Source organism: Enhydra lutris, unplaced genomic scaffold, assembly GCF_002288905.1.
Source record: "Enhydra lutris kenyoni isolate GAN:26980312 unplaced genomic scaffold, ASM228890v2 scaffoldscaffold97, whole genome shotgun sequence".
NCBI lineage: Eukaryota > Metazoa > Chordata > Mammalia > Carnivora > Mustelidae > Enhydra > Enhydra lutris.
In genome coordinates this window covers 682,021-752,521 of record NW_019154181.1, presented here as the reverse complement: position 1 = coordinate 752,521, position 70,501 = coordinate 682,021, and the positions used below count along the sequence as shown (strand labels likewise).

Below are 70,501 nucleotides of genomic sequence, written 5' to 3'. Positions count from 1 at the left end.
TGGAATAGGACTTTTATTCAGAATACGTGAAGAACTCTTACAACTTCAGAGTAAAAAGACAAATAACTCAATCATAAAATGAGCAACATGAATAAATAGACATTTCTCCAAAGAAGGTATGGCCAGGAAGCACAGAAAAGACACTCCACATCATTGCTCATTAAGGAAATGCCAATCCAAACCACAGTGAGATACCACTACACGCCTACCAGAACAGCAAAAATTGAGAAGACTGGAAATTCTGAATGCAGCAAGCACATAAAGCAACAAGAAATCTCACACATTACTGGTAGGCTTGTAAAATGGTACAACAGCTTTGGAAAGCAGTTTGGCACTTCCTTGAAAAGTTAAACTTAGTTATTATTTGACCCAGAACTTCCATTCCTTTGTATAAATCCAAGAATATGCAAAAATCATATTCACACCAAAACTTACACATGGATGACCATAAGAGCATTATGCACAATAACCAAAAGGTAGTAACAACCCAAATGCCTATCAACTGATGAACAGATAAACAAAATGTGGTATATCCATGCAATGGAATAGTATTCAGCCTTGAAAAGGAAGGAAATTGTGACACGTGCTACAGCATGGATGAACCAAGAAGACATGATAAGTAAAAGAAGCCAAACATTAAAGGTCACAAATTGCATAATTTCAATTATATAATGTCCAGATTAAGCAAATCCATAGAGATTGAAAGTAAATTAGTTGTTGCCAGGAGATAGGAGCATGTAGGAGGGAATGGCGAGTGACTACTAATGGGAAATCAATGTCTTTTTAGCGTGAAGAAAATGTTCTGGAATTAAGTAGTGATGATGGTTGCACAGCCTTGTAATATACAAAAAACAGCTGAATTATACAACTAAATTGTGAAAGGGTGAAAGATTATGGCATGTGTGTTATATGTCAAAAACTGAGAAAAAATATACTATGTACTGAGTATGTATGTTTCATAGTTTCCTGAGATATGAAATAAGTAGAAGATACCATGACATTCATTGTCCAGTTTCTTCTTACATAAAAATTGAAGGCTCAAGATTTTATTTTTTTTAAAGATTTTATTTATTTATTTGACAGACAGAGATCACTAGCAGGCAGAGAAGCAGGCAGAGAGAGGAGGAAGCAGGCTCCCCACTGCGCAGAGAGCCAGACGCGGGACTCAATCTCAGGAACCTGAGATCATGACCTGAGCCGAAGGCAGAGGCTTTAACCCACCTAGCCACCCAGGAGCCCCAAGGCTCAAGGATTTTAAATACTAAGATATTTGGGGGTTGATTAGCTGTTTTGTTTTAGAATTTTAAAAATTATTTTTGCCTTTTTCCTCATCTTGGGAGAAAATTCATTTTTTCACCATTAAGAATCACGTTAGCTATGAGCTTTTTGTAGACACTTTTAAAAAATCTGATTAAGCAGTTCCTTTTTCTATGCCTAGTCTTCTGAGAGTTTTTTTTAATCATGAATGCATGTTGAATATTGACAAATGCTTTCTCTGCATGCATCAGTTTATATGATCATATAGTTTCTCTCCTTCAGGCTGTTAATATGATGGGTTACATTGATTTTCAAACAATGTACAACTCATGCATTCCTGAGATAAACCCGTTAGTCATTGTATGACTTTTTATCTATTGCTGAATTTAATTTGCTAATATTCTGTTGAGGTTTTATGTGCCTATGTTCATGAATGATATTATTCTGTAGTTTTCTTGGAAGTTTAAGTTGTTGATTTAAGAACTTGTTTTATAATACAATGTGTAATGCCATACTATTTTCTCTAAGCACTGCTTTAGCTGCATCTCAGAAATTTTGACATATTATATTTTAATTTTCATCCAGTTCAAAATATTTTCTGGTTTCCCTTGAGACTTCAACTTCAACCCATAAACTGTTTAGAAGTGTATTCTTCCGTGTCCAGGTACTTAAAAGTATCCATTCTTGATTTCTTCTTTAATTCCATTATTTAAAGAACATACTTCGTATGATTCCAATTTGTTTAAATTTGTTAAAACCTGTGTTATGACCCACTATATGGTACGTCTTGCGGAATGTTCCATGTGCATTTGAAAAGAATGTGTATTGTGCTGTTATCAGATAAAGTGTTGTATGAAATATCAATTAGATACAGTTGTTTGATGGTGTTGTTCAGTTTTTCTGTTTCTTTTTTTTTAAGATGTTATTTATTTATTTGTCCAAGAGAGAGAGCACAAGCAGGGGGAGCAGTAGGCAGAGAGAGAGGCAGGATCCCCATCGAGCAGGGAGCCCGATGTGGGACACATTCCCAGGACCCTGGGATCATGACCTGAGGCAGAGGCTTAACCCAATGAGCCACCCAAGCGCCCCTTGGATCAGCTTTTTAATCCATTTGGACAATCTCAATTCTGTAATATGTGTGTTTAAAACATTTATATTTAATGTAATCGTGCATGTGATTGGATTTAGACCTACCATTTCATTATTTGTTCTCTGTTTGTTTCTTCTGTTTTTCAATTCTCTGCTGTTTTATTTCCCGCCTTCTTTTGGATTATTTGACATTTTTATTATTTTTCATGTTTCTATTGAGTTTTTTTTAGTGGTTACAATATATACTCCAGGATTACAATACTTATTTAACTTTTCATATACTACTAGGAATAAATATTTTACCAGTTCAAGTAGAATATACAAATCTTATCACTATTTGGTCCATTTACCCTCCCCTTTTCTGTTGTGGTTGTCACATTTTACATCTACAAACACTGGAAACCCCATCAGATCTTACTATACATTTTCTCCATCATGGTAAGTACACTATTTTTTTTAAAGATTTTATTTATTTATTTGACAGAGAGAGATCACAAGCAGGCAGAGAGGCAGGTAGAGAGAGAGGAGGAAGCAGGCTCCCCGCTGAGCAGAGAGCCCGAGGCGGGGCTCAATCCCAGGACCCTGAGATCATGACCTGAGCCGAAGGCAGCGGCTTAACCCACTGAGCCACCCAGGCGCCCTGGTAAGTACACTATTTTGTCCCCATCACCTATTTCCCCCATCCTGCAACCAACCTCCCTTCAGCTAAGAGTCTATTTCTTGGTTTCTCTCTTTTTCCTCTGCTCATTTGTTTCTTAAATTCCACATATAATTGAGCTGATATTGTATTTGTCTTTCTCTGGCTGACTTCCATAGCTCAGCATTATACTCTCTAGCTCTATCCATGTTGTTGCAAATGGCAAGATTTCATTATTTTTATGGCTGAGTAATATTCCATTGTATAAAATATACCGCAACTTCTTTACCCATTCATCTATCAGTGGGTACCTAGGCTGCTTCCAGAGTTTGGCTATGTAAATAATGTTTCAATAAGCATAGGGGTGCACAAAGCCCTTTGAATTAGTGTTTCTGCATTTTGGGGGTAAATACCCAATAGTGAGATTATTGGATCAAAGGTTAGTTTTATTTATTTTTTAAGATTTTATTTATTTATTTGACAGAGATCTCAAGTAGGCAGAGAGGCAGGCAGAGAGAGAGGAAGGGAAGCAGGCTCCCTGCTGAGCAGAGAGCCTGTCGCAGGGCTCAATCCCAGGACCCTGGGATCATGACCTGAGCTGAAGGCAGAGGCTTTAACCCACTGAGCCACCCAGGCACCCCCTATTTTTATTTTTTTGAGGAATACCCATACTGTTTTCCACAGTGATTGTACCAGTTTGCATTTAACCAACTGTGCAAGAGGGTTTCTTTTCCTCCACATTCTTGCCTACACTTGTTGTTTCTTGTGTTGTTGATTTTAGGAATTCTAACAAGTGTGCAGTGATATTTTACTGGAGTTTGGATTTGCATTTCCCTGGTGATGAGTAATGTTGAGCACCTTTTCATGTGTATGTTGGCCATTTAGATGTCTTATTTGGAGAAATATCTGTTCGTGTCTTCTGCCCTTTTTTAAATTGGAGTATTTATTTTTTAGGAGTTGAGTTGTTTCAGTTCTTTATATATTTTGGATACTAGTTCTTTATCAGATATGTCATTTGCAAATGTCTTCTCCCTTTAAGTAAGATGCCTTTTAGTTTGGTTGATTGTTTCCTTCATTGGGCAGAGCTTTTTATTTTGATGTAGTACCAATAGTTTGGTTTTGCTTTTATTTCTCTTGCCTCAGGAGATATATATAGAAAAATGTTGCTATGGCCAATGTCAGAGAAATTACTGAGTGTTCTCTCTTCTAGGATTTTTACGGCTTCAGGTCTCACATTTAGGTCTCTATAATCCATTTTGAATTTATTTTTGTGTATGGTGGAAGAAAGTGGTCCAGTTTCATTATTTTGCATGTAGCTGTCTAGTTTTCCCAATACAATTTTCTGAAGAGACTGTCTTTTTCCCATTGTATATTCATTCCCCCTTTGTCAAAGACTAACTGACCATATAGTTGTTCATTTATTTCTGGCTTTTCCATTCTATTCCATTGATATAGGTGTCTATTTTTTATGCCGATACCATACTGTTTTAATTACTACGGCTTTGTAACTTGAAGTCTGGAATTGTGATACCTCCAGTTTTGTTTTGTTTTTTCCAAGTTGTTTTGGCTATTCACAGACCATATTATAAATTTGGTTTTCAAACATTATATATATTTTAAAGAATCTAAGAAGAAAAAATTTAAAGCATTTAAGAAAAAAAAAGGCTTTACCTAGATAGTCACCATTTCTGTTATTCTTCTTCATTCCTACCTTTTCAGGTTTCCCTCTGGTATCCCTCCCTTCCCTTCCATCTGAAGAACTCTTTTCAGATTTCTTTTTTTTTTTTTTCAAAGATTTTACTTATTTATTTGACAGAAAGACAGCGAGGGTAGGATCACAAGCAGGGGGAGTGAGAGAGGGAGAAGTGGGCTTCCCACCAATCAGGGAACCCAATGTGGGGTCGATCCTAGGACCCTGGGATCATGATCTGAGCCAAAGGCAGACACTTAACAACTGAGCCACCCAGATACTCCTCAGATTTCTTTTATATCAGGTCTATATGTGATAAATTCTTCATTTTCTTTCTTCCAAGAATGTCTTTAGTCTGTCTTAATTCTTGAAAGGTATTTTTGTGGGATGTAGAATTAGGTGTTTGCAGTTCTTTTCTTTCAGCACTTGAAAAATGTCCCACATCTTCTGACCCCCATGTTTTCTGATGAGAAATTGGAAATTATTTTAATCATTCTTTCCCTATATGTAGTTCTCTGTTACTCTTTGGCTGCTTAGAATATTGATTTTGTCTTTTATTTTCAGTTGTTTAATTGTGATGTGTCTGGGGATGGATCTGTTCATCCTGTTTGGAATTTGGTGAGTTTCTTCAATCTGTAATTTCAATCTGTTGCCAAATTTGGAATGTTTCAGACCATTATTTCTTCAAATACTTTTTACACATAGTGCTTTTCCTACTGTCTTTCTGGAATTCAAATGACATAAACGTTAGACCTTCTGGGTATTGTTTTACAGGTCCTTGTGACTTTTTTTGTTTTTAGTTTAGTTTTTTTTTCTCTCTCTCTCTCTGTTGTTCAGCTTAAACTGTCTTCATGTTCACCAACCCTTTCCCCCTTATCTCCATTCTATTAGTCATCCAATCTAGCTGTTTTTTTTTTTCTTTCAGTTATTGTGTTCTTCAACTCTGTAATTTCTTTTTGGTTCTTTTTGAAATCTTCTATTTCTCTGCCAAACCCGTCTATCTTTCCATTTGTTTCAAGAGTGCTCATCCTTTTTCTTGGAGCATGGTTATAATGAACTTAAAGTCTGTCTGATAATCCCAACGTCTGTGTCACCTCTGAGCTACATGATGACTGTCTCTCCTCTTGTTAGAATTTGACATTTCCGGGGTGCTTGGGTGGCTCAGTCAGTTAAGCATCTGCCTTCAGCTCAGGTCATGATCTCTAGGTCCTGGGATGAAGTCCTGCATCACGGCAGGGAGCCTGCTTCTCCCTCTTGCTCTACACCTCCCTCCCTCTCTCTCTTTCTCTCTTTCAAATAAGTAAATAAAATCTCTTTTTAAGTAATTTGATATTTTCATGGTTCTTAATATGCATGCAATCTTGCATTGTATCCTGAACATTTTGAATATTGTGTTACAAGACCCTGGGTCTTATATAAATCCTATGGAAAATGTTGATTTTGTTTATTTGTTTGTTTGTTTGTTTTACTTTGCTTTGTTTTAGCAGGCCATTGACGTGCTCTACACGTTAGCTCTAATTCTCTATTTTCTACCAACTTTTTGGGAACTACAACTTCATTAGCTCAGTTTTCAAAGCTGCTACAGTGCTGTTCAGATCTTCCTGTATGTGCACCACCTAGTTGTCAGTCTCAGACCTGGGAGGTTCTCTACCCCATAGTTCAATTTCCAAAATTTTGGTGTACAGTTTAGGGTGGAATTCACACATGCATTACTTGGAGGTGAGATCATGAATTCATACACAGCTTTATGGGATCACTTTTTTGGTATCTATGATTTCCTTAATACCTTCCAGTCTCAGGGGGATATCCCTTGGTGTAGTTTGCTTCATCTATTTTGGGTTTGGGGTTCATTGAGCTTCTTGAATCAGTAGGATTATAGTTTTTATCAAATTCAGAAAGTTTCCAGCCATTATTTTTTCAAATGTTTTTCTGCTTCCTGACCACAAGGACCCTAACCCTATGTTGTCAATTCTATTGTTATCTCTATGTTATGCATGATTGGAGTCCCTCTGGTTGGGGAAACAAAGACACATCATAACCAAATTGCTCAAAACTAGTAATAAAGAGAATATCTTAAAAGCCTCCAGAAAAATAAAGACACATTATTTACAGAGGAACAAAGATAAAGTTGACAGCAAGCTTTTTGTCAGAAATATTGCAAGTGACATTTAAGAATGGGAAAATGATATGAATAGACATTTCTCCAAAGAATATATACTGATAGCCAAAAAGGATATGAAAAGATACTCAGTTTCACTGATCATTACATAAATGCAGATCAAAACCACAATGAGATACCATGTGAGAGCCATTAGGATGGCTATCACAAAATTTATTTTTAAAATAGAAAATAAAAAGTGTTGGAGAGGATATGAAGAAATCAAATTTCTGTGCACTGCTAGTGGGAAATGGTAGGGTAGTACCTCAAAAAATTAAAAATAAAATTACTGTATAATCCAGCAATTCCACTTATGGGAATATATCCCAAAGAATTGAAAGCAAGGACTTGAACAAGTATTTGTACACCCATGTTTAAAGAACATTACTAATAATAGCCCAAAGGCAGAAGTGATCCAAGTGTCCATTAATGAATGAGTAAATAAACAAAAGGTGGTATATCCATACAATGGAGTATTATTCAGCCTTTAAAAGGAGGAAATTCTGACACCTGCTACAACATGGATGAACCTTGAAGACATTATGCTGAGGGAAATAGCCAATCACAAAAGGCCACTCAGTATAGGATTGGGTTTACAGCAGAAAATCGGCAAACCTACAGAGATGGAATGTAGATTACTGGGTGCCAGGGGTTGGGGGGGGGTAGAATTAGGACTAATTGTTAATACATATGTGGTTTCCTTTGGGAGTGATAGAAACACTCTGAACTTAAATAATGGTGATTGGTTGCACGACACAGTGAATATACTAAAACCCACTGACTACACTAAATACACTAAAATAGTGAATTCCATTAAATGAATTATATATTTGTCTTTAAATGACTATAAAACAGATAAAAGAAAACAGCCTCTTATAATGTATAAAGCTTCAAGGAAAAATTCACAATTATTGTCAGAGATTTTTAAATATCTATCAAAAACTGATAGAACAAGTAGACAGAAAACCACAAAGGATATGAAAGCCTTGAACAGGGGCGCCTGGGTGGCTCAGTGGGTTGAGCCGCTTCCTTCGGCTCAGGTCATGATCTCAGGGTCCTGGGATCGAGTCCCGCATCGGGCTCTCTGCTCAGCAGGGAGCCTGCTTCCCTCTCTCTCTCTCTCTCTCTCTCTCTGCCTGCCTCTCTGTCTACTTGTGATCTCTCTCTGTCAAATAAATAAATAAAATCTTTAAAAAAAAAAAAAAAGAAAGCCTTGAACAGTGTTGTCAACCAGTTTGACCTAATTAACATTTTTATAACACTCTACACAAACAACAGTAATGTATGCATTCTTGTTCAGTGCACATGGGACGTTTATCAAGATAGGCCATATTCTGGACTATAAAAGGATCCTCAACACATTTAAAAGGAACCAAGTCATACAAAGTGTGTTTTCTGAACACAGTGGAATTAAATTAGAGCTCTGAAAAATCTCCAGGCATTTGTAAACTAAAAACACACTTCTAAATGTCCATGGAGCAAAGAATAAATCAAAAGAAAAATTAGAAAGTATTCTAACCCGAATGAAAATTGAAATACAACATATCAAACTTTATAGAGTGCCATTAAAGCAGTGGTGATTACTAAAACAGATATTTCATTCAAGAAGATCTATAGATGCCAATATGCACACAAAAAGAGGCTCACCCTCCTTTGTCATCAGGAAAATGGAAACTAAATCCACAATTAGATATCACTCCATATCCATTAAAATGGCTAAAATTAAAAAGACTGGCTATAGCAAATGTTGACAAAGGTGTGGAAGAACTGGAACTCTCATATACTGCTGGTAGAGAAGAAAAATTGTACAAACACTTTAGAAAACCTTTTGGCAGTTTCTTAAAAAGTTAAATGTACAACTCTCTTACTATCCATCTATTCCGCTCCTGGCTTTGGACCCAAGAGGAAAAAAATATGTTCATATGAAATTTTGCACATGGATATTCATAAAAGCTTTATATGTAATAGCCCCAAAATGGAAATAACCCAAATGTGTGACTACATTGTGCTACATAAAATGTCACATATCTATATAATAGAATATTATTTAGCACTTAAAAAGGAGCAAACTAATGACAAATGTAAAACATGGGTAAGTCTTAAAGTAATTATGATGAATAAAATAAACCTGACAAAAAGAATATATACGGCATGATTGCATTGATATAAAATTCTAGGAAATGCAAACCAATCTATAGTTATTGAAGCCAATTAATGGTGGGGAAGAGAGAGATTACAAAAGGTCACTTTTGGGGGTGATGGATATATTTACTCTCTTCATTGAGGAGATAGTTTTGTAGGTGGGTACATAAGTCAAAATGTTTTATCAATTTTTTTTGTTTTATCAGATTTTTATCAAACTTTAAATGTGTGGAATTTTTTGTAACATATACCTCAATTTAAAAACAAACGTTTAAAAAAAAACAAAAGTTTTATCCAAGAAATGGAAAGAAAGAAAATGTAAGTGAAATGGAAACAATATTCAGATTGTTATTCAACATTGCTAAGTCTTGTTGTTGTTGTTTTTGTTGTTATTGTTGTTGAGTCTTCAATTAGTTCATCCCTTGAAGTTCCCAGGGACATGGGTTGGTAAATTCCCTTCTAAAATTAAAACAGCTTAAATTCTGCTTTCTGTCACTTGCGACTCAAGAGTGCTAAGTAGTACAATCCTAACCTCTGAAAGAATAAGATGCAGCCTAGAGAAATTAAGAAAAAAATCCCATTTACAATTGCACCCAAAATAATAAGATACCTAGGAATAAACCTAACCAACAAGGTGGGAGACCTGTCTTCTGAAAACTATAACACATTGATGAAAGATATTCAAGACAACACAAAGAAATGGAAAGACGTTCTATGTTCATGCATTGGAAGAATAAATATTATTAAAATGTCTATACTACTCAGAGCAATCTACACATTTAATGCAATCAGTATCAAAATACCAACAGAATTTTTAAAAAATATATTTTATTTATTTATTTATTTATTTATTTGTCAGAAAGAGAGAGAGAGAAAGCACACAAGCAGGCAGAGAGGCAAGCAGAGGCGGAGAGAGAGGCAGGCTCCCCGCCAAGCAAGGAGTCCAACGCGGGACTTGATTCCAGGACCCCAGGATCACAACCCAAGCCAAAGGCAGCGGCCCAACCCACTGAGCCACCCAGGCATCCCCCAAATGAATTTTTCACAGAACTAGAACAAACAATCCTAAAGTTTGTATGGAACGACAACAGACCCCAAATAGCCAAAGCAATCTTGAAAAACAAAGCTGGAGACACCTCAATCCTGGACTTCAAGTTATATTTCAAAGCTGTAGTAATCAAAAAGCATGATACTGGCAGAAAAATAGACACATATATCAACAGAACAGAATAGGAAACCCAGAAATGGACCCACAACTGTATGGTCAATTAATCTCTGACAAAGGAGAAATGAATATCCAATGGGAAAAACACAGACTCTCAACAAATGATGCTGGAAAATTGGACAGCAATATACAAAAGAATGAAAGTGGACCATCTTCTTGCACCATACACAAAAATAAATTCAAAATGGATTAAAGACCTAACTGTGAGACCTGAAACCATAAAAATTCTAGAAGGGAACACAGGCAATAACTTCTTTGACATCAGCAAATTCTTTCAAGATATGTATCCTGAGGCAAGGGAAATAAAAGCAAAAATACACTATTGATATTACACCAAAGTAAAAAGCTCTGCACAACAAGGAAACAATCAACAAAACTAAAAGACAACCTACTGAATGGGAGAAGATATTTGAGAATGATGTATCCAATAAAGGGCTAGTATCCAAAATATATAAAGAACTGATATAACTTGGGACCCTGGGTGGTGCAGGGCTTTGGGCTTCTGGCTCTTTGTTTCTGCTCAGGTCATGATCTCAGGTAGTAGGATGGGGCCCAGGATGGGCTCCAAGCTCAGGGAGGAGTCTGTTGGGGTTTCTCCTTCCCATTTCCTCTGCCCCTCCCCACTCTCTCTCTCTCTCAAATAAATAAATTATTAAAAGAAAAAAACAACAACAACTCATACAGCTCAACACCTAAACAAATAATCCAATTTAAAAATGGGCAGAGAACATGAACAGACATTTCTCCCCAGAAGACATCTAGAAAGCCGACAGACACATGAAAAGATGCTTTTCATCACTTATCGTCAGGAAAATGGAAATCAAAACTCCAATGAGATATTATCATGCCTGTCAGAATGACTAAAATCAACAACGCAAGAAACAACAGGTGTTGGCGAGGATGCGGAGGAAAAGGAACCCTTGTGTCCTGTTGGTGGGAATGCAAAATGGTGCAGCCACTGTGGAAGACAGTATGGAGCTTCCTCAAAAAGTTCAAAATAAAATTACCTTACAATCCAGCAATCACACTGGATATTTACCCAAATAATTCAAAGGTATACAGGCCCCCCGATGCTTATAGCAACATTATTTACAATAGCCAAGATATGGAAGCAGCCCAAGTGTCCATTGATTGATGAATGATGAAGAAGATAAAAATGAATACTATTCAGTTATTAAAAAAGTAAAATAAAATTTTGTTGTTTGTAATGACCTGGGTGGAGCTAAGTGAAATAAGTCAGCAGAGGAAAACAAATACCGTATGATTTCACTCATGTGTGGAATTTTTAATCAATTTGTGGATTGGATGTATGGAACTGTTGAATTACTATATTGTACACTTGAAGCTAATATAACACTGTATATAACTAACTGAAATTAAGGGGGGAAAAGACTGGGATGCAGCCTAGAATGGAAACAGAATGTGGGTGCAAGGAATTAGAGGTATCAGTTACCTTTTGGAACTTTAAAAGTAGAAGTGGAAGGAAAGGAGAGTAGGTCCTCCAGAAGATAGCTAGGAAAGCTCTTGACTGACCTAGCTGTATACAATGCACAGCTTGTTTGGATGAGCTTCTACTGTTAACATACAAAGGTCATCCTGCTTTGTAGGATCTCTGTGATGTTGGCATGTGCCATCACGAAAAGGAGCCTGGACTGGGATTCTGGCAATGGCGGTCATCTCTGCCACAAGTGTGCTGTGTCACCTTGGGCAAGTTACAGCTCCTCTCTGGCCTTCATTGACTCATCAGTAATAGGAAGGGGTTGATGAAATGATCTAGACGAATCATCTTCAATTCTGTCCATCTTTCAAACAAACAACCAAACAAATCAATTCTGCATTTGGCGGTGGGTAGAAACTTGGGCCTGCTGAAGTGATGGAAGAAGGATGGTGAACCTGGGAATATAAGATGTGTTGGAGCCAGTAACTTAGATCACTATATCGTAGGAAATGAAGAACTGTTGGAAAGCAGATTACAAGGTAGTAGGGCATGTTTTTGTTTGGGTTCTTTCTTTTCACCCTCTCACCACCCATGCTCAGTATACTCCAGCTGCTGTGGAGGGTTGCTACTGTCCCACTGATGGAAACTGAAGGCCTTTTCTATCCCCACATTTCCAATTTGCTTGATGTGCACAGTAAATGGAAGTTCAGGCTCTGGAGTCAGACGGATATAAAATCTAGTTCTGCCAGTAACAAACTGTGTATCTTGGCCAAGCCCCTACATCTCTCTGAATTATCAGTTTCCTCTTCTGAACAATGGAGAATAAAAGTTGTATCAAATGATGATAGGCTAGGTTAAGTTGCAGCAAAAGTCAACCTCCAAATCTCAGGAGCCTAGTCAAAGTTTATTTCTTTTTTTTTTTAAAGATTTTATTTATTTATTTGACAGAGAGAGATCACAAGCAGGCAGAGAGGCAGGCAGAGAGAGAGGAGGAAGCAGGCTCCCTGCCGAGCAGAGAGCCCGATGCGGGGCTCAATCCCAGGACCCTGAGATCATGACCTGAGCCGAAGGCAGCGGCTTAACCCACTGAGCCACCCAGGCGACCCTCAAAGTTTATTTCTCACTCATTGTGATAGGCAGCCTCTAAAATGGTTCCCAGCAAGTGCTCCCTTCTTGGGGTCATCCTTTTGAAAAATCCCTGCTCATGGGTATGGGCTGGACCTAGGTTACAAAAAAAGGTAGGACTTCAGTATTGCTGCTGCTTCTACTTCTTCTTTCTCTCTCTCTTTCTTTCTTTCTCTCTCAATCCACTTGCCATGGTATAAGTGGCCTTATGAAGAAGCCCAAATGGTAAGGAACTGAGGGAGATCTCCAGCCAACAATCAGAAAGCAGCTGAAGTCCTGAAGCCTGTGAGTAGCTGAGTCTTTCCAATAACCACATGATGACATTGGAAGCCAACGATCTCCCTGCCAAGCTTTCAGATGAGACCACAGTCCAGGACAACACCTTGATTGCAGTCTTGTGAGAGACTTGAGGTAGAGGTACCCAAAAAGTTACCCAAGAGGTAAGCTGTGACAAAATTTTTGATCCACAGAAATTGTGAGATAATATGTTTCTGAAACACTCCATGTCAATCCTCTAAGTTATGAGATCATTTGTTACATAGCTACATGTCCACAGTGGTCTGAAAAGGAGTGCTTGACCTACTTTAGTCAAGGACCCATCCTGTTGGAGGCTCCATCTCAACCCCCTCTTCCATGATCACCCCGACAGAGGAGGAATTGCACACCAACTCTCAAAACTCCCACCCCAAAAGCATCACATACCACTTCTATGTGTGTTTCATTGGCCAATGAAGTTACACAGTCACACCTAACTTCAAAGGAGAGTGGAAGGAAAATAAATACAATATTTGTGAATAGCCCCTATGTCTCCCACAATAAAATCTGCCTTGAAGGATTTTTGCGGGGACCATTAAAGTGCTGTATCAGGATGCTTGTGGCTACACATAAGAGAAAACGCCATGGGAACTTAAATAATAAAAGTTTAAACAATCAAGGGAATTTTTTGACTCATACTTTTTGGCAAAATATCTAGAGGCAGGATTATTGCAGGTAAGACATCCAGTTACTCAAAGATGCAGAGGACTGATTTCTTTGCCTCTCTTCCCCATATTTTGAGATATTAGTTCCATCCTAAACCTTGCTCCCCTCAGAGCTCCATAGTGGTTGCCAGAAGCCAGAAGATTCCCTACTCAGTCAAGCAGGGAAGAGCAGTCACAGGAGTCCTAAGCTTTCCACTGACTGGATCAGCCTAAGTCATATGCCCAAGGTGCCTTAAAGCAAATGGTGATGGCATGTAAGGATTGTTTCCCCGGGTCATTTGCTCAGGTCTCCAAGTCAGTTTCCCCAGAAACACATGGATCTCCAAGTAGAAGTGGAGTATGTGGATAGTGCTTACACAAGTGCCTGATATTGTTTTTTCTCCGTATTATCTGCTCTTCCTTTCCTATTTATTTATTTATTTATTTATTTATTTATTTTACTATTCCCTTCTTTGAAGTTTCTTCACTTGATAAAGCTATTTTCAGTGAAGGGCATGTGGCTGGCTCAGTTGGTGAGTGACTGATCAAATGACTCTTGATCTTTGGGTTGTGGGTTCAAGCCCCACATTTGGTGTAGAGATTACTTTAAAAAATTAAATAATTTAAAAAGCCATTTCAGTAATGAATTTGCAAATATCTACTGGATTTGAAAATGCTTTGCAAATTGAACACACTAGACAAATCTCAGAGATTATTACTATTGTTATCGACAAGCAGTATTCAACTGAGATACACCAGCATCTTCCTCATTCACCGTATTTTAGTCACAGTGGCATTTTTTTTTTCTTTTCCAGAAACACACCAAGCTTATTTAGGTATTAAGATCTTTGTATACCATGTTTGTTTCTCTTTCTTTTGAATTCTATTCCCCTGGATTTCTTATAACTGGCTCCTCTCATCCTTCAGACTTCAGAATATTTCCTGACCTTCCTATATTCAATCACTATGTGACTTTCTTCATAGCATGTATCAATTACCTGAAATTATTTTGTTCATTTGCTTGTTTAGTGTCTTAATCTTCAAACCAGAATTTTGGGTAGGCAAGGACTTTCTGTCTTGTTCAGGACACATCCCCAGCATCTAGCACAGGACTTGACACATATTAACCACAAAGGAGATGTGTGTTCAAAGAAAAAAGGAACAAATGATTAAATGTAACATCTCCACCAACTGCTGGGCCTCTGTTTGTTGTAAGGTGTGTCTCAAGTAATTGCCAGATTTTACAAAAGACTAGCTTTAAAAAAGACACAAAGAACATATTCAAGGCTATCCTTGTAAGCACATCTCTTTTAGTCACTTCATTCTGGAGAGGAAGAGAGATGGGTAGAAAGTCTTAGGCGTTTTGAAATGAGTGTAATTTGTCTTGTGGCTCCTCTGTTTCAATTTAGCGTACATCAGAATTATCTGTTTATTTACCACCTCAGAGTTTCTGGTGCGTAAATCTTGAGTGGGGGTTCAAGAATTTGCATTTCTAAGAAGTTCTCAGATAGTGCTGATGCTACTGGTTGCAGAACTACGCAGGGGAACAGCTACCACAATCTAAATGGACAACACATTTTAAAGTAGGATTAGTATCTGCGGCTATTTTAAATTACTGTAGTGCTTTACTCCTCTGCAACATTTTTTGACTTTCACTAAAATCCATGTACATCCACAGACGTGTGTCCGAAAAGTCAAAATATCTGTCTTGTGTGTTGCAAGATCAAAGATTCAGGGCCAAATGCTGCCATAGAACATTCAGGGTCATTTCCATCTTAGAGTGCATGTGTTAAAACCATTCATCTAAATATGTCCCAAATTCACCAATTTATTTCAATCCATACTTTCAAGATAAAATTATTATTATATTTCATGTTGACTACTATAATATCTTCCTAAATGGCTCTCTAGCATCATCCACGTGAAGCCAGACAACCTTTTCTAAATACAAATCCAATGATTCTACTTGTTTATATAAAACTCTAATTTCCTGATCTTCTCAAGGAGAAGTCCAGTATCTTTAAGACAGCTGACTTAATGTGGTCGCTGTCTACCGTGTAGCCCCATCTCATACCACTCCCCTTCAACTCTCAGTTCGTTGATGTCAGATAGCAAACTGCCTCCCACCACAAGGTCTGACCATATGCTGTTTTGTCAGGAAAATTCTATTTCCCTTACATTACTAACTCCTAGTCTTTTTTCAGAGCTCAGCTGGTATCATTTCTTCAAGAAAGCCTTTCCTGTTGTTCCCAGGCTAGGTCAGTTTCTTCTGTTGCCTGATCCTATGGAACTTTGTTCCATTCCTTCAGAGCACTACCCTCTTTTTTTTAGGTCTTTATTTGTTCATTATCTTCAGGGAAGAAGGATCATGGCTGTTTTTACTCACCAGTGTATCCCCAGCACCTAGCACAGCACATTGCTTATGCTCAATAAATGTTGGATGAAATTTATTTATTTTTAAAGATTTTATTTATTTATTTGACAGAGAGAGATCACAAGTAGGCACAGAGGCAGGCAGAGAGAGAGGAGGAAGCAGGGTCCCTGCCAAGGAGAGAGCCCTATGTGGGACTCTATCCTAGGACCCTGAGATCATGACCCCAGCCAAAGGCAGAGGCTTAACCCACTGAGCCACCCAGGCGCCCGATGTTGGATGAAATTTAAAATGTATGCTTATGTGCTCAGTCCCTACTATGCACGAAACGCTATGGTAGGCCCGTAGAGGATACAGAGATGAGTAAGACAGATGCTCGAATTTAAGGAACTCCATGACAGTTAAGAGCAATTGATATGGTGTGGACTTTGGAAACAATTTTCTGCTACAGACTGGATGTGCCTATATGAGAGGAACAAAGTGCTTTGGGAGTCAACTGGAGGAAGGATAGATCAATTCCAGACGGGGAGACTCATTCATTCAACATATACCTTAAATGAAAACGCAGTTCTCACTCTGTGCTGTGCACCGTTCTAGGTGTTTTCCGTGGCTGAGGTCATTGTAAGAATCTTACAGATGAGGAAAACAGGCAGAGGACGGCCAAGTTACTTGTCCAAAAGCACACAGCCGGTAAGTAGTAGGAAAGGGATTTGAATCCAGGCTACCTGCCTGGTTCCAGTCTTCATGACAGGAAGAGCCTCATGGAAGAGGTGGGAGTTAAGCCAGGCTTGAAGGATTTGGCCGGATGGAAAACGGGACGGCCATTCCGAGCAAAATCCGAGAAATATGAGCCTAATTACAAGTTTAATTTCTTCCTTTGCCCATCGCCCCATTAAATACCAGGAGGAATTTCACAAGCACACGGGGTAAAAAAGAAAAGGAAAAGAAAGCGAACCTCCGGCTAAGGGGAGAAGCGGAACTGTTTCCATGGGAACGGTAACTGGTTCCCAGGTAGGTGTGCTCTCGCGGTGCTTGAGCCGGCGGAAGTGACGTCCGGCCGCTGTTGAGGCCCTGTGGAGGATCGGCGCGGCCCCTCCTCCCAGAGCGGCCGCCTTTTCCCGCGTGAGCTGCCTCTGCTGCTCCGGCCGCCGGGGGGAAACATGGCGTCTGCCCTGGAGCAGTTCGTGAACAGTGTCCGACAGCTCTCAGCTCAAGGTGAGGCCCTGGGCCGCCGGGCTGGGCCTGGGCGGGCCCTCCGGTCTGCGGGGACGGACTTGCAACCTCAGCTGCCAGCGCGGAGGGCTGGGACCTCCCTGTTCGTCCCGAGCCTCGTCTCCGGGGCCGGGCTGGGGGTTGCGGCGCTCAGACCACGAAGGGGTCGGGCGCGCTCTCGGTCTCCGTTGCTCTCTCGTCTGCCGCTCCGTGCGCTCGGCGACCTGGCCGCCTCCCATCTCTGGGGCTGGCTGGACCCTCCTCCCCCCGGCCCGGGCCCCTTCCACTCGGGCGCTTCTCTTGACAGTTTTGGGGGCGTGACTTCCGCTGGCGCCTTCCCGAGCGCCGGTTGGCCGTTCGGCCTCCCTTCCCTGTGGTGATTGGTGCACAGCCTCGTCTGTCACGGTGGCGCCTGGCCGCCTCTGGACTAGGCCTCGGGCAGCGGGCGCGAGACGAATCCTTTCTGGGTGCTTTGGCTCGGAGGCTTTCCTTGGCCGGCCCCTCAGCTGCCCGCCCGCGCGCCCTCGGGAAGCCTCCGCGCCTGTTTTAGTCCGGCAGAGTGCCGAGCGAGCTCTCGCTTGTAGGGCTCCATTTCCAGGGGGTGGAATGGTGACCAGTATTACTTAAATGTTCATGCCCTTTGGTTCATTCATCTCATCACCTGAATAGAGAATGCTGGACTCAGAATTAAAGTAATCAGCTGCAGGCTGCGAAGGGCCCTTTAACCACACCTTTTCTTCGTCTCTAAAATAAAAATATGTCCCTACTTTAAAGAGGTGTTGGGATTGAATGAGAGGATGCCTGTACAAGCATTTGAAACAGTACCTATTATATGCGGTGCAGTAGATGCAGTTATAAGTTATGGCTAGCAGCTGTTAACTGTAAAGTTCTAGGAGCTACATGACCTTGGACATGTCACCTTTAATCTCTTGAGTCTCTGTTTCCCTTTGTAAAAACGGGGGAGTGCTCTCACTGTCACTGTAAGTTAACTGATCGGGTATGAAGCCATGCTTAACGAAATATTTCTGCTTTCCCTTCTTATTGATAGAAACGAGGTTCACAGGGAAGGCACAGACTTGCAGTCTCTGGGAATGAAGAAACCGTTCTTTCATTCATTCATTTATGCCACCAACTATTTGGCTTCTGCTTCCTGGGATGTACTATAGCTACTTAGATTTGGGTTGGAATCGTGTCAGTCACTTCCTGTGTGAGCCACTTAATTTCCCTGGGCCAGTTTTCTCACAAAGTGGAACTACTTAGCGTCAAGTGAGATTTCTCTGAAAGCTTTGTATGCTTGCTGTGCAAGTCACTGCTTCAGGCACAGTCCGCCAGGCAGAGATGAACATGATACTTCCACTGCCTGTGGCTTCTGTGCCTCATGCTCACTGCATAGTAAATGTTTATGAGGTTTCTGTTTTTTCTGTTCTTACTCAGAATTTTCTAATGTGGACCTTAAGCAAAGGGAATTTCATAATATCCAGCTTTCTTTGAGTAGAGGAAATCTCATTGGCCACATCTCTGATTGGGCTCATGTCAGAAGCATCCTGAGGCAACATTCTGTTGCTTCTCTCCTTGGCCCACACTAGTTAACTCTCTTGGGATTTCATAGTGACCCAGCTTTTCTTTTAAGTCTCAACTCTGCATTGGTTACTTAATTGGGGGAAAATAATGGACTGAAATGCTTATTTCTGTGTGTTTCATATCATCGCAAGTTTATTTAGAGTAGTGAGTAAAAAAAGGGAGGCAGATTATTTGACTAGAAGAAGCTATTTCACATTTACCAGTGAGATTTGTGATAAAATGATGGCATTTCCCCCATTCAACTTGTGTTATCTTGAAAGATGGTAATTAATTAGATCACAGATTTTTTTTTTAATTTTGCAGTGCATGTGATATAGTATATTTCTTTATTTTGGGTGAAAATGTTAAATTATAGTAGGGAAGCCACAGAAACAAAATTACCAAAGTTCCTAGCTATAGTCACTTGGATTTTAAGTATTATACTATTTAAGTGCTTTTGGGGTTTTTGATAAGGAAAAAAAGTCCCTTGGCTACTAAGTACAAATAGCTGATGTGTGTAGCTTCAAGTTCAAAATGCAAAAGAGAACTATAAAGGAGGAGACAAGAGGTTGTTGCCCGTGGACTTATATAAACCCCATACATGCCAACACCCCCAGAAAGACAGCTAGTAGCGTTTGGAAGTATAGAGTGTGGCCATGGTGTCTGTTATCCATATAACCCATCGAAATCAGTGAGTCTCCCGCAGAGTACCAACTCAGGCCTAATTAGATTCTATACCTTTTGTTAAAACATAACATTTTGGGGTGTGAGAAAAATTAGTGGATCAATTAGGAGATTAATTAACAGGCTGTTGATTGACAGGCTAGTAAGCACTGTATTCTGAAACTGGAGAAATGACACAGCCCATCGGCCTGACTTTATGTTAAATTACTTCACCACCACAACCCCAGGTGATGCAGAGAGGACACAGAGAGAACACATTTTCAAGTTAGCTGGGGGAGAGGGAATGAGATGAGGGTCCAGAGAAGGCCCAGACTGATTGTTGAATGAAGTGTATGAATTGGTAGAGGAAGACCCAGGGGAAGAGTGAAGAAGGGAAGACCAAGCATGGAGAACAGGATGTGTAGAGGCATAAAGGTTAGAGAACATGACACGTTGTGTGAATTTTCTGAGCTTGGTGTGACCAGAGTAGGTGTGTGTGTTGAAAGGGGGAGAGCAGCAGGGGGTAAGGCTGGGGAGGCTCAGGGCCCTGTTAGCCAGCTGAGGGATTATACTTCTTAAAGCATTTGGAGTTATTTGATTGAATTTTACATTTTGGAAAGATCCCACAGGTACCAGTATAGAGAATGGGTTGGAGGAGAGAAAGAGAGAAGCAGGGGGACTGTTTCAAAGATTTATGATATAGTCCAGGCAAGAAATGATAAGGGTCTGAATTAAGGCAGGGGAGAGAAAAAGGAATGGAGCTAAGAGACTTAGGAAGTAAAATTAAAAGTAAAATTGTATTTGGTGACGTTTTGGATACAGAGAGGGAGTTGAGAGTAGTGGTGATAGTAATGTGTACATTTCTGACTTGGGGAATGGAAGAGAGAACGGACAGAACGGGCAAACTTTCAGTGGCCAGAGGGAAATCGGAGGTCTAGTTTTGAGGTCATAGTCAAGGCCATTTCACGTCTCTGGCCTTTCTGAGTCCTCATCGGAAATGAGGGAGCTACAAGAAATCATCATTAAGTTATTTCTTGCTGGGGTATGAAGTCTGTGGTTAGAGTTTCTGTAGTTTCTTAGTGCCGTAACTGAATGATAGTGTTATTCCTGTTTTCCAGGGCAAATGACTCAGCTTTGTGAACTGATCAACAAGAGTGGGGAACTCCTTGCAAAGAACTTATCCCATCTGGACACTGTGCTCGGGGCTCTGGATGTACAAGAGCACTCCTTAGGCGTCCTTGCTGTTTTGTAAGGGGCATCTTCTTTTACAGTTCTGTGCTTGCTAAACCTGAGCGCTCTGCACTTTCTGGCTGTCATTTTTTTGGTGTAGAAAAGTAAACCGTGTAAACAACATTGCGCTCTTTTGCACAAGTATGCATTTAAGTCACCGTAGTTAACATTTTCCTCATCCCAGCTAATCATGGTGTGTTGTATTTTCAGTTTTATAATTTTTCAATTGTTGTTTATGTTTATACACATTTTGAAATTTATTTTTAAAAATCAAACGGCTATCTCAATTGTGGGCTCTATGGTTTGCATGTGTCTGAATACTTTTCTTCACGTAATCTGTCGAATTGTCCACATTTTCTACCTCAAAAAGCAAATAGGGAAGAGTGATGGCACAGGGCACGGTGGGACGTGTTGAGTGAAATTACCAGTGATCCAAAGCAACATTGCTTCCAATTCCCTTCAAACAAGGTCAGGCTGGTCAAGACCAAATTAAATAGATCTTACTTCATTTAGGGTTCCTTGTAACTCTGTGTGCTTGACAGAATTCTTTTTCTCTTGATGTTTTAGTATTACAAATTGGGATGTTATGGTTGTCGTGAAAGTTGAAAACACTGTAAATAAACCCAGAGGAAATGGACTTCAAGCAGGGGTCTAGCTCCACTGGCCCAGCAACTCTTAGGCAAAGATGTGTTAGAATAGAGTTTAGAGAGGAGACCATCATAATAAGTCTGGAGCTGTGGGCTACAATATGGTAGCCATTAGCCGCATGTGACTCTTGAAATGTAAATTCATGAATGTGAACCCTTCGGTTCCACTGGCCACTTGTCAAGTACCCAGTAGCCATATGTAGCTGCTGTGTTGGATAGCACAGGTAAAAGAACATTTCTACCATTGCAGAAGGTTCTTTTGGGATGATGCTGGCAGGTAAAGATTTCTACTGTGTGTGTTTGCTGGTTAAAACTAGATAGCACACGTGTTTTATGCACACACACACTTCCATGTTGATGCGTATCAAGGGAAGTCAAGTACAGGAAAGCATTTCTAAGCTCGAAGGTATATCTTAAAAGAAAACCTGGAGAGAACCCTGAACTTGTTTCTGAGTACCCTGGATTTGAATTATGAGCTTTCAGTTACAAAGTGTGGGGCCCTGGGCTTCATATTTGTACTTAATAAAATGGAAATCACAGGGCCATACGGGCCATTTTTGGAGCCCAAATGAGATCGTTTGAGATACATTTTGACGAGACGTTCGGTTACAGATGCGTGGTGACACTGTTAAGTCGGGTAATAAACACATAGACAGGAGGACAAATGGAAACATGTAGAAGCAGGTGTGTTCAGGCAGTAATATCCATTTCATTTTTCTTGAAGTTAGTTTCAGCAATTCATTTATTTGCAAAAAAGAAGAGCATGTAGTTTACTTGTATGCAGTGCGGGAGCAGTAATAGTGTATCTGATTTCCTCCCCAAACCTGTCTCTGACCCCCTCAGAGTGTCGTTGAAAGGTCCCATCTGCCAAGTGACTCAGGGTGGATCATCCGTGTCCTCCCTCCCCCCCGCCCTTTCTGGCCGTCCCATCGTCCCATCAGCTGGTTCTTTGTTCCAGATGGACCACAGCACCCCGTGACCCAAGGCCGCAGCCTCCAGCCAGTCTGGCGCTCTTAGTCCTTGTCCCCCTTTGGTCTGTCCTCAGAGCAAGAACAACAACAACTGCTTTTCAAATGAGTAAATAGCCCTAAGCGCCTTGGAGCTCCAAAGAAAAATGGTTTTGAAAATTTGGGGGTAGAAATTTATATTCAGTTCCCTCGTGAATATTAGACCACATAGTATTTGGCCTCATTTGAGGGAGTTTTCTATTTTCAAAGTTCTTTTTTAAGCATATTTTTCTCAACCTTTATTTGTGCCTATGTTCTGTGTCTTGATTGTGCCAAGAATTAGGTCAGTGCATTTCTTAGTTTTTTAAAAGATTGTGGCTCATTTACCTTCACCGAGCACTGGAGATAGGCTCGCCTTCTGGCCTCAGTTGCTTCTTCGTTTCCCCATTGAAATATCAGGTTGGATTGATGCTTTTCTCTTTCTTCCAGATTTGTGAAGTTTTCCATGCCTAGTGTTCCTGACTTCGAAACGCTATTCTCACAGGTTCAGCTTTTCATCAGCACCTGTAATGGGGAGCATATTCGATACGCAACAGACACTTGTAAGCTCAGTAACACTTTGTTTACTTCCCACCAAATGCATTTTGCCTGACTAGCCACTGATGTTGTCAACATTTTGTCATTGCTCTCTCTAGTTGCTGGGCTTTGCCATCAGCTGACAAACGCACTTGTGGAAAGGAAACAGGTAAGCAATGTTATTCAAGTACTTCTGGTTACATTTTTTTTTAAGATTTTATTTATTTATTTGACAGACAGAGATCACAAGCAAGCAGAGAGGCAGGCAGAGAGAGAGAAAGGGAAGCAGGTTCCCTGCTGAGCAGAGAGCCCAATGCAGGGCTCAATCCCAGGACTCTGGGATCACGACCTGAGCTGAAGGCAGAGGCTTAACCCACTGAGCCACCCAGGCGCCCTCTGGTTACATTTTAAGACCTAACTTACACAGTGAGCTGAATTGTTAAAGTTCCAGCTTAGTACTGAGCACCCTGGCCAATGTGTGTAGTAGCCAAGCATTGGCTATGGGGACAGCTAGCTCCTCCATCGGGTGAGGCTCTGAGACCCAGGGAGGAGGAGTGCCTCAGGGCAGCCTGCTGCTGCAGGTGGATGTTTCTGGAATTACTATCTTAGCACCTGTTTCGTTGTAATATACTGGGGTTTTGTTTGTGCACCCGTTTTGTTTTAATATGTTTTAATATACTAGGGCTTTGTTTGTTTGCTAGAACTCTTAACTTTTGGTTATGACATTTTAGCTTTACAAAAAAATGGCAGGAATAATATGAAGAATCCCCATGTACCTTTCACCCAGATTCTCCAGATGTTAGTATTATTTTACCGCACTTACTTACCTTTTCTCTCTCTGGTTTTTTGGGGGTTTTTTTTTGTGCCATTGGAAAGAAAATTGCAGATAACGTTGCCGCTTACTCTAAATACTTCAGTGACTGTTTCCTAAAAAGTAGGACATTCTCTTATATAACCAGAATACAGTGATCAGTATCAGGATCCTTTAAACAAATCTACTGATCTTATTCAGATTTTGGTGCTGGTTTCCCTGATGTCCTTTACAACAAAAGAAAATCTCAGATCATGAATTGCATTGGGTTGCCCTGTCTCTTTCATCTGCTTTAATCTGAAACAGGTCTTTGGTCCTTATTTAACTTTCGTGATACTCACAAGTTTTCATTTGGGTTTTTTTTTTTTTTTCTTTTAAATTATTATTTGAAATTGAACTTTCAGATAGTGCTTGGAAGGAGATCAGACAGAAAGAACCATTTGGTGTTTTGTCAGAATATTAAATTGTGGTTTGAAAGAAATGGTTAAAAAAAAAAAGTCTTTATTGAAAAACCCACATAAGTTATTTAGTGATTTTAGAGTCACATCTCTTGTCTAGAAACTGACTACCTCACTTGAAACTCGGTCTTGTTATTTATAATCCAGGCAGGAAACGGTCTGTTTATAAGTTATGGTATCAGTTTCAATAGGAATTTATTATCAGGTAAGAGATGGTGGTGTTGGGCTGATCACTAGACTGCCCTGTGGGAAGATGCCAACATCTTTCTCCACAGCTAAGTTTACTAAGCCATAGGCTCTTTATTATAAATAACTTGGAATTTTTTGTTTGTTTCAGTATAAATATAATGAACTGTTGATAAAGTAATACTCCCTTTTTTTTGGTAATACTGCTTTTGATTATTGATCTGCGTTGACAAAAAAAGCTTTATGATTTAAAAAATGGTGCCGAATTACTCTAAAATAGCGTAAGAAACAGCTTAAGAAAACGTTTACTGATTGACTAGGGACAGAAATTTCCTGAAAGAGTATGGAAACCTCATATTGCTATTTAAAGGAACCTATCAATTAGTGTTATTTTTTATTTGTAAGTGACAACATAAGATCCAATGTGCTGCCATCTTTGAGAACTTATCTGAAAGAGATGTCATTTCTGACAGCCCCTGCGAGGAATTGGCGTCCTAAAGCAAGCCATAGACAAGATGCAGATGAATACAAACCAGCTGACCTCAATACACGCCGATCTCTGCCAGGTGAGCCGCCGAGGAGTGCGAGTCACCCTGAGGCAGAGGTGGGAGGTTGGTCACGGGGCATTATTGGTGGAGACTGTGATAGGTTCTAGAAGTTGAAAAATATACTCACTAATGTTGTTAGGAAGGGAATTTTCAGCTGGCGGCTGCTGAACACACACTGTAGAGTGGGGCTCAGCCAGAAGGTTTGTGATGTGAGGAAACTGAGTCATTATTGGGTTTGATGTTAAGAATGTCCCAAGTCATTTTCTTTTTAAGGCATAATGGACCCTGAGAACAAATACAGGTAACTTCTTGCACCTCAAAGTGTCACTCATTTTATTTTGTGTGGTTACAAGCCCAGAAGGCAAAAGGGAAGATGTGGAATGAAGTCTTCCTGCCACCCTGCTCGCTAGCCACCCATCTCTTCTCTGCAGAGGAAATCCGTGTTAGTTTTTTGTGTATCCTTCCAAAGATATTTTGTGCACATATAAGCAAATGCGTGCACTTTTTCTCTCTTTTTTTTTTAACTCAAATAGCAATGACCTCTATGAACTCTTGTCTTTTTTCTACTCACTGTGTCTTAGAGAGGACTCCACTTCAATGCTTTACAGCTCTAGAGTATTCCATAAGACCGGGGTGGGGGGGTTTCAACCAGCCCCATGGGTTGTAGATTGTGTCTTTAATAACATGGAACCCAGATTATTCCAAACACATGGTCTAGTATCACATCAAGGTGCTTTCCTTTTCCTTTACTTTTTAGCTTTTAAAAGCCTGTGGTGATTGAGGTATCATGTACACACAGTAAAGTGCACTGGTCCTAAACGCACAGCTCTGTGTCTACACCTAGATCCGCCCCTGTGCCAGCATCACGCAGTCACAGGACGTTGCTGTGTGCTCGCCTTCTTGAGTTCGAGTTGAACTATTCCCTCTAGTTACATACAGGATTCAGCAATTGAAAAGAAATAATTGAAGAGAAACTTCCATTTTTATCATCCCATACTGATCTCTTTCTCTTCTCTTCAAAGAGAAAAAGGATTCACTTGTCTGGGCATCTGTGAACAGAATGGGTGCTAGGTGGGCTCTGAATAGGTGCTTCCATTCATCTGTGGAGTACTTTATCTCATAGCTGCTTTGTCCTTGTATAAAGAAATGCTATTTTATCCTGAATGCTTAAGAAAATGGGGTACTGTGTCAACAGTTAGAACATTTTTAATCAATAAAATGGTTTAAAATATTTTCTTGACCTTTCTGGAATCATGAATTTGCTCCTTCTGCTACAGCCTGCCAAGTACAATTAAAATGATGATGTAATATAAAATTTGTCACAGCTTTGTTTGCTGGCAAAATGCTTTAAGCCTGCCCTTCCATACCTTGATGTGGATATGATGGATATCTGTAAAGAGAATGGAGCCTATGATGCAAAGCACTTTTTATGTTACTATTATTACGGAGGGATGATCTACACCGGGCTGAAGAACTTCGAAAGAGCACTGTACTTTTATGAACAGGTAATCATCTCTCTAAATGCCCCGAAGTTGTGTTGAGCTTGTGTGATCAGAGATGTGTGCAGCTGCAGTGGATTGACCTTGGGCCTCTGAGTTTCAGGTGGAGGTCTTTCAGACACTGTTTCTCTGTCTTCAAGTAAACAGTGGTAAACTGTTCCTTAAGTTGAAGGGCAGTGGCAGTGGAGGGAGGAGCTCTGCTGCGTGGGGTCTGATCGAGGCTTGCCGTTCACACCCTGTCTGATTCGGGTTAAGTTCTGTACATCACCTGACCTTTATAGCTTTGCAGAAAGAGGAGAGAGCGAACTCAATGATCTCCGAAGTGTCTTTTTGTTCTAAAACCATGTGTGGTGTTCTGTTGAGTTTTATTTATTTTCATAAGTAAAACATACTCTTTTTTTTTTTTAAGGTTTTATTTATTTATTTGACAGAGATCACAAGTAGACAGAGAGGCAGGCAGAGAGAAAGGGAGAAGCAGGCTCCCCGCTGAGCAGAGAGCCAGATGCTGGGATCGATCCCAGGACCCTGGGATCATGACCCGAGCCCAAGGCAGAGGCTTTAACCCACTGAGCCACCCAGCTACCCCATAAGTAAAACATTCTTATGTGGAAAACCCTTTCCTGCTTTCTGTCTTTGTAATGGCCACTGGTGTGTGCAATGAGATACGTTACAGAATTTGGTAGAATTTTTTAGATTCTGAGAAAGAGACACAACATTGGCTAATACTAGTATTTTAAGAAATTTTTCAGAAGTTTATATTTCTTATTATATTCATAGCACATATTAAGGTAAAAAAGGATAAAGGAACTCAAAATTTAGTTGAAATGTTAACACGTAAATAGGCGCGCGTGGCATGCGTCTCTGATGGAACACTGCCTCAGTGAGTGGGGGGTTGATTAATACTTAAGGGGACTGAGGGAAGAGTCACCAGAAGGTGCTGTTGGGCCTAGATGGTGTCATTAAAGGATGTGTGTTGTCAGGGGCAGCTGGCTGGCTCAGTCAGTAGGACGTGCCACTCTTAATCTCGGGGTCTTGAGTTCAAGCTCCATGTTGGATATAGAGCTTATTCAAAAAAATGACGTCTGGTCAGGTAAAATCTTCAAGGTAGGGGTGGCTGGGTGGCTCAGTGGGTTAAAGCCTCTGCCTTCAGCTCAGGTCATGATCCCAGGGTCCTGGGATCGAGCCCCGCATTGGGCTCTCTGCTCAGCAGAGAACCTGCTTCCTCCTCTCTGCCTGCCTCTCTGCCTACTTGTGATCTCTGTCTGTCAAATAAATAAATAAAATCTTTAAAAGAAAAAAAAAAAGATACTCACCATGGCTAGCGGTCAAGGAAATGCAAATTAAATCCACAGTGTGGTATCAGTTCACACCCAGTAGGACGGCTAGAATGAAAAAGAGACAGCCAAGAAGAACTAGCGTTGACCAGCAGGGGAATTTGGGATCCTCATAACTGCCCATGAGAGTGTAGAATGGTGTGGCCACCGTGGAAAACAGTCCGGAGTTCCTCAAAATGTTCAACCTAGAGTTACCACCTCGACCCAGCAATTGCACTCTTGGGAATATACCTGAGGGAAGCAAAGACAAAGGGCTCCAGCAGAATCTGTACACTGATGTTCACAGCTGCCTTATTCTCAGTGGCCAGGCGGTGACACAACCCAAATGCCCATCAGCCGAGGAGAATAAACAAAATGTGGTCCAGCCATGCAGTGGCGTATGATTCTGCCACCAAGTAACTGCTACAACATGGACGAGCCTTGACAACAAGTGAAAGAAGCCGGTCCAGTCACAAAAGCCCCCATATTTATTATGATCCCCTTTCTACGAAATGTCCAGAATGGCAACTCCATAGAGACAAAGTAGAATGATGGTTGCCGGGGGCTGGAGGGAGGAGGGAATAGGGAATGACTGCTGAGGAGCGTGGGGTTTCATTTTAGAGAGATGGAAGTGTTCTGAAATTACGTAACAGTCATAAATCGTCGGACAGCACGGTGAATATACCGAAAGCCACAAATAGTATACCCGAGAAGGGTCATTTTACAGCATAAGAATCGTACCTCAAGAAAGATGCTATTTAAAAATACAGGACATGGAAGAATTGTTATTTAATTCAAGTGATACATGTGGCTGATTGCCCTTTCTGCTGTGTTGTGCTCTCTCTCCTGTTGCTCAGGCTATAACTACTCCTGCCATGGCGGTCAGTCACATCATGTTGGAATCCTATAAAAAGTATATTCTAGTTTCTTTGATATTACTTGGAAAAGTACAACAGCTACCAAAGTATACGTCTCAGATTGTGGGTAGATTCATTAAGGTGAGTTTTTTGAGTTGATGTCTTAGGTGGCTTGTTAAGTCTATAAGGAGATTATAATGATACCTAATTCTGTAATTTTCTTTCATAATGACGTAGCTCTCCCAGCAACTTCAAGTTAGCAGCCTTTTGATAAACTTAATAGCAGACACTGTCTGGAGCCATACGCCCTCTGATCACCTGATTGGGGTGGAATGTTTCTTAGAAATTTGTTTTCAGACTTTAGCTTTGAGTGATTATTGCCATAGATGTTTAGGCTTCTATAAAGGTTGTTTAATTGTTGTCATTGTTATTCTTCATTACTGTTTAGCAGAAGTGCTAAAAAGGCAGTTTTGATTTTATTGAACTCAATCTGCCCAAGCGTGGGAAATCTTTCTAGAGCCCCTATATGAAAAACCATAAGTTCTGTTGACTGAACTTTTGTTTCCACTGAGGACCCAGGTTTGGAATCACATTAAAAACAATTATTTAAAAAAATTTTTTTGAAATACATACTCATGGTTTATAATAAAATTGGGCAGTTCAAGAGGTCATGAGGTCACAGTCATTTGGATAACAATTTTAACCCTGTTCTTTGTGGTATAGAACTCAAAATTTCAGGATATCAATTAGAAAATCTTCCCAATGAGATGATTTTTATGCTGTCTTGTTGAAGATAGCCCAGTGTTCTTTGCTAAAGACCCTCATTGTGGTTCTTAGGGCTCTAGGCTGCCCAGTCACAGATTGGGGTGGGGGAAGAGGTGGTTAAGAGAGGTTCCTCGAATCCCATGGAAGAGTGATGGGCAAGGTAGGTTTAGGGTAGCCATTCTCAGATTGTTTTGGAGAACTACATGGCCCCTTCAGGTGGCCCTTGAGCTGGCCTATTTTAGTAAGAGTGCTGTTGTTTTTTAAAGATTTTATTTATTTATTTGACAGACAGAGATCACAGGTAGGCAGAGAGGCAGGCAGAGAGAGAGGGAAGCAGGCTCCCTGCTGAGCAGGGGGCCCAATGCGGGGCTCGATCCCAGGACCCTGAGATCATGACCTCAGTCAAAGACAGAGGCTTTAACCCACTGAGCCACCCAGGTGCCCCAGGAAGAGTGTTTTTATAAAGTGATGTCTTCATGACTGCAGGATGTCATTCACAGGCATTAGTAATTTTTTTATGAGGCTGTCATCCTCAGTAAAGAGCACAGACTTCAGAGTAGAGACAGAGGTTTGAACCCAGTTTCTGCCTGTGCCCCTCATGACCACCCCACATTCTCTCAGACCTCTGGCCCGATTTCTTAATATTTCAAATAGAGCATAATGTCTGTAAAATCCCTAAGGCAGCTCAGGGTCTTAGTAGGCCCTCAGCCGCTGTTAGTTCTCTTGTTCTGTCTTCTTTTCTCTTATCAAAAAAGAACAGATGGTCCTGTTGCATCTGGTGAGGTGTGCGTGTGTGTGTGTGTGTGTGTGTGTATGAGAGAGAGAGAGAGAGAGAAAGTGTGCAAGAGATTTGAGAGTGCTGGAAGATTCTGCCTTCTTTTTTTCCCCCAGTGTAATCACGTATAAAAACTAGGCATTCGCCTTGGGTAAATTATAAGTTATTAGGGAACAGAAAAGGATATTGAATGTACTTGTTCAAAACATAGTAGCGTGTCTTCTTTTGCTTCCTATATGAAGTGTATATCTCTACTGCTTTAATCCAATTTTTTCCTTTAAACCTGTAGCCTCTTAGCAATGCGTACCACGAGTTAGCACAAGTCTATTCAACCAATAATCCTTCAGAACTCCGCAACCTGGTGAACAAGCACAGCGAGACTTTTACTCGTGACAACAACATGGGCCTGGTGAAGCAGTGCCTGTCTTCTCTTTATAAGAAGAATATTCAGAGGCTAACCAAGGTGAGGCAAGTGGCGCCCTCAGATAGCCTCTCCTCTTCCCCTGGGGCCTCTCCTTCTTCTCTCCTCCTCCTCAGGGCTGAGGAAGCAGAGACAGGGACAAAGTGTGGCAGGACGTCTCTCCTAAGCAATAGCTCGCACAACTGATGACTTAGAAAGAGTTTGATTTATACCTTTTGGTCTTTCCAGGGCTAGAGCAGGTGGAGGAACAGGTGACGAGGAAGACAGGTAGGAGATACGGCTCCACGGGGAGGCAGAGAAAGGTAGCCTGAGAGGTAAACAGTGCCGTGGGCGGAGGGCATGGAACTAACGATGTACACACAAGTCCCCTGTGACCAGCATGGAGCCACCCTGTGTGGGCTGTGTGATCTCTGTTCGAACTTCTTACCTAGATGTGGCACTGCCCTGACATTGCCACTTAGGCATAGCTGAATGGGCTCTGCACAGAAGGTAGGCCAGTCACGCCATATTTGGTTTGAAAATGGAAGTAAGCTGATGGTTTCGGATGGTAGGAAACATGCTGATTACCAAGCGTTGAAACAGTACAAAAAAGTATAGAAGAAATACTGAATCTCAGGCGACCTCCAAAGGCCCAGGCTTACAGGTAATAGGAAACGGAGAGCAGCTTCAAGCTACAGGATTGCTCTTACCTCCCAAGGAGTCTAGTCAGACGCAGCAGTGGGATGGGGTGTAGAGGCAGAGGAGCCAGAATAGGGGGTGTCTTTTGCTAGGCGACCTAGTGGTGGGAGGGCTGCTGGGCTCTGGGTGGAGGATATGACAGTGGGAGGACCTGGAGAAGCCAGAGAGTGGTAAGGAGGGACGGTCGTGGAGGCAAGTAGGCCAAGCAAGGATATAGGAAATTTAAGTCTTCACTTGGGTTAAACTGCTGTGTACTTCTTTTAAAAATTAACAATAATTTCATTTTCTTGGATGCTACTCTCTGAACTAAAGTAGATGTAGATTTAAAGTAGATGTAGATTGGCTTATTACAGATTCTCAACCTTAGGGTTTTAACATGCCCCGCTCTGAAAAGGCCATTGCTATAAATATTGCCAGCTTTCCTTAAAAAAGAGCTCTCTTAATGTCTTCCCAAAAGGGGACATTTTCCAGTCCCCAATGGAGCAGAGGTAAACACTGACTTCCTCCTAATCCCCCACGTGGTTTACACATTTTAGCTTTGAATTTTGAAGAATGACTGCGATATTGTCAATTACATTTAATAGGTAATACATTTACAATACAACATTCAAAGATACAAAAACCTCCATCCAGTTCCCATACCCTAGCCCACCCCTCTTCTTTCTTCAACCTGCATTACCAGTTTCTCGGGTGGCCTTCTAGAGCTTTTCTGTGCACAGAACACACACACGCGCACACCGCCCTCTCTCACAGATACACACACTCTCTTTCCCTTCATTTACACAGCGCGCCTTGCACACTATTCATTCTCCTTTTTTATATTTAATGGTATACATTATCATCTGAGATTCTCTTTCAGTCCGTGAGAAATACCCTTGCTTTTTCTTTCTTTTTTTTTTTTTTTACAAATGTGTAGGAGTCTGTTGGTGCCATTGTACCAGACTACCAACCTGCCCTCTGTTAGTGGACATTTAAGTGGTTCTAGGCCTTTGCTCTCACAGACGGTGCTGCAGTAAATAACCAAGTGTGTACGAGGGTGTACGTGTCTCAGGCACAGAGGGAAGTGTGTGCAGGACACATATCTGGAGGCCATGACTCCTCTAGGAAATTGATGACCACAGCCACAGGCTTCATCAACTTCAACTCATCTTCACAACAAAAAATTACTTTGCACAGTAATGGAAAGCAGGTTTTCAGTGATTAAGTAGAGCTCTGTACACATTTAGTAAAGTGTACGTCCTCAGTTGTTTTACCTGTGATTAATTCTACTTCTGAATTTCAGACCTTTTTAACATTATCATTACAAGATATGGCAAGTCGTGTGCAGTTATCTGGACCTCAGGAGGCAGAGAAATATGTCCTACACATGGTGAGTGTGCTTTCACTTTTAAAAACTGAATTAGTGAATTTTTGTCCCTATAAAGGTCATAGATATTCATTATAGGAAATACTAAAAAAGAGAGAGAGGGATGCCTGTGGTTCAGTTGGTTAAGTGGCTGCCTTCCGCTCAGGTCATGATCCCTTAGCAGGGAGCCTGCTTTTTCCTCTGCCTGCCACTCCCCCTGCTTGTGCGCTCTCTCTCTGGCAAGTAAATAAATAAAATCTTTAAAAAAAAAAAAAAGAAAGAGAGGGACATCCAAAAGTCAGAGTCAACCTCTGGACATTTTGGTTTACTTCCTTAAAAGCTATGGGGTTTTTTAGTCTTATGTACTCATATGATACTTGATATGATACACATGGAGTGTCCTGTTAAAATTTTAAAACACTTCTGAAATAGTTCACGTGTACCAGGAGTCATAAAGCAGTGCTGCTGAATGAGCTGATCCATGAGGAAGTCATGAACTTGTGCCCCTGTGTAGGGCAGGGCATTGCCGCCCACATCAGGGATGTCCTGTTCAGCTAGAGGGTGACACTCGTTGACTGGGATCTGACTGGAGCCCCTCCTTGTGGGCCGTCATCCGTTCATGACCACACTTAGAGCGATGGCGGCAATAAAGGGGGCTAAAGCAGGCCCCATCTCAGTACCTGCCTTCAGAAATCAGATATTACTATTATCCCTGCTGGTAACGTCCCAGTTACATCTCTCCACTCCCCAAATTCGGATAAGCATCATTTAAATGAGTACGTGGTAGGGGCGCCTGGGTGGCTCAGTTGGTTAAGTATCTGCCTTCAGATCTTGGGGTTCTGGGATTGAGCCCCAGGTTAGGCTCCCTGCTCCGTGGGGAGTCTGCTTCTCCCTCTACCCCCATCCCCGCTCATGCTCTCTCTGTCTCTCAAATAAATAAGTAAAATCTTTAAAAATAAATAAGCGAGTACATGGTGACCCAGCAAGTGGATACATTGTAATCCACCTCCCTGTTCAGTTTTGAAGATACGTGGCTCTGATCTGATCCGTCAGACCAGACTGGCATCATCCGCCCAGGTCAGGCAGATCTTGAGTGTTGCAAGGCAGCAGTTCACATTTTTCTGCTAATGGTCTCCCCTCTGATTTCAGGAGCGCTGCCGTATCAGGGTTAGGGTAATGGTCATAGTAAAACTATTTTCCATTGTGATAATGGAGTATTTTACTTCCATAGTGCGACGTACAGATGTTGAGGTATTTTTCTTCAGCCCAGTTCTCAGAGCACACACACGCGTCCCAGACAAAATCTGTCTGACATGACCAACCTTGGAGTGCCTGTCAAGAACACCTTGCTAAGGAAACCCTGCAGGGCTTACACAGACTGAGTGCGCAGAGTGCCCCCAGGAAACTCACTCTTGGGTGAGTGAGAAGAAATGCACGAATGTGTATGACACCTGCACAGACTCACGAGCTAGGGACATGCTTTGAGGGGTCAAGGGAGAAGGATGGGTTTTGAACCCTGTGTGACCAACCCAGACAGAGCCTCACAGGCTCTGGATCAACCAGGAGTGTTTTGTCTGCCAGGGGACATTTGCCAGTGTCTGAAGGTATTTTGGCTGTCACAGTTAGGGGTGCTAACATCCAGTGGGTAGAGACCAGAGATGCCACTTTCCATCCTGCAATGCAGAGGACCGTCACACAGCAGACAGCGATCCGGCCCAGGAGATCCATACTGCCGAACGACGGTGTGAGCCCAAGACTCGCTCTAGAGTATAAAGTCTATGTGGGCGGGGATTTTTTTTTTAAAATAAGACATAATTTTTCTAAAGCAATTTGAACTTCATAGCAAAATTGAGGGGGAAGGTAGAGATTTCCCATATGCGCCCCACACATTCTCAGCTTTCCCCGTTAGCAGCAGCCCTCACAGGAGTGGCGCGTGTGTTACAGCGGCTGGACCTCTCCAGTCGCATAGTTATTCAGAGTCTCTACGTGAGGCTCACTCTTGGAGGTGTACGTTCTGTAGGTTTGGACAAGCGTATAATGACATGCATGGAGCCATTGTTGCGTGACACACACAGCTCTGTTTACTGCCCGAGAAACCTGTGCGCTGCCTTTCCATCCCACCCCTGGCACCCACTGATCTTGTTTATTGTCTCCACAGTTTTCCTTTTTCCAGAATGTCATGTAGTTGGGATCCTACAGTATGTAGCCTTTCCACATTGGCTTATTCCATTTAGTATCAAAATTTAAGGTTCCTTGGTGTCTTTTCATGGCTTGATAGCTCACTTCCTTTTAGTGCTGAGTAATGTTCCATTGCCTGGATGTGGCACAGTTTATCCGTTCACCTCCCGAAGGACATCTCGGTTGCTCTCAAAGTTCGGCGATTATGAGTAAAGCAGCTGTAAACATCCATGTCTGGTTTTGTGTGGATGTATGTCTTCAGCTCGCTTCGGTAAATGCCAGCGAGTCTGATTGCTGGGTCATGTGGTAAGATTATGTTTAGTTTTGTAAGAAGCTGCCAAACTGTCTTCCGAAGTGGCAGCACCATTTTGCGTTCCCACCAGCAAGGAAAGAGAGGGCTGGTTGGCCTCTCAGTAACAGTTGATGTGCCTTCTTTGGTAAGGTATCTATCCGGGTCTTTGGCCCATTTTTTAATCTATTTGGGTTTTTTTTTTTTGTTGAGTTTTAAGAGTTCTTTGTATATCTTTTTCTTTCTTTCTTTCTTTCTTTTTTTTTTTAAAGCTAATCTCTGTGCCCAGTGGGAGGCTCGAACTCACGACCCCTGAGATCAGGAGTCACATGCTCCACTGACTGAGCCAACTATGCCAGTTCTGTGTGTATTTGTGTATAACAATTCTTTGTCAGATGTGTCTTTTGCAAATGTTTTCTCCCCGTCTGCAGTCTGTCTTCTCATCTTGACATTGTGTTTTTCAGAGAGAAGCTTTCCATGTTAATGGAGCCTAGCTGATCAATTCTTTCTTTCATGAATTGTGTCGTTAGCATTATATCTAAAAAGTTACCATCACACCCAAGATCATCTAGGTTTTCTCCTACATTTTCTTCTGGGAGTTTTGCATTTTACCTTTAGATCTATGACCCATTTGAATTAATTTTTGTTAAGGATGTAAGGTCTGTGTTTTGCACGTGGATGTCCAGTTGTACCAGTATCATTTGTGGGGAAGGCCACCTTTGCTCCATTGTCTCGCCTTTGCTCTTTGTCAGAGATCTGTTGACTATTTACGTAGGCCAATTTCTGGGCTCTCTATTCTTTTTTTAAATAGATTATATTTATTTATATGACAGAGAGACAGAGATCACAAGTAGGCAGAGAGGCAGGCAGAGAGAAAGGGGGAAGCAGGCTCCCTGCTGAGCAGAGAACCTGATGTGGGACTCGATCCCAGGACCCTGAGATCATGACCCAAGCCAAAGGCAGATGCTTAACCCACTGAGCCACCCAGGTGCCTTTGTATGGTTCTTTTTGATGCATTGTTGGATTTGCTTTTATTTTGTTGAGGATTTTTACATGTGTGTTCATGAGAGATACTGGTCTGCAGTTTTCTTTCCTGTATGTCTTTGTCTGGTTTTAATATTAGGGTAATGCTGGCCTTATAGAATAAGTTGGGAAGTATTCCCTTTGCCTCTTTTTTTTTTTTTTTTTTTAAAGATTCCATCCATTTATCCGACAGACAGAGATCACAAGCAGGCAGAGAAGCAGGCAGAGAGAGAGAGGGAAGCAGGCTCCCTGCTGAGCAGAGAGCCCGACACGGGGCTCAATCCCAGGAGCCTGGGACCATGACCTGAGCCGAAGGCAGAGGCTTTAACCCACTGAGCCACCCCGGCGCCCATTCCCTTTGCTTCTGTTCTCTGAAACAGACTGTACAGATTGGTATAATTTCTTCCTAATCATTCGGTAGAATTCACCAGTGAGTCCTTCTGGGTCTGGTGCTTTTTGTTTTAGAAGGTTATTAATTATTGCTTAAATTTCTTTTTTTTTAAAGCTTTTATTTATTTATTTGACACAGTGAGAGAGGGTGAGCAGAAGCAGGGGGAACAGCAGGCAGAGGGAGAGGGAGAAGCAGGCTCCCCACTGAGCAGAGAGCCCGATGGGGGGCTTGATCCCAGGACCCTGAGATCATGACCTGAGCCGAGGGCAGACACTTAACCCACTGAACTACCCAGGTGCCCCAGATTCAATTTCTTTAGTAGATATTGGCCTATTCAGATTGTATGTTAGGGATATTTTTAAGGAGATATTTTTTTGAAATACAGCCTGCACAGAGAAAAGTTATACTGCAGTGTATAGCCAAACACATTCCACAAAGAGAAGACATCGGTGAAAGCAACACCTAGGTCAGACAGCAGAGTGTTTCAGCACCCCAGGAACATCTCTCCTGCCTGCTTCCAGCCCTGCCCCTGGCTGGAAAGGTATTACCCTGACTTCTCACATCTTAGTTTGTATTCGTTTTTGAGCTTTATACAAAAGGACGCATATAGGACATACTTGTTTGGGTATGGCTTTTTTTGCTTGATATTATGAACGAAATGTTGCATGTGGTTTCCTTCATTTTCAGGGCTACAGTATTTCACTGTGTGAGTATACTTTCCCGTTAATTAGATGGACATTTGGATTGTTTCTAGTTCTGGTTACTACGAAAAGAACTACTGTGGTAAACCTAGGTTTGCGTTTCATTCAGGTATAGTCCACCCACGTTTTTGTTTTTGTTTTTGTTTTTTTTTTAATTTAATTTTATTTATTTATTTATTTATTTATTTGACAGACAGAGATCACAAGTAGGCAGAGAGGCAGGCAGAGAGAGAGGGAGAAGCAAGCTGATCCGGGGCTCGATCCCAGAACCCTGGGATCATGACCTGAGCCGAAGGCAGAGGCTTTAACCCACTGAGCCACCCAGGCGCCCCCACGTTTTTGTTTTTATTTTGTTTTGTTTTTAATATCTAATGTATTGTTTGCTTCAGGGGTGCAGGTCTGTGACTCATCAGTCTTACATAATTCACAGCGCTCCCCAAAGCACGTTCCCTGCCCCGTGTCCCCCACCCAGCCACCCCCTCCCTCCCACCCACTCCCCCAGCAGCCCTGTTTGTTTCCAGAGATTAAGAGTCTCTTATGGTTTGTCTCCCTCTTTAGTTTCATCTTGTTTCAGTTTTTCCTCCTTCCCCTATGATCCTCTGTCTTGTTTCTCAAAATGCTCATATCAGTGAGATCATAGGATGATTGTCTACCCGTGTTTTAAAGAGGCGGCTGTCTGTGATCACACAGAGAGTGATGTATTCTGTTGACTACGTGGGCCTGGTTGCCGTTGCATAAGTAGCATCTGTCCTTTCCAAAGCTACAATGTGGAGTAGTGTGTTAGGAATCCTAATGTACACGAGACTTCCGGTTTCTCACTGTCTAATTTCCTGGACAGGATTTGGCTCTAAGGGCCAGTCAAATAAATCCCCAGTCACTGAGGCAAATAAACGAACATAGACCTTGAAATTACCTTGGAATCAGCGTTAGCAGAAAAATTTTCCTGAAGGATCCAAAGAGAATTTATAGTGGGGTGAGACAAAAATGTCTTTGGGTTTCGCAGTTGAAGATGCAAGGCCCTTTACCAGCACTGTGCTGGGTGATGCGGGAAACAAAAGAAGCATATGCAGTCTGGTATGATACGTCCATGTGCCTGATACGAAATGTCCAGAGCAGGCAGATCCACGGAGCCACAAGTAGATTGGTGGTTGTGAGGAGCGAAAGAAGATAGGAAAAGGAGACACTACTCCAGCGGATACAGGGTTTTCTCTTGGGTGACGAAAATGTTTTGGAACGAGATAGAAGTGGTTGTTACACATTACAAATTACACTGTATTGTTCGCTTTCTTATTTTTTTAAAGATTTTATGTATGCATTTGAGAGAGAGCATAAGCAGGCAGGGGTGGGGATGGCAATGAGAGAACGAGGGAGAAGCAGACTCTCTGTTGAGCAGGGAGCCTGACGCAGGAGCCTGACACAGGGCTCAATCCCAGGACCCCGGGGTCATGACCTGAGCTGAAGGCAGACACTTAACCGACTGAACCACCCAGGCACCCCTGAATTGTTCACTTATAAAATGGTTAATTTTATATTATGTGAAACTTACCTCAATAAAAAAAAATTGCAAGGGCATGTGTGTGTGTATGTGTGTGTGTTTTGCACCCCTTAGCATCTATAATGTTGCTAAGCACATAGTAGGTGTTCAATAAATACTGAATGAATAGATAGTGCTTAAAAGTTCATACAAATTTATTGCTATTTGTCCTTTCCCCTGATTATATTGAAACACTGTAGATCTATAAAGTATCTGGGTCTAAACTACTTTCCTGATTTCTTTTTTTTACAGATAGAGGATGGTGAAATTTTTGCAAGTATTAATCAGAAGGATGGTATGGTCAGTTTCCATGATAACCCTGAAAAATATAATAACCCAGCCATGCTTCATAACATCGACCAGGAGGTAAATACAAACACCAGGTTTTGATTTGTTTGTTTGTTTTGATCGATGTTTGAGATGCTGTATTTGAAATACTGCTTCTGTGCTCCAGGACAATTTTAGTTTTAACTACAGGTAGTTCCCAACTAGTTTCTAGGAACAGCTTCGTTCCTAGAAAGTTACTTTGAAAACGGGCATTGCTTCAACCTCTCCCAGATTGTATGATTATAAGTAAATGGTGGGTTGGATTCCCCGTAAGCTCACCAGAGCCTAGTTTAGCTACTAAAACACTTTAGGGTCTTACAATGGGTACAATTTTATTCACACCCAACCACCATTTATGATGTAGAGCCTCATTCCTGCAGGAAAGTGCACTGAGGTTCCTGGTCCAGGTGGGAGGCAGCAGGGCGGCTGGGAGAGGAGGGCCATGCCGCCATTCCCAGGCAGCAGCCCAGGGCTGGAGCAGGGTCCCCTTTGCGGCTCTTGAGATCGTGCTGCTCTGAGTGCCCCTCTGGGTTCAAGCCATGAGTTGGGACTGTGTGGCCAGTCTGCGTTTCTTACGTCTGACATTAAATCTCAGAAGCCTAAAAGCAAGGAAGAGTAACACAGTATACCTCCACACTCCCTTTTTTGTAGTTTAAAATCCAAAAGCCCCTGAAAACTGAAGGTTTTTGGTAACAGTGTGATGGCGAATTTCACCCAAAATGATGTATGGTCTTTATCCTGCTTAGTGTGCATATTTGTAGGTTTCACTGCACAAAATATTAATGTGTTTGATTATGGGGTGCCTCCCTAGATCCTGCTGGGGTGTTAGTTAATATGTAGAATTTATATTCTGTTAACTTTCTGCATTCAAAAAATTCTGATTCCAAAACCTGTGTAGCCCCAGTGTTTCAGATCATGAGACTGTGAACCTGTAGGACTCATATTAATACTCAAGGTTAAAAAGGAGGTAAGTGGACCTAAACTTACCACCTTCAAATGTGTCTCTCACCAGATGCTGAAGTGCATTGAGCTGGATGAGCGACTGAAGGCCATGGACCAGGAGATCACCGTGAACCCCCAGTTCGTACAAAAGGTGACTAGGGTTCCCGTCATTAAATCGAAGTGGCTTGGGTAGAAAAGGAGAGGTATTTCCTCATCAGGAATGTGAACTTGATTTGAGGTTAAATGTTTAATTGCCCAAAGTTCTTGAAAATCTTTGTCACTAAGTTCACAGAGAGATTCACTGAGAGCATTTTCAAACTACGGTCTGGAAGTTTGCAAACTACACCCTCTTCATTTGCACACAGGGTGACTGTCCCTGGGAAGGAGTGGGTGTGCTTGTTCGGGGCTGGTGGGAAACCTTTGACTAGATAAACATAATGAAACCTTTGACAAACATAAACGCATTGTCTCTCTCCTTTACAGAGCATGGGATCACAAGAAGATGATTCTGGAAACAAACCATCTAGTTACTCTTGAAACTAACATCCATCCTGAGTTAGATGAGAGAAATTTATCACCTTGGCCAGTGGCACGTGTTAGGAGGGCAGCAGGGAGGACCAAGCCTGTTTGACCTGGACATTAAGAGATTACATTTTGTTTTGACATCTTCAGTCCTATGTGCTCTAAGAAAACCATTCTCTCTGCCACGAAAGGAAAAAAAAATCCAAACTTCAAAGTCTTGTGGATTTATTTATCCTCAGATTAATGTTGTTGTTGCATTAAATCTACCTTTTTGTTTTAAATTACTCGAACATTGATGTGTCTTCTGTATCACTTTTCCCCCCTCTGAAAGTTTTTAAAGGATATATTCTGAAAAGTTTTTAAAGGATATATTCATTGTGAACAGAAATAGTTTAACTTCAGGGATTTTTGGAAGATTTGAATCTAAAGTTTGATATTGGTTGCCTTTAAAGAGAAAAAACAAAATCTGGGAGAGTTCATAACACAGAAGCTAATTTTTCATAAATAGAATCAACATGCATTTTGGTGACAATGAACCGAATTCAGGAGATGCTATTGTGCTCTTTCTAACCTGTGGTGTGTGCTACTCTTCTGTAGTCTTGGGAATGGGTTTTTTGTGTGTGGTTTTTTTTTTTTTTATTTTTTTTTATTTTATTTATTTAACACAGAGAGAAATATCACAAGTAGGCAGAGAGGCAGGCAGAGTGAGGGAGAGGAGGAAGCAGGCTCCCCGCTGAGCGGAGAGCCTGATGCGGGGCTCGATCCCAGGACCCTGAGATCATGACCTGAGCCGAAGGCAGAGGCTTAACCCACTGAGCCACCCAGGCGCCCCGGGAATGGCTTTTTTTATGAGATCAATGCCGGACTTCCTTGCATTTTCTTCCAGGAGCATTTTCAGTTAAGCTACAGGGCTGCCTTTTGATTATTTTGTTCAGAGTCTCTTGACAAAAGTCTGAAAATGTGTCTGACGAGGACTCACTGATTAAGCTGGGGAATGGTGTGGGGTCTTCGTAAAGTGTGATCAGATTAAATTAGAATTTGGTCCTTAAAAATGTCTCTCTCTTGCTAGAAACATTCACTTTTTAAAATGTCAATTTGTCTAGTCAGTCACGTTTTCATTTTTCACAGGAAGAAAGTGACACCTCATGAGTCGTGTAAAAAGTTGTCCCTAAAGAGGCTTTGGGGTCATATGGTCTGGGGCGGCACCTACTCTGCTTTGCAGCAGGAAAGCAGCCACAGACCGTGAGTGCCAGTAAATCAGATTCAAAAAGAGACAGATGGCTGGATTTAACCCTTCATCAAAACTCAAATTCTCTAGCTCAAATTAGTGCCGCTTGTGGGCCGCATCATTCCCACTTACATTTATGTGGATCTATAGTTAGGAAAGGAAGAATATTTCACAAATTTTTATTTTTATCACCATAGTGAATTATAGACTTTTTAAAAAATAAATTGGACAACTTTCTAATTTACCTGGATCTAAATTAAAATCACCTAAAATGTGTTTGAGAGTCCTAGTAGTTATGAGTCATGACTACGAATAATTCTCTTGTGGGATTCTAATGAAGTGGTCACGGTTCATTTTTTTCCTAAAATAATTCATTAAAACTCCACCATCTGTGAACCACACATCCTTGCCCCTCCTCAGTGCTGCTCTTAGCTTCATACCCACCTTAACATATTTTCTGATTCTGGGGCCAGACTTCTGCACACCACATTGCTTTTGCCAGCAAGAGGCAGACTGGAAGGCTAGGGAAGAAAAAAGCATGGGCTCCCCCCCACTGTCTGCTTCCCGTTGAAGAGTAAAACCCCAGCAACAGCCCCTAATAAGGATGGTTCGGTGCAAAACCTGTTGTGTTTCCTGTGCTCCTAGAATTAGGCTCCTCATACCCACTGAGAGATGCTGACCTCAGAAGGCGCACCTCCCTCACCTGCCCATGTAGCTTGGGGACCCAGCTCTACTGGGCACCTCCAGCCTTCTTTCTTTTTTTTTTTTAATTTATTTATTTGACAGAGAGATCACAAGCAGGCAGAGAGGCAGGCAGAGAGAGAGGAGGAAGCAGGCTCCCCTAGAGAGCAGAGAGCCCGATGCGGGGCTCGATCCCAGGACTCTGAGATCATGACCTAAGCCGAAGGCAGCGGCTTAACCCACTGAGCCACCCAGGCGCCCCACCTCCAGCCTTCTAAATGCTGTTAATGCCAACCTCTTCTCCCTGTCCCGCAAGCCCTCCAGGTGGGATCTACTTCCTGCAGTGTCTACCTCGGTGAGATGTTTCCCCGCTTCTTCAACACCTGGTTAAGGCATCTATTAAATTATTTCTGTTAAAGAAACTAGGGAATGGTTTCTCTTGACAGAAGTTACTCCTGAAAATCTTGGATCGAGGAGATGAGTGGCCTCATTTGTTACTAAGAGAAGACTTCACATATGCGGCCTCTGGAAAACATGTGGCTTGGCTATGCCTGTGTTTTGTTTTTGAAGAGTTAATCGGAATCTGCTGAGAAGTCAGCTTGCTGAAACTGTTTGCAAGAATAGTTAAGATACCCTTAGCTGTTTCTCTGAGTTAATTCTCAGCAGCAAATTACTTTGTGAACAGGTTTGCTTAGGAATACCTGTTGTGTTTTGATGGCACCAGAAGATGGTGAGTTTGTGCCCAGGGAAGTAAGGCAGGAATGTAGCCTTGGGTTGGTGTCTATTAGCAGACCTACCAGGTTTCCGCAGACTTTTCTCAAGTCCGTCTTTTCATGGTCATATCAAATGTAATACTCTGGCTTAATGAGAACGATTGCCCTCAGATGTCGGTATTTGCTTTAGGTATTTACGTTTCTATTTCTACTGGTACCAAGTAAATCACCCAAAGGGACGAGGTTTAACTTTTAGTATAGACTTTCTTAAATGTGTATGCTTGATCCGCATTAGCTCCAATTTGGGATATACTAGCACAAGGTATTATTTAAAGAAACACCTGGTTGCATGTTTTTTAAATGGTGGGAGAAGTTTTCTGAGCCTCAAAATGGTACCAATGGGCAATAAAGCAGTGGGATTTTTCTGCCTTGTATGGATGGCACCTCCTTTGTTTAGCAAATTAAAATCCCAAACAAAAGTAGGTGATAGAATAGTACTGTAAAAGGTGCCTTAATAACAGAGAAGTGCCTTGTAATCTAATCAGGGACAAATACTTTTCTAACAAACAATTTGGGAGAGGGGGAAACCTAAGTCGTGGGTTTTTAGGAGCTGAAATGTTGGTGTTCATTCAAGTTCCCTCCTCAAGTTATGCCAAGGGTCCGTTGTATTCTAATTCTCTCCCCCCCCGCTTGCTTTTCACAGATGCAGTTTGGGTTTTCTACATTCTAAGTTTCTGGGCTGCGACTTGAAATGGTAACCAATTTGTAGAAGAAAACATTATTTGTACACAAGTCTGAGCAACTGCAAAAGGCCCAGAGAAAATAAATGAATGGGTTAATGTCTGGGTAAATAAATTATTGTGAAAAGAAAAAATCAGTGGTAGCTTTATAGGCAGGTGAATTAACGGTGGTAAAGAATAAATCCTACCCTTTCCTAAAATCAAAAGTTGAGAGCAGAGAACTTCTGCTAATTGTAAAAGGCATTTAACAAGCTTGAATCCATAATGAAGTGGTAAAGTTTATTATCAGATGGAAAGGAAGCGCTTGGTATTTAATATTTAACAAGCAACTAGTATTAAATTAAAACACCAAAGCAGATTTGAATTTAGCATTGCTGCTGTGGTCATTTTCAAGGTGAATCCTGTCCACTCTGACAGATGTTGAAATGATGTTTTCTCTTAGAATTGTAAAGGCACAGCCACACCAGGAGGCTGCAAACAGTTTTTGCACCTTTCCGCTAAGGCTTTCAAAGAATTTTGCAAGCTCAGTAAAATTCAAGTATCTGAACTGTTGACGGCAAAAATAAAAAAACAGAATTCCAAATCAGTATATCCTTGCGGGTTTTCTGTTGTTTGGTTCAAAAATTATCTTGCGACTTACAAGCCAATATTAAGTCTGTGCTGTCCAATACCACGAGGAATTGGATTGGTAAGACTAAACATATAAAGGCAACGACTAGCCGCATAACTTCCACACTCCTTAATCTTTTATCACACCACTAAAGGAAGACAGAAAACAAATTGCAATTTCATTCCTTGCTCTCTTCAGTGTAACGCGGAAATTCAAAGAAAGAAGTGACCGCGGTGATTAAAAAACAAAACAAAACATAACAACCGGCTACTTCTACTTCCTAAAGATGGGGGCTTATTTCCCCAACACTCGACGACAACCACCTTCCGGACACCGCCTGTCCAGGGACAGGCGCCCAGAGCGGAAGTCAGCGGTCTTTGATCCGACCGGACACAAGGTGGCAGCACCGACTCGCAGCCCAAACGAATGTCCTGCTGTCCGGGGTGCGATTCAAGTCCCTCTGGCTCTTCCCTCAGAGGGCCCACATCACATCATGCATGCACCGAGGGCTTCAAAATTAATCTTTAAGTGGACAGGCTGACTAACAGGCGCCCAGGTGTTAAAAATATGTACTACTTAATAACCGACTCATAGTTTTAAAAACCTCGGACGGATTATTGTTCGGGTAGGCGAGTGTGCCATGCACATGCGCAGTCAGCCGGCCCCCCCAACCCGAGTTACCCACCTAGCTTCCCAACCGCGTCGCCCGGTAACCTCACGTCACGTGACGGCCCCTCCCGGCCACCTGCCTGCACGTCCCACAGAAGACGGGTTTCATCGGCAATTTAATGAAAGCCAAAGGTGAAACCACAAGCTGTTGCCCCGCTCTTTATAAAGTCGAGACGTTATGTTTCTTTTCCTATTCGATGTGGACCTCGTGTACTGGGCTGGCTACATTTTCCCTCAAATCTCTTTTTTAAATGTTTTTTAATTTTAAGTATTCCACCCCCCGCCTTGAAATGGTTTCCTCCACTAGCCCGGCCGGTGCGGCTGGAACCATTCCTTACTTCTCGGTGGGTGGAGGTGCGGAAATCGGGCGGCGGAAGAGGCCGGTGTCCGGCAGCCGCTTCAGGTTCCCCGCCAGAGTTCGGAGTTGTCCGGCTCTCGTGGTCTTCTTAGGTGTGCGGACTGGACAAGGCCTCCCCTCGCTTTGCGGTGCAGAGGCGCGCCTGGCCAGCCCGCGGGCCCCCCCGTGGTGTGGGCGGATGGTACGTTCCGTCCAAGTCACGCGCTTCGCGCTCAGCGCCTACGCGGTCCCGGGTGAGTGAGGCGGCCGGGACCGGAGCTGAGGCTTCCTGGGTGGACGGGAGGTGCGGGGGGCTCGCGAGGCCAGGCTGGCGTTCCGGCGGGGCTGGGCGCCCGGGGAACGACAGGCTCGAGGAGGGCACGCAAGGCAGGTCCTGTGAGGAAGACGCTGTCAGGTGCGCCGCGGCCGGAGCGCCTGAGCCGGGCTCTGAGCTCTCCCCGCAGGTGGGAATTCGGCTCTGCCGCGCCCAGGGGGGGTTAGTGCCCGTGCGGGAGCGAGTCCCCGGAGCGGCCACCTGGCTTGTCCAGGTCGTTCAAACCCGGGCTGTGGAGCGGCTTCGTGGAGGTTGAGGAGAGCCTGGCTTCCGGGAGGAGGGTTTAGGAAGGGACGGGTCGTGGCGGCGGGCGGGAGTCGCTGGGGGCGAGGAAGGGGAATGGTTAGGGCCTGAGGGCCTTGGAGAAGCCTGACAGCCTTCGGGGTAGCTTTGGGGCACCACCACTCTTCGAGCTGGTGTGCGGTGTTGGTGACCGGGGTGCTTAGGGGCCAGAGTGGAAGAGGGTGGCTAAGAACCTGAGATGTAGGGTGGGGGACAGATCCATGGACGGTAAAGGGATGAGGAACGTGACCTGGGTTTAGACCCCGTCAGCGTCGTTGATTCGTTCCTTTTTTTTTTTTTTGAAGATTTTATTTATTTATTTGACAGATCACAAGTAGTCAGAGAGGCAGGCAGAGAGAGGGAGGGAAGCAGGCTCCCCGCTAAGCAGAGAGCCGGATGTGGGGCTCGATCCTAGGACCGTGGGATCATGATCTGATGCCCCGATTCCTTCCCCTTTAATGTTGCCAGGAGACTGCACCCTCGGCTGTCCGTGTCCCCCCCCCACCCCCACCCAGGTTTTGCCTTGCTTCTGGTTTAGGGAAGAGGGTGTGTGTCCGGACTCCTTTTCTCCCAGACTGGCGTTCTGAGGCTGGCACTTTGATGAAGTGATAGGCCCAGATCAGTGCTCTCTGGGGCCCGTAGGAGACCACATTTCTCTCCAGTTTGTGGGTCTTGTTGGACACAACCTTATCACCTGGAGGAAAGTATTTACCCAAAGACTGGCGCATTGTGGATTGAGGTTCCAGGTGATCAGCAGCAGCCACTGGAGGCAGAGAAGTAGGAGGAAGGAGTTTGCTGAAAAGAGGTGCTGCTTCTCCAGCCCGTGGACAGCTGGCACCACCCATGGTGTCCAGCCAGGGTGGCAGTAGGGACTCCCTGGCACAGCAGGGAAAGTACTCCTGGCATTGGATTATCAACGTTGTTATGAAGAGATTGAGAAATAGTGGCACGTGACCGTGTTTGCTCTTCGCGTGTCATCAGGGAACTTCGTGAACAGAAATCCAGGTGAAGCTGGTAGAAATATTGGAGCCACCGCGGTGTGAATAGGTTTGAGTTGGAAGTCATCCCCTGTGGAACGTTTACCCTTGGACTTGCTGGGATCCAGCTGCTGACCTAATGAGAGTCCCCTGAAGAAGACTAGGTAATGAAGCAGCGGGGAATTCTGGGGCTCGTTGCTGGCTAAGAGCTGTTGTGATGCTGTGTTTATTGGCAAAGTACTCTTTGAGCCTCCATGGTCCTATGAGAAGACCACACAGGAAGTGAGAATGAAATAGACCCAGGGCCAGGCCAGCACCATGGAAAGGGCCCCACCCCTTTGAGGTATTTGGGTCTTGCTTTGAGTATAAAGTTGAAGGGATGGGGGCAGATTGCTGCTGCTGCTTTGGATTCTGGAAAGCTCCTTAGAAGGAAGGGAAGCACTGTTAGGTGTACTCAAGCCAGTTCATTTTCTTCCGTAAACATCTGGTACAGATTGGAAGTGGGCTGGGTAGAGGAACTGACCACCTGCTACTCAGAATTCTGTTGCATGTGTTGTGGGGTTAACCTGACAGAGGTGCGGGTTGGCCTCTGTTTCTCAGCTTAAGGGTAGTTGTCAGGATAAGAAAGATGTTTGACATCATCTGGCACGTAAAGGCTGGAGACAGCCTTTTTTCCGTGTGGTTTTGGAGGTAAGTGATACCTCCCTGTCTTCCACTAGCTGTCTGGGGCTGTGGTACTCCTGATTGGAACTGCTTTTCTTTAAAAAAACAAAACAGAACAAAAAAACTATTAACGAAAGTCTGCCGTGTTAACCATGGATGCTGAGAGGTAGCTTAGCGACCTCACCTCTGGTCTGTCCATCCCATTCCAGGAGGAGGGAGACTTGTAGGCCTAAGGTCTGAAGGGTTAACTTGGCATGGTGCTGCCAGGGCAGTCCCTCGTAACCTGAAGTAGGAAGGATGAGGACCTAACGTTTGTCAATATTTTGTATCTTTAAAAGAAGTCAATATATTTATGTTTAAAGAAGTCCTTTATGAAATAGCGCTGTAGGGGTGCAGAAGTTCAGCTCAGAGTCCGGCTGCAGTGCCAGTTTGCTGTCACTGTGCAGAAAGCAAGAAGCCTGCTAAGCCATTCGGAGCCTCGGGAACCCCCAAACCGGGTCTGATTTTAGGTTGGCAGTAAGCTGCTTGATGGTGGCTCTTCAAGTAAGCTGCTAAGTGCCTTGCTCTTAGAATCTGCTTTTTTTCCCCCCTCTTACCTAGAAAATGTCAGGCCTTAGAGCTGCAGTGTGGCCGCTGCTGCCCTGCACAACTCATTTGGACATGGCCTTGTGCTCTTGTCTAGGTGGGATGGTACACACATAATTTTGCTGAGCATAGAGGCTCGTGTGGGTGCTCTACGGTGAACGGGGTGCGCCCTTCGTCTCGTGCCACGTTCGCGCGGGTGTTTTGCTGGAGGGAACCTTATTTCCCTTTTATGCCTCTGAAGGGAAGACGCGGCCTCTCTCCAGGTTTAATTCCTCTGCCTTTGGGTCTCAAAGCTTCTTCCTCTGGGATTCCTGCTCCATTGTTGGTTGCCTCGCTCCTCTTCCACAGCACATGCTTAAACCATCATTTTCCTTGATCTCACCAGAGTGAGCCTGGTGGAACCTCTGTTTAAATTTGGCTGCTTGATAAAATCTTAAAAAAAAAAAAAGTGAATTTGGCTTATTTGGGTCTCATGACACTAGGTGCTCAGAATCCGGTGTTCCCATGCTTGTGCTCTTGAAGCTGTCCTGCCCATATATATCTTTGAGGACCTCTCTGCTTTCTGTGGCAGCGACTGTCCTCTCTCCACGGGCAGCTCCTAAACCCACTCATCTTCAGTACACACCCCTGGTGTGTGTCAGGAGCTAGACCCCCACCCCCACCTTAGGGAAGGTTCATGCAGGGGAAACAGGAGCGATAGTTTCCAGGAGAACTGACATAAAGCGGAGGAGGGGAGAGAGTGATGCGTTGTAAGTGGGCAGCTGTTCTGGGGAGCTGGTTTGGGAGGCCCGTCAACAGGGACGTGTGAAGAAGAAGTGAGTGGTGAGATGGTGAGTCAGGCAGGTCTGTGGAGTGTCCTGGAACTTCGTCTTCCGCCAGCCCTCTCTACTTCTGTGGTCCAGAATCTCCATGGAGCTCTCAGGACTCTCCGGCTAAATGTCCTGCTGTCTCTCAAACTCTGTCCTCTGCCCACCTCTCTCTAGGAGTATCTTGTGCCCCAGCTCTCCCTGCGTGCCAGGCACCCGCAAGTCCCCCTCTGATCTGCCTGCCTGACTCACATCAGCCCAGCTGACTTTGTCTTGAGTTGTCTGTTTTGTGTCGGCCTCTGCTGTTCCCATTGTCACTCGAGCTCCAACCCCTTCCTCAGGAGCACAGTCGGGAGCAGCGGTGGTCATGTCAGCTGAGCGATGGTCTTCAAGATGCCGGGTGGGTGGCAGAGTTAGCGAGCAGCCTGGAGAAGGTAGTCTGCTGGGAGGATGTGGTGATGGACAGACCATGTGGGGTTTTGAGGATGCAGTCACCTGTGACTCGCTCCCCAACTTGGGAGCACTGGGTTCGGGTTTCTGGGCAGGTGTGTCTTACTGTCACACCCATGTCGGAGAATGAGGACAGAAGATATCTTCTTTGGCTGCACAATGGGGGAGAGCGTCCCCAAAAGAGAAGGGTTGAATCCTGGCCACTGTCTAGTACTCACATTTATCATATTTTTCATCAGAACCTATCAGAGACTCTACAGTCTGAAGAAAATCAGTGTTCACTGTGGCCTAGAAGGGTCCCTAAAGTCCACCTCCTTCTAGTCTTCTGCCCTTATCCCCCAGCTGTAGACACACCCCTTGACATGGCCCCTCCTTGGCCCCATGGCTCCCTTCTTCCCTTCAGCTCTCACTCAGAGAGCCCCTGCGTCCAAAATCACATCCCACCTCCTCCAGTGAGTCTCCCCCCCCCCCCACCCGCCCCACCTTTCTTCCCCAAGCTGTCACCACAGGAGAGCAAGCAGTTTGTCATGTGTCCCTCCCCTCCTAGAAGGTAAGCGCCATGAGGGCAGTATCATACCACCCAGCACAGCAGCTGTTGATAGAGTAAATGAGTCTCTCCAGACCCCCTCGATCTGTGTCATATTTGCCGCATTGTCCCTCATTCTTGTGTCCTTCTCTGGGCTGGCCACCTCCTAGCCCTGTCGCAGCTCTGACTGAAGGGTTTTCTGTGTGATCCTTGATCATACTCTCCGTCCTCCTCTGCAACCCCTGGTAGACAGGCACTGTGTTCTGTCTGCTGAGGCCGGCCGGCTGGCTGGCTGGGTGGCCGGGTGACCCGCCTTGCTGGCTGGGAAGCCTGCTGATGACACCCGCCCAGTCCCTGTGCTCCAGAGCAGCGGGTGCGTTCTGTGGCGTGAACAGAGGTTGGCCGGCTGATGGTGTTTCCTCTCCTCCCCCACGCAGGCCTCCTGCTGTCTCCAGGACACCATGAATGCCATTGTCGCTCTCTGTCACTTCTGTGAGCTCCACGGCCCCCGCACTCTCTTTTGCACGGAAGTTCTGCACGCCCCACTTCCTCAGGGGGCTGGGAATGGGGACAGCCCTGGCCAGGGCGAGCAGGCCGAGGAGGAGGAAGGCGGCATTCAGATGAGCAGTCGGATCCGCGCTCACAGTCCGGCGGAAGGGGCCAGCGCAGAGTCCAGCAGCCCAGGACCCAAAAAGTCAGACATGTGCGAGGCAAGTGCCCCTCAGGGTGTTGGAGATGTTTCTTTTTTGCCTGGGATTCATGCTGATGTTGTGAATTTGACCTGGAGGGTGGGCAGGAGACCCTGTGGAACTTAACCGTGGACATGACCTCACAGAAAAGCGTGCGCTTCCCGTGATGTGTGCAGACCATTCTTCGTGGGCCCTGTGGAATGTGATCACTTCTCTCTGTGTCTCTGTAGTTCTTTCCCGTGATCCCAGCTTTAGCTTTTTCCACACGTCCTGTGCCAGCAGTTGACGCAATTGACAGTTGCCATTTGCTTTTCGGCCCTTCCCTCTGCATGCTCCTGTCTACACATTGGCCCATCCTTGGCTCCACTTCCTTCAGTCCAGTGTCTTGGAAAGCGTCCTCCTCATGGGGGCCTGGCTATTACTTTCTGTGTCATTGTGTGAGCTCTAGGGAATGAAGTTGAAGTTCCCTTAACAGGCTGCTGCTTTTTGTGACAGACCTGGGTTGGGCCCTGAAATCAGGAATGGTGTTAGACCTGCCGCTGCAGGGCGGACGGGAGTCTAGCTGCTGTAGCTCGGTTGCACGGAGAAGCAGACCGCATGCACGAGATTGCTCTTTTTATTGCTGGACACACCTGTGAGGCAGTAGAAGGTGGGGAGAGCCTTGCCGCTTCGAGCCAGTTTGACATCTGTGCAGGAGATGAAGGAAGGAAAGAGAGTGCTGGACGGAGAGAGTCCTTGAGCTGGCATTGCCACAGGAAGGGTCCCGCATCTCACAGGGAGGGGCTGGCCTCATCCCATCTTGTGCGCTCTCTGGGTGGGGGTAGCCTCAGGGATGTGTGGCCTCGGTGCCAGTGTGGTGGTGGCTTCCGGGGGGGTGGGGGGCAGCAGCCAGGGCCGCCAGTCCAGTCCACTCCCTAGCACAGGCTCTGAGTTTGTGTTCTCAGGGTGCCACACCCCAGGGAATGCAGGCAGCCTCCTGAGGCCCCTGCGAAGTTGTTGTGTCAGGACCAGGGACAGAGGCTCGCACACTCCCTGTGTGAGCCACTTTGCAACCCTGGTCCTCAGCTTTGCCTTCTGTAAAGTGAGGCTTCTTGCTGTAATTATCACATAGGGTTGCACTGTGGGTTAAACAAGACGGTGTATGCAGAGCCCTTCATAACAGCTGCTACATAAGTGCCCAGGAGATCCGGTCTCTTCCTCATACTCTGACATTTCATACCCGTACGTTGACGGTCTTTGTGATCTGTGTGTTCGGTTTTCTCTTCGGGAAACATTGAAATCTTGAGAAGCGTAACTCTAGAAGGCAGTTATTTTTATGTGAAAATAGATGGGTTTTTTTTGTTCAGGTGTGCATAAGAAAGTTTGTTTCCCGCTTCTTGACTAATTGGTTTTCTTCTCCTTCTCGGTGGCAGGGCTGCCGGTCCCTTGCTGCCGGACATCCTGGGTATATCAGCCATGATAAGGAGACCTCGATTAAATACGTCAGTCACCAGCACCCCAACCACCCCCAGCTCTTCAGCATTGTCCGCCAGGCCTGCGTGCGGAGCCTGAGCTGTGAGGTGAGCCCTGTGACCCTGGAGGGAGCTCTGTGGGAACATCACACACTCTCCCAGATGCCCTGAACAGGTTCAGTACCAGTTTCGGGAAAGAAGGCAGAGGTCAGTCCTTCACAAAGAGGACGGGGTGATCAGTGAGTAGGGAGTGTGCAGCAGCCCCGGTTCTCTCGAACTCCGGAGTAAGTTGGGCTAGACTTCAGTGTTCTGAATGGTTGCTAGCTTATCATTCAAGCACCAGACTTTCATTATCTCAATTCTTTTTTTTTTTTTTTTTTTTTAAGATTTTATTTATTTATTTGTCAGAGAGAGGGAGAGAGAGGGAGCGAGCACAGGCAGGCTGAGTGGCAGCAGAGGCAGAGGGAGAAGCAGGCTCCCTGCCGAGCAAGGAGCCTGGTGTGGGACTCGATCCCAGGCCACTGGGATCATGATCTGAGCCGAAGGCAGCTGCCCAACCAGCCACTCAGGCATCCCTCGTTATCTCAATTCTTGATGAGTATATTTCTAAGACGTTAACTGTTTCTAGGTTATGTGGTTATCGTCTCCATCATCATCATATGCTTTAGTGGGTCACCACGTATACCTCCTGAAGGGTGAATCAGTTTGTTCCTAAACTACCTGGGTCCTCTTGTTGAATTCAAGTTTTAGCTTTTATATTTTTTTATTTTCTGGGTTTTTTTAGATTGATTGATTTATTTTAGAAAGAGAGAGAAAGTGCAGGTGTGTGCACGCATGATTGGGAGGGGAGAGAGGGAGAGAATCTCAAGCAGACCCCATGCTGGACATCAAGCCCGATGCAGGGCTTGATCTCACAACCCTGAGATCACGACCTTCGCTGAAACCAAGAGTCAGAGGCTCAACCGACTGTGCCACCCAGGTGCCCCTTAGCTTTTCTGTATCTATCTGTCAGGAAGAATTCATGATTCAAGTACAAATCTTCCCTTCTCCGTATTCACCTGATGGGACACACTGAGCCCTCCTCTCAGTTCTAACGTATGGTGGCAGGGTGCCTATCTTCAGCTGGTTCCCTCTGGTTTCCTGCTGCTAATCTGCTAGAAGCAGATAATTGTGTGACTTGTGTGTGAAGAGTGAACGTGTCATGAGGGAGACCTAACTTCTGTCTTGTAAGTAAAGTATGCAAATTTTATTGTATGGACTACAGTGACTACTCTGATCTTCTCCAGTGTATTCTGAATGAGTGATGTTGGCAGATTGGAGTCCAGAATAGATAACAATACTTGAACAGGAGTTTTTCATGACTCAGGGTAGGAAAAAGTCATGAACCTACTTGACTGGCCCTTGCAATCCATGGTAATAAATGTTGTCTTTAGAAAGTTTGATCCCAGGAGCAGATGAAAGCAGTTTTCTTATCTTGTCCCCACCTCCCCTACTCTTCCCATAATTAATGCTAGTTACTTAATGCAGAAAGCTAGGTTAGAGAAGGAGGGGTTGTGTCACTAGAGCAGGTACAGGACTGTGTCCTGCAATGGCTGTTGATTTTCACAGGTCTGCCCTGGCCGGGAAGGCCCCATCTTCTTTGGGGACGAGCAGCATGGTTTCGTGTTCAGCCACACTTTCTTCATCAAGGACAGCCTGGCCAGGGGCTTCCAGCGCTGGTACAGCATCATCGCCATCATGATGGACCGGATTTACCTCATCAACTCCTGGCCCTTCCTGCTTGGGAAGATCCGAGGGATCATTGATGAGCTGCAGGGCAAGGCGCTCAAGGTGACCCCACGTGGAGGGAGCGTGGGTGGCAGTGGGGGAGGAGCCTGGCACTGACAGGGTCAGGGCGCGGGTGGTTTTATGATCTCCGGGTCTGGCGGCTATTGCTCTGAGTTGTGGTCTTCCGACTTCAGAGTCGGTCTGTGGCCGTCAGTCGTGCTTGCTTCACTGGGCTCTCTCGGGTCCACTGTTGTCCCCGTTCTTGCCCGGCTCTGGCTTCTTCGTTGCACTCACATGTCCTGCTTCCTCCCTGGCGTCTTTGCTTCCTCTGACCATCATCTGAAAGCCTGTGCATGAGTCGTGTTGTAGACCCATCGGCAGCATAGACCTCTAGCTGTGGCCTCGCGCCTCTCGGAATGGGCCAGGCTATGCTATGAAGACAAACAGCCTCCAGACCTCAGTGGGTTAAAACCGCAGGATTTGGGGGGTTTTTTGTTCGTTTTATTTTATTTAGGTGTTTTTATTTTTTATGTTTTGTTTTTTGTTTTGATAGAGCAGGGTGGGAGCAGAGAGAGAGAGAGAATCCCAAGCAGCCTCCATTCCCAGCTAGGAGTCTGACCCAGGGCTCGATCCCACAACCCTGAGATCATGACCTGAGCCAAAATCAAGAGCTCAACCGACTGAGCCACCAGCGCCGACAGTTTATTGTTTGTTGTTTGTCGGTCGTATTTGTTTGTTTGTCGGTGTTGGTTTATTGTTGTCGGTCTTATTTTGGTCCGTTGCAGGGACTGGGAGACCTGCTCATTGTAGTCAGCCCAGCAGGTGAGGCGGCAGCCATGTTGGAAAGTTGTGGATTTCCCTGCGACAGGGCATAGATGGAGCTGGAGGGCCTCGTTTCTCTCTCACCTCAGTGCCAGGACGGGGCACATGTCCCCCCCCGTCCCCCATACACACAAGGTCTTGCAGTGAAAGCCTCCATGTGCTGGGATGGGGGGAGACTGGAAGTGTGTGGAGAACAATGGTAGTGACCACGCAAGCATGTGTGCCTCCCAAGTACCCGGCAGGTGCCTGATGCGTTGGTTGTGGAATAGGGTACAGGAGAAACCAGTGGCTTGTAATCAAGCTATGAGGCAGAGACCATTCTTTTTGGAATGAGGGAACCACTGGCGCTTTCTGTGCCCTGCATTAGGACAGCAGAACAGGACAGAGTCTTCCGGAGCAGGAGCCGGGAAGTTGGCTGTGAATGAGCTGGCTTTGCGCTGCTCCGCTGTCTTTGTTCGGTTCAAAGACCGCCCCTTCCCTTTGCATTTTAGGTGTTTGAGGCGGAGCAGTTTGGCTGCCCACAGCGCGCCCAGAGGATGAACACGGCCTTCACGCCCTTCCTGCACCAGCGCAACGGCAACGCGGCCCGTTCGCTGACATCCTTGACAAGCGACGACAACTTGTGGGCATGCCTTCACACCTCCTTTGCTTGGTAACGAGATTTGCAGTCTTTTAGCGCCCGTTAGAATGAGAGCAGTCATTGGTTCGTTGCTGCATGAATCTGGGGAAGCCATTGCTGGCTGAGTTCCCTGAGTGCCCTGTGCTGTGTACCTGCCAGTGGGTGCTGACTGCGTCCTCCTTCTCCTCTGGGCCTCTTCCCCCGGGCACGTGGAAAATGGATTTAGGTGGCACTCCCTTCCCCGTGTGTTTAAGGTGATGCTCTTGCACTGAAAGCAGTGATCTCCCTTTCTTGTCTCCAGCAACAAACTTTCCTCTCACACAGTGTTGTGGGTCAAGGATTTGGGACTGACTGGCCTGGGTGGTTCTGGCTGAGCTTCTCAGGGGGTTGTCATTCGGGGCTGCAGTGGTCCAAGGTTTGCTGTACCCTGGGAGCTCGGTGTGGGCTGCTAGGGCCCTTCCAGCACAGGCTGTTAGGAGTGTGCTGTGGCGCTCTGACCTGCCTAGTCAGGAGGAAGGGATTGTCTCCGTCTTCCGACAGTCACCACAGTCTGTCCTCTGGCCTCAGATTGTTTCTCTTCCTTCCATTGCAAGATGTACCTCTTCCAGAGACGCCCTCAGATCCTCCTCCTCGTGCAGCCGTGGCTCTACATCGTCTAATTCGGTTCTGCGTGCTTGTCATCTATTTCGGTTCTGGGTGCAGAGGAGGCGCCTCAAACGGAGGTCTTTGAGGGAAGCTCCTGAGGACCTGCGAACTAAAGAGTCTCTGTCTCCCATGCTGACATAAAATCATATGGAGAGGTTTTCAGACCCAAAATAGAAGAAATAATACAATGAGCTGCATTCCTTCATCATTTAGCTATAGTGGTTGCCAACATTTCACTGCTTTTTCTGTCCTCTTTTTTCGGAAATATTTTTTAAAGCAAATCTTAGTTGTAGCATTTCAAACGCAAAACCGTATCCGACAAAACTGACAAATTCCTTAGCATCATCCAGCCCGATCCATATTTGGTTTTCCTGTTTTGCCTCAGGATTGAGTTTTCAGGTGGGATCAGGTCACCAGTGCACAGCGCGCACCTTGTGTACTTAAGTCTGGAGCGGTTTCTCTGAAGCCTCTGCCACGGGTTTCCCCAGGGCTTTTGTTGGAGGACCAGAGTCCTTTGTCGTGTAGAATTGTCCTTTTGGATTTGGCTGATTCTGTGTTTGTGGTGTGTGCAACATGATCTTTTGTGCCCATATTTTCTGTGAACGAGGAGTGCCATCAAACGGTGTGATAGGCTTCAGGTTCCCTTTTCATCAGGCAAGAAGACATCACAGGTGGTGCTCTGTTCTGCAGGCTCCTGAAAGCGTGCGGCAGCCGGCTGACTGAGAAGCTCCTGGAGGGCGCGCCCACTGAGGACACCTTGGTCCAGATGGAGAAGCTTGCAGGTGACCCGGGAGTGCTTGTGCTGCACGTCTCTGCCTGCGGAGGCCGTCGGGGCCGTCTCGTAGCCACCCGGCCCTCCACCCTGGTGACGGGGACCCTAGGATCAGTAACCCAGGGGGAGCATCTGCAAGAGCTTGTCCTTTAGCCTTAGTGTTTTTACTGGAGTTTCCTGGGTCCTTTTCCTTGACAGTCACGTGAAGGAATCTACCACCCTGGGCAACCCGGGAAGGTCTGATATTTAGGGCCGCTAGGCTGTGGAGAAGATGGGTTGATGGAGGGTTTCGTCCCTGTTTTAGGATCCCCAGGTTTTTGCCCTCTCTAGACACTTGAACATAACAATAAAGTGTTATGCTTTAGGTAGACCCAGGGTTTCCATCAAGGGTGGTTCCCAAGCCTCACCAGTGTCTGGGTAGTGCTCCCCAGGTTTTTGATCAGAGCTCTGTGTCTGGGGTTCAGGATCCTGTGTGTTTTAAGTAACTGTGCAGGGGTGTGCACAGTAACTGCTCTGGTGTGCACAGGCCTAGGAACCTCTGGTCTCAGCCCTGTCTGTGGTCTTCCTCCGGAGATGATTTGATTCTTGGTGACCTAGGTCAGCAGCCTCAGCGTTGGGGTTGGGTAAACCAGATTTGCAATGTGCGTTGTGTGTAGTGTGTTACTAATAACACTTGACATGCTACGGGTCACAAATAATTGGCCTTCTTAATGAATTGGAGCTGTTTCCAGGTTATTCCCGCACTCAGGTGACTTTACGTGCACTTGGATTCAGTGTGCTTTCCTGAGGGCGAGAAACGGAGTAGTTTCAGCGAGGGCAGAGTATGCTCCGAAAGACAAAACCTTTGCAATGTACCTTCACACCCTCGCAGATCAGCAGGGCCTAGAACCATTTGCTGAGATTTCAGATTTCTAGGCTAGTGAAGATGGCGTGGATAGTCTGTTGGTGGGAGCTTCTGGGAAGGATACATGTGCAGGCACGCAGGGCTCTCTGTCATGGGCTGGACTGTATTTTAGGTCGAAGCACACACTTTGGATTTGGACAGATCTGGCTTTAGATCTTGACTCTGCTGCTCTCTTGCATTCTGTTTGACCAGACAAGGCCTCCTCCCTGTGGATCTCATTGGGATCATGGAGAGATGTCCTTATTTGTGGTTGTCACAGAGATTCATGGGAATAACAAATATTTCTTTATCTGTAAAATGCGGACAGTTGAAAGGGTGAAATGAAATAATGTGTGGAAGCCTTTAGAATAGCGCCTGAGTGAGGAAGTGTGCAGTGACTGAGCTAGGCTCTTGACATTGCTTTGAATTACCCCGCAGTCCTGAACAGCTCGTAGTCTCATGGGTGCACACTTCATAGTGCAGCGTGAGGCTCTGGGCTAAGTGAATAAACAGACTGATCCCTCCCCACTCCCCCCAGGGCTCCGAAGACAAGCGGTCTAGGTAGCTGACCCAAACCAGCAATCAGGAGTGCCTTGGGCTAAGGTGGACACCACGACACTGTCACATCCAAGGACCGCATGTTTCATAAATGTCTTTGTGGTCTGTCTTGCAGACTTGGAAGAGGAATCCGAAAGCTGGGACAACTCAGAGGCTGAAGAGGAGGAGAAAGCTCCTGTCCTGTCAGAGGGTGCCGAAGGGCGGGAGCTGACCAAGTGCCCGACAGATTCATCCTTGCTCTCAGACTGTGGAAACTGGCAGTCCCGGAAGTTGTCTGTCTTTAAGTCCCTTCGGCACATGAGGCAGGTAGGTGACCGAGGGGTGGACCCGCCTTCAGAAACTCTGGAGAAGAGCCCAATCCCCACCTTCTCATCCAGCACACTTTGTCCTTTAGGCCCATGACGTTCAGACCCAGTGGGGACTGACTGGTTAGGAATAACCAGAAACCCTCAGTGGCTGGCCAAAGACAGCTGGGGCCGTCTGGGTTGCCTTGGCCACAGGCACAGTGCTCCCCTTCTAGTGATGACTAGGTGTCCGTTTTACAGAAAGCCCGCATGGTTGGCTTCTCGTGGTCCTTCCTCTGATCTTGTCACGCCGGAACCTTTTAAAGGCAGCCCTGCTCAGAGCACTGTTGCTTTGCATGCAGCATTGGACGCTTAGCAGACTGGAAATGCTGGCCCTTCGTACAGTAGATTGGGGAGAATCTGATATCCAGCCATAGGAATTGCACCCAAACAGTGGCGTGTCCTTGAATACAGAGAGGAAAGCATCCACTGTATCATGCAGGCTGGTTCGCATGTTCGTATACACGCAGGCTGGAGACACGAGTCTCACACAACGGTGTCGGCCATGGTTATATTTGGTCAGACGGGAAGAGAAGATAAGATTACAAGGGCAGCCCCTTTTCCTGTTTCTCTGTGACTGTTTTTACAATGAGCATGAGTTTTAACAAAAGATAGTTATTTTCTTTTTGAAAAACGGCGTAAAGACTGATTTAACGGCAGATGCTCTGTGGGCCTTCTGAATGAGGAACATTGACCCACCAAAATCATGTATTTGGCTAAGATCATCCTTATCCATTGCTTACGTGGATTAAAGTTAGAAGGAATCTTCAGTCCCATGGGAGGTGGGAGTGTTTTGAAACTATAGCAGTTTTGTAAAGCATATTTCTAGCGTCCCTTTTTTTTTTTTTAAAGCCACATTATAAGTCATAGAATAACAGACTGAACTCTCCAGAAACGGCAGTGTCAGAGAAGTTACAAAAAGTCAGGTGGAGAGAGGTACTGTTCTAGCATCAAACAGGACGGACAGCAGAATAAATGAAACAGTCCTTGGTCCTCAGGTGATTCCTGGATTGAAAGAAAACAGCGATCAAGGACACCGTTAGAGAGTTGGGGCTGCGGATACTGGGTTGATGGCACATCTGTGTGGTATTTCTGGTGGTGGTGTGTACTGGGGTTCTGTGGGAGAGCCCTTGTCCGTCCTGGGTCTTGAAGTGCCATGCTGCTTGTCCCTAACTTGGAAATGATTTAGCAAAGTAGTGAGAGAGAGAGAAAGTGAATGTTACAGATTGCTAACATGTTCTCTGCTTCGAGTTTTTAAAAATAAAATTGGGGGCGCCTGGGTGGCTCAGTGGGTTAAGCTGCTGCCTTCAGCTCAGGTCATGATCTCAGGGTCCTGGGATCTAGTCCCGCATCGGGCTCTCTGCTCAGCAGGGAGCCTGCTTCCCTCTCTCTCTCTCTGCCTACCTCTCTGTCTACTTGTGATCTCTCTCTGTCAAATAAACAAATAAAATCTTTAAAAAATAAAATAAAATAAAATTGGGATCTTACAGTGTGCTAGGGCTTTGGGATCGGGCTGCCAGGGGCTCATCCAGACCTCCGCCTTCCTCCTCCTGACCACGGGCAAGTCAGCCGGTCCTTCCCTCTCACGACCCATCTTCCTTCACCGTAAAGAGAACACACAGATAACTTCAGTTGCACAAAAGAAAATTCAGGGCAGAACGCACTGAACTGTGTTTTTCAGGTTCTGGGTGCCCAGTCTTTCCGCATGTTGGCCTGGCATGTTCTCATGGGGAATCAAGTGATATGGAAAAGCAGAGACGCAGACCTTGTCCAGTCAGCTTTTGAGGTTCTTCGGGTAAGAGTAGCTTTTCTTGTAAGTGTTTTGTAGTGGGACAGTGTTTGTCTGGTGGTTTTTTGTTTTTTTTTTAAAATCCTGACGGTGGGTGTGAATGTTAGGCTGCAGGGATGGCTCAGCCCAGATGTTCATGCCTGAATCTGAGATCCGTGCTTTTTCTGCACTGTTGAAAGTGGCAGTCATCAGTGGTGCTTATTTCCAGTGGAAGGAGTCTGTGCTGCCTTGGTACGAGTGATAAGTCCCCTGCCCCCACCCCCAGATCCCTCTAAGAAGCCATTGCATGGTTCACAGGTGCCCTAAAAGCAGCTTTGGGTCATCGCACATCCCTGTGCACAGAACATTCCTGATGAGTCATGTGGGTGCGTGTCTGCCATGGTGTCTGCACCTCAGGGGTCGTGGGTGCCAAGGCCCAGGCCTGGCTGATGATGTTTATGTCCTCAGAAACCTCATTCATGCCTGATATCTGCCTAGGCCTGTGAGGGCACAAAGTGAATATGCCAGAATACCTCAAAAAGTTTATAATTTCTTTGTGGGATGAGGGAAGAGACAGACATCTCAGAAGTCAAAGAATAATAGATTAACACCACAAAGCAAGAGGTAGCATAAGTCCTGTATGACCGATTGCCGGGTTAGGAGCTGGGGCCATGCGGGAGACACCCCAGTAGTGCCACGTGATCGGGAATGCCTTCTGGGAGGAGAGAGGCTTTGGCCCGATCTGCAGAGGGCACGTGGGGTGTGGGTGATGGATTAGGGCGGGGGATGTTCAGCTGGTGCAGGTCTGCGTCACTGTGTCCTCTCTAGACGATGCTGCCAGTGGGCTGTGTCCGCGTCATCCCTTACAGCAACCAGTACGAGGAGGCCTACCGCTGCAACTTCCTGGGGCTCAGCCCTCACGTGCAGATCCCCGCCCACGTGCTGTCCTCAGGTATGTCCCTCTCCTGTCGGACCAAGCCCTGCACCTCAGGGCTCAGAAGTGGAACTGCATCTTAGCCATGGATCTGCGGACGCTGCCTGCTCAAGCAGGAGGACCAGTTTTCCTGGTGGCTTCGGGCCTCCGTTTTCTGTCTTTAAAACGGGTGAGGGTTGGACAGAACAGCCTCCGAGTGAGGGTAGCCTGCTGGGTGTGCTTCTCGGCGGAAGGCAGGTTAGAGTCACGGGAGTGGAAACAACACACGTGGGTGTCAGGTTTGTCGTGTTGTTACGCTGAGTCAGTGATGACAAGATTCGGAAGGCGACTGTGTTCTTCTATGTGCCTTAAATCCTATCCAGCCTTGACATTCACCAGTGAGAGCCAGGAATCTGACGAGCATCCTTTTCTTTTGGTTTGAGGAGTTCAGAAGTCCGCCTGGGTGTGAATCCCAGCCTCCCCCTGCGAGCCAGTGGCTTCTCCGAGCACACTCTGAGAGATGGCCAGAAAGTTGACTGTCAGAGCGTTGGGCGCTCAGCAGTCCCGAGCTGCCATTCCGTTCAGTGTCCCAGGCTGGGTCCTGAGTCCCGGAGACACAGCACCTTTTTTTGGAACACAGGCTCCCGGTTTTGAAGATGAGCTTGAAATTCTTAACTAGTGTTGGCAGTGTGAGGGAAGCGCTTAGCAGTCTTTTTCCCTGTCGTAAGGTGGGACTGACACTAGGAGCCCCATCATGGGGCTGTTTGGCATTAAGTGAGTTCAGATATATAATTAGTTACTGGAATGTAATACATTAGCTGAGGCAAGAATTAATCCTTAACTCTACTGACAAACACACTGCAAGAGGTTTTCAGTGGCCAAGCATGAGAGAGGTGGGTTTCCGCTCTTTGATGGGAGACGCCTTGGGAGGGGCAGCAGCAGGAAGCAGGTCCCTGCGGGGCACAGGCACGCTTCCAGCACCTGCACTTTGTGTTGCTGCAGAGTTCGCTGTCGTCGTGGAGGCCCACACAGCCCCCCGGTCCGGCCTCCACCCAGCCGGCTGCGAGGGGGACCAGTCCCTCAGCAAGTACGAGTTTGTTGTGACCAGTGGAAGTCCCGTAGCTGCGGACCGAGGTGGGTGCCGCCAGGCCGGCCGGCCTTTCAGCACAGTGAGTGGGGACGAGAGCGCTGAGGCTGCCTCTCGCTACCCCATGCTGACGACCCGCCCTTGTTCCCAGTTGGCCCCACCATCCTGAATAAGATGGAAGCCGCTTTGACCAACCAGAACCTGTCTGTGGGCGTGGTGGACCAGTGCCTCGTCTGCCTCAAGGAGGAGTGGATGAAGTAAGCACACCTATGCTGGCCCCTGGAGTCTGCTTCCTCAACGGGGGGTGCTGGCCAGCCGGGAGCGTTGGGTTCGGCTGGCAAGAACCAGGAGCTGTTTTCAGAAAAAGCTGTGGCCTCCCTGAGAAATGGGGTAGAATAGAGGTTAAGAGCATGGGTTCAAGTAGCATCTTTGCCGCTGAGTGACTTTGTGCAAGGTCAGCACTTCTAGTCCTCAACGATGCTCCTGCGTGAGATGCCTGTGACACCTGCTTCCAAGAGAAGCAGTTATTTTTGCTGCTTAATTAACTTCAAAAATCTGAAAGCCAGGGGCGCCTGGGTGGCTGTGGTTGGTTAGGCGTCTGCCTTTGGCTCAAGTCATGATCTCAGGGTCCTGGGATCGAGTCTCTTGGGCTCCCTGCTCAGTGGGGAGCTGCTTCTCCCTCTCATCCTTCTTCTCCCCCCACCCCCACTCATGCTCCGTTTCCATCTCGCTCTCTCAAGTAAATAAAATCTTTAAAAAAAAAAATATGAAAGCCAGATAACAGATGTTTCTTTTCTATTAAAGTTAACTAGTTACTTTATTTCCTTAATAAATTTTCGTCAGTAATTTTTAATCCAGTTCAGTCAGACATTGTCCTGATTCCCAGCAATATAGTGAAGCTGAGGAGCAACAAAGTCCTTAAATGAATTGAAAGAAAATGGGCTTTTCCCCCATTTTGAGGCAGTGGCCTTATGGCGCGGGGTTAGAACTGCTGGGCTGGGGAGCGGTCCTGGAGCACGCAGCTGTGAGCGGCCACTCTGTGTGCTGGTCTTGAAGCCCTCAGGCCTCAGGACCTGAACTATGGTGATTTTGCTGTGGCGTCTGAGAGTTGTGTTTTTGGTTTTTTCCAGCAAAGTGAAGGTCCTTTTCAAATTCACCAAGGTGGACAGTCGACCCAAAGAGGACACGCAGAAGCTCCTGACTATTCTCGGAGCATCTGAGGAAGACAATGTCAAGCTGCTTAAGTTCTGGATGACGGGCCTGAGCAAAACCTACAAGTCGCACCTCATGTCCACAGTCCGCAGCCCCACAGCCTCAGAGCCTCGTAATTGACCCCACTGTGCGAATCTGACCCCGTGTTCACCTTCGGAGAAGTGCTATCGCCATCTTTGCCACTGAGCTCACGGACGGGTCTCTGATGGCAATCGCAGACTGCTTTCGTCTCTGCACTGCAGGCATGGAGCCCTTTCCTAGCAAGCAGTGGAAACTTTCGGTGCCAGACTTTGCCCTCTGTGTGGGATTTGGACCTGGTGTAGTTTTCGGCACCCTTCCAGAAGCTATTTGAATTGCTCTAGCCCTGAAAAGGGCTGTGGGAGACGTGGGACAGTGGGTCCCCTGTGTTTGAGCACCCCTGTGAGAGAAGACTGAGGAGAACGTGCATCTTATGGCTCTCAAGGATTTAGATGTCAAAATTTACAGGGGAACATGCCAGGCCAGTCCCAACCTGGGTATTTTGGCCGCAGTAGCAAACCTCTCAAGGTTTATGGTCGAACCTTTCTATTCTGAAATTCAAGACTTTTCCAGGTTTTATAATATGAATGCGTGTATGTCTTGCTGCAGTTCTGAATTTTCATGTAGTCATTGTTAGCAGTCTGGTTTTGAGCTGGGAATGGCTTTTGGGGAGGAGTAGGTGTTGCCTCATCTTTGGGATTCATGTTCTGGAACCATGTGACTACGAAGTCTTCTGGCCATGCTCTCCTGTGGTTGCTTTGACATTTCCCTGTGGCTTGCAGACAGGCCCCTGATCCTTTTTACACAAAGATGATACTTTGCTGACATGTCAGATGGAGCCATTTGACTTGCCTGACTCACTGGACGTGAAGTTTAGAAACCAACTGTAGTTTTATTCCAAGTCACTTTGCCCTTTATTGCTTCTTTAAACATTTAGATTTGGCTACAGGTAACAATTTTCAGAGTATGATGACTTAAGATAGTTTAATCATCCCAGTGTGCACTTTTAATAAGGATTCATGGCTTGGAGGGATTTTTCCAGCAATTTTGCTGACTTGTTTATAGTTTTTTTGTGTGTGTGTGTGTGTATTTGCTTAACTTATATTTAACATGGAAACTAAGTTTATATGACTGGGTATCTATCATGCAGGAACATTGAAACACAACAAAGATGTATTTTTATAAACTGTTGACTACATGGTTTTATTGATTTGATAACCTAGAATTTTCATGGGGTCAGTCACAAAATATTATGACTAAAATAACACTGGTGATAGAACTGTTTTGAAACTGAGGTCTGCTAAAGGGTTGTAAATTCTAGGAGACTTAGACTGTACATTGTGGTTACTTCTGATCATTTTCAGCTCAGAGCGCAGTAGCACTACCTGTCCCCCACCCAGCCACCCAGCAGGTGTGCTGGCGTTCCTGGAGCAGGCTGCACATACCCTATGGGAGCTGTGGTGGGTGGAAAGAACCCTAGACTACACCTGTGGGGGGAATCTGTGCTCTGATCACTGGTTGCTGCTTCTGATCATGGCAGTCATTGTTGCAGGCCCCTCCCCCTCTAGCCGCCAGGAGACTTAATGGTCCAATGCCCTTCCCCTTCCTTCAGTTGTGTGTGTGTCTTTCCCCTTTCAGGAAATTCAGGACAAAAAAACAATGGCATTCAAAAACAAGTGCATGTACAGGGGAAATTAGAAACTGCATGTGCAAGGAAAGGCTCAGAGAAGACCTGAGAAAAATCTAAGTTTATACCTCAGTCTGATCCTTAGCAAAGAGAAAGCTTACAACCATAAAAATAAAAGACAAAAAACAGGGAACCTTGGGGAAGGAGGAATATCTAATTTTCAGTTATCACATTATTAGATTTAAATGTCCATCGTTCAGCAAAAAATCACAAGCCAGATAAAGGAAAAGGAAAGTGGGGCACCTGGGTGGCTCAGTCGGTTAAGCCTTTGCTTTCAGCTCAGGTGATGATCTCAGGGTCTGCCTCGGGCTCTGTGTTTGACAGGGAGCCTGCTTTCCCCACTCTGTCTCTGCCTGCTGCTCTGCCTACTTGTGATCTCTCCCTTTCTGTCAAATAAATAAATAAAAAGAAAAAGTATGTCCCATTCAAAAAGAAAAAAAAATCCACAGAATCTGTCCCTGAAAGATTTGATGGCAGATATACTGAACAAAGACTAAAACAACTGTCTTAAAAATGCTCACAAAACTAAAGGAAAATGTGAAAAAAGCCAAGAAAATGTGTGAACAAAATGGAAATAAAAAGAAACAAAATCCAGAGCTGAAAACTACAACTAAAATGAAGAATTCATAAGAGTGGCTCAAAGGCCAATATGAGCAGGTGGAAGAAAGAATCAGTGAACTTGAAGATAAGACAGTGGACATCACTGACGCCTAACAGAAAAACTGAAGAAAAGTGAACAGAACCTCAGAGAACTATGGGGCACCATCAAAAGGATCAACATGTACATTGTGGGAATCCCAGGAGAGAAAGGGGCAGAGAACATTCAAAGAAAGAATGGCTAAAAAAACTACCCAAATCTGGTGAAAGACAGGAACATAAATACACAAGAAGCTCAGAAACTCCCAAGTAAAATGAACTCAGCGACACAGTGAAAACATTCTAATCAAACTTCCAAAAGACAAGAGCAAATCTTGAAAGCAACAAGAGAGAAGCAAATGATCCCTCACAGGAGATTGTCAGAATACATAGAGATTTCTCACCAGAAATGTTGGAGGCCAGAGGACAGCATTGCCATTATATGTAAAGCGCTAAAGCAAACAACAACAACAAACCCTATCAACCAAGAATCCTGTATCCAGCAAAACTGTTCAAAATGGGAAAGAAAGCAAGATATTCCCAGATAAAAGGGGACTGTTTGTGACCACTAGAACTGCCCTGCAGGAAATGCTCACGGGAGTCCTGCAAGGCGAAAGGACAGGACACCATCAGCACCTCAAAGCCATGTGGAGAAATAAAGATCTCAATAAACGTAGAACCTGGGCAGTTATGAAAGCTAGTATTGTAGCAATTGCTTATAACTGTACTCCTTGTTTTCCACTTATTAATTTAGATTAATACGACTTATTAATGACTTTTAGTAATACTTCCTAAATCAATACTAAGTCAATTAGTATTACTAATAACATTACTAATGACTTTTAAAGAAAAAGTCATTAGTAATGTAAACGTTAGTATTATCTTTTCATTTTTTATTTTTTTAAAGATTTTATTTATTTGACAGATCACAAGTAGGCAGAGAGGCAGGCAGAGAGAGTGGTGGGGGAAGCAGGCTCCCTGCCGAGCAGAGAGCCCGATGCGGTGCTCGATCTCAGGACCCTGGGACCATGACCCGAGCCAAAGGCAGAGGCTTTAACCTACTGAGCCACCCAGGCGCCCCAAAAGTTAGTATTATTTTAAGTTTAGTTTGTAATTCCAGATCTTGTTTTCAACATAATGTAGGAGACTAATGCATTTAGAAGAATTATTAGTTTATATTTTGAAGTACACATTGTATAAAGATGTAATTTTGTGACATCAGCAACCAAAAGGAGTGGGAAAGGAGTCAAGTTTTTGTATGTTACTGAAGTTAATCTGCTATAAATTCACATTAAAGCATTCTAACTTTAGGATGTTAAATGTAGTCCCCAGAGCAACCGCAGAAAAGATAGCTATAGTCTATACGCAAATGGAAATTAAAAAGGAATTTAAACATTTCACTACAAAAAAAAAAACACTGAAAGAAGACAGGAACGTAGGAAATGAGCAAAAAAGCTATAAGATGTATAGAAAACAGCACAATAACAGAAGTTAGCACTTCCTTGTTAGTAATCAAGGTAAATGGATTAAACCCTCCAATCAAAAGACAGAGGTTAGCAGAATGGATAAAAATACATGATCCAATTCAATGCCCTCTACAAGAAACTCATTTGAGATCCAAAAACACAGTTGAAAGTGAAAGGGGGGAAAGGGTATTCCATGCAAATAACCAAAAGAGAGCGGGAGTGGTTATACTAATACAAAGTAAAATAGACATTGAATCACAAAAGGCTGCAAGAGACAAAGAAGGGTTGTTTATATTAATAAAAGTCTCAATATGGCAAGAAGATATGACTGACAAACAGTTACACGACAGACAATCAAAATATATGAAGTAAAAAAAAATGGAATTGGGGGCGCCTGGGTGGCTCAGTGGGTTAAAGCCTCTGCCTTTGGCTCAGCTCATGATCCCAGGGTCCTGGGATCAAGCCCTGCATTGGGCTTCCTGCTTCCCCCTCTCTCTCTGGCTGCCTCTCTGCCTACTTGTGCTCTCTGTCTATCAAATAAATGAATCTTTTAAAAAAGTGGAATTGAAGGGATGAATAGACCATTCTATAATAATAGATTTAAATACCCAATAATGAATAGAATGAGACAGAGGATAAGGAAATAGAGGGCCAAGCACAATGAACCAGCCAGATCTAACAGACAGACACAGAGCACTCCACCCAACAACAGTGGCACATAATGCTCTTCTCAAGGACACGTGGGTCATTTGCCAGGATAGACCATATGTGATGTCACAAATTAAAACTCGGTAGATTTTAAAAGATATACAGAGTATCTTCTCTGACCACAGTGGGATGAAGTTAGAAGCCAATAAGATGAAACTGGAAAATTCACAAAATTGTGGAAGTTAAACAACATGCTTTTCATTTTTTAAAGATTTTATTTCAGAGAGCACACAAGTGGGGGGAGGGGCAGAGGGCGAGAATCTTTAAGCAGACTCCCCACTGAGCAGGGAAGCTGACGGCTTGAACTTTTGGCCTGGAAATCAAAAACTAAGCTAAGATCAAGACTTGGAAACAAACTACTGAACCACCCAGGTGCCCCAAAACAACATGCTTTTAAACCAGTGGACAAAGAAGGATTCATAAGGGAAATTAGAAAATAGAGGTGAATGAAAATGAAGACACAATGTACCAAAACATGGGATGCAGCAAAGCAGTACTGGGGAAATTTGTAGATAAAACTGTTTACATTAGAACAAAGCAAAACAAAGATCTAAAAACAAAAAAGTGTTGTGTCTCTACCCCTTTTCAGTTGAAATAGCGCTATGTGTAAAATGCAATTGATGTTCTGACTTTCAATCCAACAAGCTTTTGCAATGCATAGACTACGTAGTAAGCATAGTTCTTTCAAAACATTGTTTTTGAACTGTTAGGTAAGGAACGATTTCTGGGACAGCTGAGGGTACGGTGCCTTGAGTGACATCTGAGTCAGTGGTTTATTGTTCTCTATTCCTGTCCTTTTTTAATGTGTGACACTATTTACTTCCTCCTTCTTTTCCTTTCTTTTTTCTTACTGATTGAATTCCTCCATTCAACAATTTTTTTTAAAGATTTTATTTATTTATTTATTTGGAAGACAGAGATCAGAAGTAGGCGGAGAGGCAGGCAGAGAGAGAGGAGGAAGCAGGCTCCCTGCTGAGCAGAGAGCCCGATGCGGGGCTCAATCCCAACACCCTGGGATCATGACCTGAGCCGAAGGCAGAGGCTTTAACCCACTGAGCCACCCAGGTGCCCCATTCAACAATATTTTTGAGTGCCTAAGAACACCGCACGTTATTCTGGGACTAGATAAACAGCTCCCTGCTCTTTTGAAACTTAACATCTTGTGAGAAAGTTGATCAACAAACAACTTAGACAAGTGAGACTATTCACTGTGACTAGAACAAGAGAGAGCAATGAGAGAACAATGTGATATTGAATTGGAAGGTGCAGGAAGTCTCACTTCACAGGGAAGCTGAAACCTGAATAAGAAAGATCAGACTGTTTCTTCCTTTTTGTGTCTTTCTTTTTCCTTCACTCCGGCCTCTGGATTAAAACAAACAAACAAACAAACAAACAAAAAGCAGAGATCAATGAAATAGAGCATAGAGAGACAATGGAGAAAATTAATGAAACCAAAATTTGTTTCTTCAAAAAGATTAACAAAATGGACCAGCCTTTAGCTAGATGAATTATAAAGAGGAGAGAACGGGGCGCCTGGGTGGCTCAGTGGGTTGGGCCGCTGCCTTCGGCTCGGGTCATGATCTCGGGGTCCTGGGATCGGGCCCCGCATCGGGCTCTCTGCTCGGCGGGGAGCCTGCTTCCTCCTCTCTCTCTGCCTGCCTCTCTGCCTGCTTGTGATCTCTGTCTGTCAAATAAATAAATTTAAAAAAAAAATGTTTAAAGAGGAGAGAAGACTCAAATTACTAAAATCAGAAGTGAAAGTGACATTATACCTATTCTAATAAATAACATATATATCTAAAAATAAAGTGACATTACTCCCTCTAACAAAGAATATATTTATCTAAAAATAATAAATAATAAAATTAAAATGATTATAAGAGAGCATTATGAACAATTGTGTGCCAACAAATTGAATAACCTAGATGAAATGGACAAATTCCTGGAAACACAAACCTATCAAGACAAAGTCATGAAGAACAGAAAATACGAATAGACCTATAACTAGTAAGGAGAGTGAATCAGTAATAATAATAATAATAAAAAATCTCCCGGGAAGCCTGGGTGGCTCAGTTGGTTAAGCAGCTGCCTTCGGCTCAGGTCATGATCCCAGCGTCCTGGATCGAGTCCCCCATCGGGCTCCTTGCTCGTCAGGGAACCTGCTTCTCCCTCTGCCTCTGCCTGCCATTCTGTCTGCCTGTGCTCGCTCTCTCCCTCTCTCTCTCTGACAAAAAAAACAAAAAACAAAAAACAAAAAAACTCCCAAGAAAGAAAGTCCTGCTTTTTACTGGTGAATTCTACAAAACATTGGAACAACTAATATCACATCTTTTCAAACTTTCCAATAACTTGAAGAGGAGAGAATA

General features: G+C 44.3%; 2 protein-coding genes across 5 annotated transcripts; both read left to right on the top strand.

Annotated features, from left to right (window-relative positions):
* Window positions 1-17,142: 17,142 nt before the first annotated feature.
* LOC111139256 (COP9 signalosome subunit 3) lies at window positions 17,143-40,779 on the top strand. 3 transcript variants are annotated; one of them, XM_022491479.1, is made up of 12 exons: window positions 17,145-17,306; window positions 20,645-20,774; window positions 22,840-22,952; window positions 23,046-23,095; window positions 24,855-24,947; window positions 26,255-26,434; window positions 28,599-28,739; window positions 30,428-30,601; window positions 32,520-32,606; window positions 38,951-39,064; window positions 40,038-40,118; window positions 40,451-40,779. In XM_022491479.1, the coding sequence occupies exons 1-12, from the start codon at window positions 17,252-17,254 to the stop codon at window positions 40,502-40,504; spliced, it is 1,272 nt and encodes a 423-aa protein (XP_022347187.1). In that variant the 5' UTR covers window positions 17,145-17,251; the 3' UTR covers window positions 40,505-40,779. The 3 variants fall into 3 exon arrangements, with proteins under 3 accessions (XP_022347188.1, XP_022347187.1, XP_022347189.1); XM_022491480.1 differs by lacking the exon at window positions 30,428-30,601 and having other exon boundaries at window positions 17,143-17,306; XM_022491481.1 differs by lacking the exons at window positions 17,145-17,306; window positions 20,645-20,774; window positions 23,046-23,095 and having other exon boundaries at window positions 22,848-22,952.
* A 5,730-nt stretch (window positions 40,780-46,509) lies between these two features.
* Window positions 46,510-64,815, top strand: LOC111139249 (folliculin). 2 transcript variants are annotated; one of them, XM_022491468.1, is made up of 12 exons: window positions 46,510-47,224; window positions 50,528-50,800; window positions 52,192-52,338; window positions 53,839-54,060; window positions 55,311-55,471; window positions 56,774-56,865; window positions 58,412-58,602; window positions 60,322-60,435; window positions 61,237-61,360; window positions 62,324-62,455; window positions 62,560-62,665; window positions 63,539-64,815. In XM_022491468.1, the coding sequence occupies exons 2-12, from the start codon at window positions 50,552-50,554 to the stop codon at window positions 63,738-63,740; spliced, it is 1,740 nt and encodes a 579-aa protein (XP_022347176.1). In that variant the 5' UTR covers window positions 46,510-47,224; window positions 50,528-50,551; the 3' UTR covers window positions 63,741-64,815. The 2 variants fall into 2 exon arrangements, with proteins under 2 accessions (XP_022347176.1, XP_022347177.1); XM_022491469.1 differs by lacking the exon at window positions 46,510-47,224 and adding an exon at window positions 48,224-48,442.
* The last annotated feature ends 5,686 nt before the right edge of the window (window positions 64,816-70,501 follow it).

Bases quoted from the DNA above. Each gene is read 5' to 3' on its own strand.
- LOC111139256 (XM_022491479.1), top strand. From the start codon at position 17,252: ATGGCGTCTGCCCTGGAGCAGTTCGTGAACAGTGTCCGACAGCTCTCA. The intron at 22,953-23,045 runs GTAAGCTCAGTA...TGCTCTCTCTAG, and splicing joins TCGATACGCAACAGACACTT to TTGCTGGGCTTTGCCATCAG. The intron at 30,602-32,519 runs GTGAGGCAAGTG...TCTGAATTTCAG, and splicing joins ATATTCAGAGGCTAACCAAG to ACCTTTTTAACATTATCATT.
- LOC111139249 (XM_022491468.1), top strand. From the start codon at position 50,552: ATGAATGCCATTGTCGCTCTCTGTCACTTCTGTGAGCTCCACGGCCCC. The intron at 54,061-55,310 runs GTGACCCCACGT...TTTGCATTTTAG, and splicing joins TGCAGGGCAAGGCGCTCAAG to GTGTTTGAGGCGGAGCAGTT. The intron at 56,866-58,411 runs GTGACCCGGGAG...TCTGTCTTGCAG, and splicing joins CCAGATGGAGAAGCTTGCAG to ACTTGGAAGAGGAATCCGAA.